Source organism: Thermobia domestica, unplaced genomic scaffold, assembly GCF_964235325.1.
Source record: "Thermobia domestica unplaced genomic scaffold, izTheDome1.hap1.1 HAP1_SCAFFOLD_447, whole genome shotgun sequence".
Lineage (NCBI taxonomy): Eukaryota > Metazoa > Arthropoda > Insecta > Zygentoma > Lepismatidae > Thermobia > Thermobia domestica.
Window position 1 is genome coordinate 12888 of NW_027656157.1, and position 72089 is coordinate 84976.

A 72089-nucleotide genomic window follows, 5' to 3' on the forward strand; every position below is an offset into this window, starting at 1 on the left:
CTCATAGCTTTGCTAGATATGCCAGTGTCAGGATGCACTTGCTTCAAAACTTTGTAGATGTAAATGGCATAGCTCTCCTTCCTCCTCCTCTTCTTCTTCTTATCTCCCTTGGAGATATTCTTTTGGGCTTTACCAGCCTTCTTTGCAGCCTTTCCGCTAGTTTTTGGTGGCATGATGACTCACTCGTTCAGCAAAATTAGATGTGTCCGCAGAAACAGAAACAGAAAAATTATAAATAAGGACGCCCCTCAGGAAAGCCCGCGTCCTGACAGAGAGTAAGGCATCAACCATCTGTCTACATGCCTCTCCTCACATGCAGTTAATAAACTAAAGCATCTGTCGGGTGGGAGTGTATGTCGCGGCTTCTATCTTTGACGGAGACATTTTCCGCGGATCTACAGTTGTGTAGTTAGAAAGAAAGAAGGGTAAAGAAGAAGATAGGAAAGCGCGAGAGAAGGTTTATTATGTTTTGTGAGAGGGACAAAAAACCTGGAAACCAGGAAAAAACCCCCTAAATCGGTCATGCTGCATGCATAAGTATTTACATGGCAAAACCACGTATGAAGGGTGGCGAAAATCCATGTAAACATGTCTGTAGTAATAAATTAATAACTTATCTGTTTAATTGCAAAACCTATCTTAAAATCTGTTAAATGTTTATACAAATCTGTGTTGTCTGTAGTGGGGAAGTGTTCTGTTAGTGGGACATCTGTTATTTTTTTTAAGCATGCATGTCTGGCCGTCTTCTTGATCCTTATTTCACGCCAAGGTCGTCATCGGTTGTTGGAGTAGTTGTGTCGATTACCTGAAACGAGACTTAGGACGCTTGTTTGGTAATTAGTACAAGTTCGAGTTTATTCCAGATAATAGTCATGATGTTATATACTGCATTTCTTGAGACTCTTGGGTGAGTGAGTTTATTTTCAGTTGATTTCCGATTTATCGACTTCATTTAAATTACAGTACGTGTTTCAATTCGCGCCAACTGCCTTGCTTTTCATTTGATGCACTCGGGTGCACGCTTGAAGTAGTAACAAAACTGACTTGATTCATGGGAGGCCGCAATTTTTCCTCTCATCTTATTACGAAAGAATATTGAACAATGTCTGGTCGCGGCAAAGGTGGAAAAGTCAAGGGAAAGAGCAAGTCCCGCTCCAGCAGGGCTGGCCTTCAATTCCCAGTAGGCAGAATCCATCGTCTTTTGCGAAAGGGTAACTATGCCGAACGAGTTGGTGCTGGCGCTCCCGTGTATTTGGCTGCAGTCATGGAATACCTGGCAGCTGAAGTTCTTGAGTTGGCAGGCAACGCTGCTCGTGACAACAAGAAGACTAGGATTATTCCACGTCATCTGCAGTTAGCTATCCGTAACGACGAGGAATTAAACAAGTTGTTGTCTGGAGTTACAATCGCTCAGGGTGGTGTTTTGCCCAACATTCAAGCTGTACTTCTGCCCAAGAAAACTGAGAAGAAGGCATAAATGTAAGACCTATATCTCATACAAATCGGCCCTTATGAGGGCCACAAACCCCTTTATAGAGGAGATTTACGATTGAAATGAATTGTTTTCGATATACAGACTCATCAAAAGTGTCTGAGATAGTTGCTTAGTGTCATTCGAAATTCTCGCTGCTATTCGATTAATTAGTATGTGTAGTCGTCGATCGTAATTGAAGCCCATAGGAAGTCACACTATCTTTAGAATACTCCAAACAGCGATGTGCTTAGTTCCCACTACGTTACATTTTCGACTGACTTTATCCAATGAGAAATAGCTTGATTTAACGGTTTTGCTCTTTATATAACTTGACTTCATTCAGCGCGCAATTATTTGAAACAAGTCGTGACAGTTGCAATGGCACGTACCAAGCAGACAGCTAGGAAATCTACTGGAGGCAAAGCTCCTCGAAAGCAGCTTGCCACCAAAGCTGCAAGAAAGAGTGCTCCAGCTACCGGTGGAGTGAAAAAGCCCCATCGTTACAGGCCTGGTACTGTGGCTCTCCGAGAAATTCGTCGTTACCAGAAGAGCACTGAATTGCTCATCCGCAAGCTGCCCTTCCAACGACTCGTCCGAGAAATTGCACAAGATTTCAAGACAGATCTTCGCTTCCAAAGCTCAGCTGTCATGGCTTTACAGGAGGCAAGTGAAGCTTACCTTGTAGGGCTTTTCGAAGACACCAACTTGTGTGCTATTCACGCAAAGAGAGTCACAATCATGCCTAAGGACATTCAGCTTGCTCGCCGCATCCGTGGGGAACGTGCTTAAGTTTGAAGTTCTGGCACTGAGTTCAAAAACGGTCCTTTTTAGGACCAATACACTACTTAGAGATGCTGTTATCCTAACAAGGATCTTGTCCATACTTGTTATCTTTTTTTTTTAAATTCTCACGCCGTATGTTGCATAGTTAATACATCTACCTTCGTTTTCCTCTCGTTTCGTATATCATCCTATCTTTCAAGTATATTCTTTAGTTTTCCCCTATGTTTACCGATTGATTATCTTCGTTTTATGTGGTCAAGGATTCGATTTTGCCATATGTTGCATAAGTTAACTTCGATTCAACCACTGTTTGCCCTTCTCAACGTTATTAATCTCATAGAACTCGCAGGCGAAATATGTACTTCTTCCAAGGTAGCAAAAGTAATATTTTCTCAGAGGTCGCTGCTGTTGAATGCAAACGTTAAACTAAACTTTCTTTAAGTGTCTGTTTGTACTTAACATCAGTTCAATTGTACACCTACATTTCTGCTGGTGTTACTATTTTTCTTTATAGCAATATTACGAATTATAAGACGGTATCCGTGGTTATTAGCGTGTTCCCTTTTCCTAACACTTTCTCATTACACCAGTATTTCCATCATTCATTAGGCGTAATCACCCGTCTCCTTTATCATAAAAATCATAATAGTACGACGTTAAATTGAAACAGTCTACTTCACTTTCACGAGTTGTAATAAGTTCGAACATTTCTTTCACCCCAGCCTTGAAAAGAGTTGATTTTAGTTTAGTGTCCCTTTCAGCAGCAAGGCTGTTTCAAACGTGGACCTACTTATTAACGTGCAATGCGAAACATTTGAGCTCCCACCGAGAATCGAACCCAGTCAGCCTGCAAAAGTTTTTCTAACAAATGCATTAAGTGCGTTTTCTGTACTGTTTCGCTACTTGAAGATAGGAACAAGGAAAAAGTAAGTGATCACAAATTGACATTACGTAATGTGTTCCCCATTTTTTTTCGAGTACACCATTCTTGACACCCGTGAAAGCTTTCTTTCCCCACCCTCAATTCCCCTCTGTTATAAAGCACTTACATCAAGAAGTGCTTCGGTTAAAAAGAAAACTCAAAGTCCCTTGCGTGTATACTATACATTGCTATGAATGAACATGTGATAATGATAGGAAAAGCACAATTTTACTCTTCTCAAAGTATTTGATGGCTCTAAAAAGAGCCGTTTTAAAATGTCAGATGATTTACTGACACATTTACTTCTTCTTTGGTGCAGCCTTCTTAGCACTTTTCGGTTTTGCTGTAGCCTTCTTTGGCTTCGGGGCCTTTGGCTTCTTGGGAGTTTTTGCCTTCTTCACTTTAGATGGTGATTTCTTAGGTTTGGGAGCAGCAGCCTTTTTCTTTTCACCAGTCTTCTTGGGACGTTTAGCTGCTGGCTTTTTCGCAGGCTTCTTCTCCTTTGATGCTGATCGTTTCGCCTTGGTTGAAGATCCACCTTCAGGCTTCTCCTTCAGCGATGAAGCACTAAGCTTAAACGATCCAGATGCACCTTTTCCCTTGGTCTGAACCAAAGACCCAGAAGCAACTGCACTTCTCAAGTATTTCTTGATAAATGGAGCAAGCTTCTCGGCATCCACTTTGTAGTTCTGAGAGATGTATTTCTTAATAGCTTGCAGTGAACTTCCTCCCCTTTCCTTCAAATTCTTGATGGCGTTGTTCACCATTTCTGATGTTCTTGGATGAGAAGGTGTTGTTTTTGGTTTCTTAGGCTTTGCAGACTTCTTAGGAGAAGCCTGTGCCGGGGCTGCAGGTGCTGATGCCGTATCTGCCATTGCTTTCTGCAATAAACTCAACGATACTGAAGAATGAAATTTTCGCTGGCAGGCAGCGTTGAGTTTGGTTACGGAGCGCGGACCGGATAGAAAGCACTTGCTGAGGCGGGCTGAGGTAAACAGAAGTTCGTAGTTGCCACAACGATAAGTGTGTTTCCTTCTATTTTGATAAACGATTTTTTTCAGGTATTCAATGAATGCACCAGATCCTATTCTTCCTTACTGGCTAGAAGAAACTTTATTCCACATAACTCAAAAGGCATTTGTTTTTATTCGCTTTTCTATTTTATGTTTCAGTCATTGCTAAGTCGGTCACACTACTTTTTCACCCTCCTTGTGCTTATAATTTTCATAATTTAACATGGAAATACTTATCAATAAATAATTATATTACCATGGTAATTAACTTCAATCCTTCCTGTGATTATACGCAAAGTACCATCTTCGTACTGCTTACTATAGTTCAATGAAGGGAATCTATAAAGTAACGCGTGTCGCACACATCTGCCTTGCAAACTCCCTGGCCTACTTCCAATGTATAGACTTTTATTTCAAATCCTGATTTAATTTCATAATTTTCTGTAGATTTTAACATTTTATTACCCAGCTTCTTAATACGAATGACAATCAAGCCTAAATATTTATTCCCTTTAACTTTATTTTTCTTTTTTATTTTGTGCCTTGTTTCATATTTGTTCTTACGTTAGCAATTAACGCACTTACCGTAGTTATGTATGAACAGGTTGTTTCTATATTTATTTTATTCCAAATAAATTAAATATATATACGGATTATTTTATGGTAGTTGATATTTTCTGTTGTTTCCTACGTGAATTGAGGAAACGCACGGACTTTCGCCTAATTCTTGTGCTACTTTCATATGTCTGTATCTGTCGAATGCTGTCGATCTGTCGAAATGTGTATTACTATCTGTCGATTCATCGAGTGAACTGAATTCGTTAACCATTTCACCAGGCGCGCATGCATTTTTTTTTTCTTCTAAGGGATCCAAGCTTCGGGGGGCAAGGTTCCAATACTACAAGCCACTATGTCTATATACTATTATTCTGCATTCGAAAACACGATAAATATTCCACTTACTTTTTCACAAAAACATGATACAGACAGAGTACAGATGAAGTGTAAGATCAGATTTATATTGATGATACATCAATATTTTCCCTGTTAATAACTACATTTAATGAGAAAGTCTGCAAATGTATGGGTAGTAGCGCTTTGAACCTTTGCGACGCTTTTTTCGTGACTGTTTGTATGTGGTGGTCGAACGTCAGCTTTCGTTCTAAGTGGACTCCGAGGTATTTTGCTTGTCCTTCTTCAGGTAGTGGTGTTCCCGCTAGTTGGAGTTCTGTAGGCTCTAGTACTCTTCGTCTGGTAAAGTTCACTACTGAAGTTTTGCGGGGGTTGACCTTGATCCTCCACCGCTGAGTCCACTCGTCGAGGAGTTGGAGATGTCTTCGCAAGTAGACCGAAGCGTAGCGTTGGTTGCCATGTGTTGCGAAGATCGCTGTGTCGTCCGCAAAGGTTGCTAGGGTGGTGTTTAGGGTGGTGGGAATGTCGTTGGTGTATAAGGCGTATAGGATAGGTGAAATGCAGGAGCCTTGCGGAACTCCTGCGTGGATAGGTCTTGGGTTGGTGCTGTGCCCTGCGTGGGAGATGTAGAAACTTCTCTCGTACAGGTACGAGGCTATCACTCTCAGTTGGTAGTGCGGGAAGGCCTGGAGGTGGAGCTTGTGTATCAGACCTTCGTGCCACACCTTGTCGAAGGCTTTCTCGATGTCGAGGAATACACCCAAGGTGTGGCCTCCGTCGTTGAATCGGGCGGTGATGAGCTCGACTACTCGAACGAGTTGCATTTCGGCGCTGTGGCCAGCACGGAATCCAAATTGGTGGTTGGGCAACAGATTGTTGTCGTTGACGAACTGAATGAGTCTTCTTTGGAAGATCCTTTCGAACACCTTACTGGTGTGCGAAAGGAGGCTGATTGGTCGATAATTTGATGGGTTCGTTCGAGTAGCGCCCGGTTTGGGTATCATGCAGATCCTCGCTTGTTTCCAGGCCTTCGGATAGTATCCTGTGGTGAGTATGGCATTGAATATCCTGCAGAGCAAGACCAGGGCCTTCCTCGGTATGTTCCGGAGAGCTTCAGGTGTGATTCTGTCCGGTCCAGGGGCACGATGCAATGCTTGGCGGCGGATGACTTGTTGGACTTCCCTCGGAGTGGTGAGTGCATCCGGCGGAGGTGGATCGTCAAAGTTGGTATCCTCTATGGTGCGTCGCACTGCTTCACGGGTGTCGGCTGGTGCGGGTGTGATGTTGGGTTGGAGGGTGGCTTCCAGGGTGTCTGCAAACTGTTGGGCTTGCTCTTCTGGCTCGTAAAGTAGGCCTTGTGGTCCTTGGAGCGGGTAATTCCGTGGACCGGCCGATGGTCTGGCGAATCGGCGGACCAGTCCCCAGAAGTCTCGATTTGGCGTGTCCAGCTCTTGTAGTCTCTGATTCCATTGTGCTAATTTTATCCGCAGGAGCCTCTTCCGCACTCTGGAAGTGAGAGCGTTCCAGAGTGTTTTGTAGGCTGGATGACGTGTCCTCTGCCACTTCTTTCGTGCCCATCTCTTCATTTGCACTAGCACCGTGGTGCGATGTTCTTCTGCACTGGGGGGTTTTTCGGCCCTTGTGGTAGATGTTGTCGCCAGTTTGTGAGCTGATTGGATTTGCGCTGTCAGTGTCTCCACTGTGTTGTCCAAGCTATCTGGTGTGTTGACAGGCAGACGTGGGTTCACCATTTGAGCAAGCAGCTGGCGGAAGTATCCCCAGTCTGTGGTGGTTATCTTCGGGAGGTTGGAGCGCTGTATGTGGTGGCGAATGGCTATTGTTTGGAGCACTGGGATGTGGTCTGAGTTGAGTGTATGAAGGACTGATGGGCCATCCAGAAGGGCGAGGTTGGCGGTCAGCACCATGTCCAGCACGTCTGGTCTTCCTCCATTACGTGGGTAATGAGTTGGTTCGGTGGGGGCGGATGGGATGAAGTCTATTGTTCTAAGGGCTCGATGGAGTATTCTGCCATTGTCATTGGACACCCTGGAATTCCACTCGTGATGTTTAGCGTTTAGGTCGCCTCCAATCAGGACTCGGTGGCCAAGTCGGCGCAGTGTCCGAAGGTCTTCTGGATCTAGGTTCCTGCTATGCGGTCTGTAGGCTGCCAGTATCTGGATTGGTCCATCTGGTGAGTGGAGCGTGATGCCCGTGACCTCTAGGGACTGGAGTTGGATGGGGGGAAGTGGGTCGTGGGGTAGGGAATTTTTGATGATGATAGCAGTGCCACCGAGGGTGGTTGCTCCAGGACGGTCTGTTCTGTGGATGGTGTAGTTCGGGATTTGGAATGGGATGGGTGGTTTCAGCTTTGTTTCTGTGACTAGTGCGATGTCGATTTTCTCTCGGCGGAGGAAGTCCTCCAGAATCACTTTTTGGGTACGGATACCATCCGCGTTCCAGTGGACGACCCTGAGGTCACGGGAGATTGTCGATCTAGTCCGTTCCATCGTCGACCAGGGATGCTACTACTTCGAACATTGTCGTCATTTTTTCGATGGGATCTTCAGCGGCTGCGATTTTACGGAGTCCTGTTTTAATCTTTTCCAGGAAGGTTTTCAGGTTCAGCCCCTGGAAAAGTTCCTTTATGTCCTTCACAAGGGACAAAATGGAAGTGGTTTCGTTCTTGTCTTGGCTGCCTGCTGCGTCGGTGCGTGGACCTGAGTTGTTCTGCTTGGCGTTGTTCCTGCGTGGTCTGGGTGGTGTGGGTGCTGCCTCTTGTTGTTCTTCTTGGTTGGTTGGGTTGTTGCTGCTGTTTGATTGTTGGTTGCTGGCTTGGTTTTCTTTTCTGTTGTGTGTGGGTGGAGGCGTTGCCTTGTCGGAGGTGGCGGAGGCATAGTCCTTGTGTTTCTGTGGTGGTCTTTTGTTTCCTTGGTCGTTGTTGGTTTGTTCGGAGTTCTGCTTGTTTCCTTCCGGGTTTCTTGGTTGGCGCCGTGCTTTGGCCGCTTTCAATGTAGGACAGCCTTGGTAATTAGCTGGGTGAGGGCCCCCGCAGTTTGCGCACTTTGCTGGTGTATCCCGGGTGGTTTTGGGACACAGTGTGCTGAGGTGGGAATCTTCACATTTTACACATCGTGGCGTTGCTCGGCAGGTTCTTTGTGAGTGCCCTACCCTCTGGCATCTATGACATTGCAGTACTGTCGGTCCGCGATACGGCTCGATTGTAACTCTGTAGTTTAGTAGTCGGTTAAGGTTGTAAATGGCTGAGATGCCTGGCACTTTTCGCAATGATACCAGGAACAGCGGAAAGAGTGGACGTGTCCCGTTCGGGTCAGTGCGTCCCCTCAGCTGCCTCACTTCTTGAACTGGGTATTCCAGTTCGTTGAGCTCCTCTTCTATGTCTTCCGGGGGGGTATCAAGGGGCAATTTGCGGATCACCACCTTGAAATATCGAGCTGATTTCGGGATTTCTGAGGCAAATGATCGGTTTGTTTGTACACAGTAGGCTTCTATTTTCTCGTAGTCTGCCCATGAACGGCAAGTGAACTTGATGTATTCCTTGCAATGGTCCACTGCTGGAGGAGTATGGCATGTTGCTGACACAGTGCGAGAGAAGTTGTAAGTTTTCTCGACACCATATACATAAATCGGGGGGGGTTTGCTGGTGGTTTGGCTGTTTGACTCACTGGGGCCTGCTTGCTCTGGTGGGTCTTGATCATTTTCTTCGGTCGCTAGGGGAGCGAATTGGTTTTTGAATTCTATCAAGGACGCAACGTTCACTGTTTCACGGCGACGCACACGCTTCTTGGCACGCTGGAACTCGTGCCCATCTTCTTCCGCCTCTGTTTCTGTGTAGTCACTCATTTCAATAAGGTTCTCTTCTTGGTTCGAGTCCGGATGGGTCACCGACTCGTTCTTTTCGTCGTTGTGCTGTGGTGGGGGGGTCTGGTGCGAGGCGCCACTGGTGTTAGCCACTTCTTGAAGCTCCTGGGTGGTGAGGGGGGGGAATTGCTTGGTCCTATTGGATGCACGGCGTTTTTGCACTGAACCCAATGTGCTAAATTGCATGGATTTCAGTTGGTTCGCTAAGGTAGTCACTGGCGTACTTTGGGGGGGTCTTCTGATGGGGGGCTCCCCGCCCTGGGCGTTGGGGTCCTGTTTGGGTGGTGCCTGTTTCATATTATTATCTTGGTGGTACTGGCTCTTGTAAGGGCCGGATACAGTTCGGTTGGTTAACTGGTAGCACTACGCTGTGGCCCTTGAAAGGACCGCTGCGGCGTGAATTACCGTGATTTTTTGTTAAGAGTCACTGAAGTTTTTGATTTGCTATGTATGTGCACTGTTTCGTTTGCCGGAGGAGTTTTTTGGCTTGCGCCCGGCTGGCCAATTTTTCTTTTTGCCAATTATTGTTGGGTAATATCACTATAGTTATATCGGATATAATTTGTTTGTAAATGTTTATTGGTATTCAGGGTTCTAATTTCACTTTTTGTGCAGGCAGTGCGACGAACCGCACGCTGCCGCTTCCGCAGGCAGACTGAACGAGTAGTTGAGTTGGTCTTGGCGGGTTTTAGTTTTTCTAAGTTCCGAGCTTTTGCTCTTGCCTTCCATGTTGAGTGTTCTTCTGGCTTGTGTTTTTTCTTCTTATTTGTGTTTTTGGGACTGCGACTGTCGCGAGCCCTCCTTGGTGGCGTTGTAGGCTAACACATTCCTACGGAGGTCGTGGCATTCGAAATGTTGCTCTTCGTGGGGCGATTGTTCCTATGGCTGCAATGTCGTCGTTGACGTGATTTTGGACTGTTGCCCAGAATCTGGCGGAGAGCTGTTCCCTGACTTCTTGGAGGAATGGGAGTTCCAGGTCCTCGTGTGTTTGGGCGGTTGTTGTGCCGATTTCGTGTCGAGTGATAGCTCTTGCCGCTTTGTTCTGGACAATCTGCAGTTGTCTGTGATGAGAAGGTGCAGCGTGCTCCCAGGCCGGGTGTGCGTATAGTAGGATTGGTCGAAGGCAGGTGGTGTAGATGTTCTTCCTTGCTTCATGTGAGAAGCTGGCACTAAGCAGGATTGCCATCAGTGCGCCGAGTCTTCTTGTTGCCTTGGTTGCTGTGTCTGACAGGTGGCGTCGGAAGGTCAGCCGGTGGTCCAGGATGACTCCGAGGTATTTGGCTTCGTTGGAGACTTGAAGGATGTTGCCGTGCATCATCAGGTTGTAGGCTCTGGCCCTGTGTGCCCAAGTGAAGTCAACCAGTGTGGTTTTGTTTGTATTGATTTTGATTTTCCACTTCTGTGCCCACTCTTCCAGTTTCGTGATGTGGCGTTGCATTGCCCTTTCGACATATCTGACGTTGCGGTTCTGCGCGAAGACAGCTGTGTCGTCCGCGTAGGTAGCAAGGAAGGTGCCATGATCTGTCGGTATGTCAGCCGTGAAGAGTGAGTACAGGAGCGGAGAAAGGCAAGATCCCTGTGGTACTCCTGCTTGGATCTGTCTGCTATCCGTCAGTTGCCCTTCTCGAAAGACCTTGAAGCAGCGATTGTGGAGGTAGCTCTGGACAAGTTTCACTTGATATTGAGGGAGTCCCGCCTGGAGAAGTTTGTGGACAAGTCCATCGTGCCACACCCTGTCGAAAGCTTTCTCGATGTCCAGAAAGAGACCCAGGGTGTGGCCGCCTTCATTGTACTGTAGTGTGATTTTGTCCACTACTCGGACCAGCTGGTGGGTGGTACTGTGGCCCGGCCTGAATCCGAATTGATGTTTCGGGATGAGGTTGTTCTGCTCGGCGTGGTTCAACATTCTTCTGTGAATGACTCTTTCCACTATCTTCCCCAGGTGGGAGAGGAGACTGATTGGCCTGTAGTTCTTCGGCTCCGTCCGGTGTCCTGTGGCCTTGGGAATCATGATGACTCGAGCTTCCTTCCATGCAGGCGGGAAGTGACCAGTTCTCAAGATCCCGTTGGTGATTCGTGTCAGGAGTACCACAGCCTTTCTTGGTGCACGTTTCAGGGCGAGCGTTGGTATGGCGTCGGGGCCTGCTGCTTTGCTGCTGTGAAGCCGTTTAATGATGTTGGTCAGTTCCCTCGGTGTCGTGAGGGCTGCTGGCGGAAACTCGTACTCCTGTTGGAGGGTTCGGAGGCTTTCCTGTACCGCTGCTTCTGTGGGGTGGTCAGGAGGAATGGTGTTCAGCCGGAACGTTTCTTCCAGGTGTTCTGCGAGGACGGTGGCTTGTTCCGCTGGGCTGTACACTAGTCCATGCTTTCCTCGGAGTGGTTGTGTGCGGGGAGGCCCTGGTGGTCGTGACACTGATCTCAAGAGTTGCCAGAAGTCCCTTGACGGTGCATCAATGGCGCGAAGTGTCTCATCCCAAGCGGCGTGGGTCTGTCGCTGGAGGCGATTTTTTACCCGTTTAGTCATTGCGTTCCACAAGGTTTTGTATTGTGGGTGGCGGGTCTTCTGCCAACGGCGTCGGGACCAGCGCTTGATGGCTATCAACGCTGCTGTGCGGAGATCATCTGGTTTTTGATGAGCTTGGTGCTGCTGCGTGGTTGACGCCAGTCTGTACGCTGACCTGATTGCAGTGGTCAGTGTTTGGACGGCTGTGTCAATGTCCTCCGGGGTGTTCACTGGAAGTCTGGTGTCGATCATAGGCGTCAGCAGACGAGTATAATCGTCCCAGTCTGTGGAGGTTTTCTTCGGCAGGCTGTACACTGGTAGGTGATGGCGTACTGCGACAGAGAAGAGCACAGGTATGTGATCAGACTGGAGATCGTGCAGCACAACAGGCCCGTCCAGGATTGCGGTGTTGGACGAGAGGGTGATGTCCAGCACATCTGGTTGTCCTCCGTTCCGTGGGAAGTGTGTGGGTTCCCTCGGTGCCGATGGGATGAGATCGATCTGCCTGAGTGCACGGTGGAGCGCCCTGCCATTCTCGTTGGACACTCTGGAGTGCCACGCCGGGTGCTTGCAATTGAAGTCTCCCGCAAGCAGTACGCGGTGGCCAAGTCTTCGGAGCAGCAGAAGGTCCGGCGGATGGAGTCTGTTGTCTGGAGCTCTGTACACTGACACAATGTGCAGGGGCCCATCCGGTGAGTGTAGCGTGATTCCAGTCGCTTCAATGGATTGCATGGCCGGAAGCGGAAGGTGATCATGCGGTATCTGTGACTTGATCAGGACTGCCGTGCCTCCTTTTCTGCCCTGACGGTCGTTCCTGTAGGTGGTGTAGTTACGTACCCTGAGGGACAGATGAGGTTTCAGATGAGTCTCTGATAGCAGGGCTATGTCGACGTCTTCTCGGACCAGGAAGTCCTTGAACTCCGCCTTCTGCTTGCTGATACCTTCCGCATTCCAGCAGACCATGCGAGCCGCTCGATGTACAACTGTCCTATTCTGTGCCATCATCAATGAGGGAAGCGGCGACGTCGAGGAGCGTTGTCATCTTCGTGATGGGATCCTTGGCAGCTGCTATCTTCCGGATGCCCTCCTTGAGCTTCTGGAGGAAACTCTTGACGTTGAGGCCGGACAGGAGGCTGAGGATTTCCCGGATGGAGGATGCCAGGCTGGAGTCTGACGCTGGTGAATCTGTGGCTGACGTTGGTGTGTCGGCGGTTGATGGTGAGGCATTAGTGGCTGGTGGTGTGGGGTCTGTGGCTGTCACTGCTGGGTCCGTGTTTGGTGCTTCGGCGTCAGTTGCAGGTTGGGGCGCCTGCGCATTTTGGGTATGTGGCTGCATGGTTTCTGGACTTGTTGTTGGTGCTGTTGCTGGAGTCTGCTCGGTGGCGGGCGGGGTAGTAGGCTCGGGAGGCTGGTCTTCTGGCGTTGGTGGTTTTCTGGGCTCCTTGCTCTTGGATGATCCTGCTTGGTGTGAAGTCTTGCTTTGAGCGTTGCTTGGGGCAGGGTTGGGCGGGTCGGCAGCGGGTGCTGGGAACTGCTGCTTGTTGCTCGTCCGTTTTTTCTTCTCAGCCTGGATGTAGGAGCAACCTTGATAGTTTGCAGGGTGTGCTCCTTGACAGTTTGCACACTTCGCAGGCGAGTCGCGAGTCTTCTTGGGGCACTCTTGAGTCACGTGGAGTTCCCCACACTTCACGCATCGGGCTACAGCATGGCAGGTTAGCTGCGAGTGGCCAACGCGTTGGCAGCGATGGCACTGCAGGATGTCATTACCTTTGTATGGTTCAATGACCACTTTATACCAGAACAGTCTTTCTAGTTCATATATATTTTTCATGCCTGAGGTTCGTTCAAGAGAAACGAGGTAGAGAGGGAAGAGGGGCCGAGTGCCCTGAGCGTCCGGCCTGCCACGCATCTGGTGTACTGCTTGTACAGGAAATCCCAAAGATTGAAGTTCACTCTTGATGTCCTCCGGCTCCGTGTCTATGGGGAGTTTCCGTACTACCACCTTCATGGGGCGGGAGGTCTTCGGTAGCTCTGTCGAGTAGGGGTAGTTCTGTTGTTTGCAGAACGTTTCCACTTTTGCGTGATCTCGCATGTTGAGGCAATGGATTTTGATAAAGTCTGAGTTGAACAACACTTTGGGGGGAGCATCCAGCGTGGCCGCTAGGTTCTTCATCAGTGTGTTTTGCTTTTTCACTCCATATATGAATATGGGGGGAACTTGTTTGGGGCGAAGGTCACGGGGGGCCCTGGGCGCTTCTTCCTCTTCTCCCATTTCCACTTCAGTCGTTGATGGTCCATCTGAGGGGGGGGTTGTCTGGTGCTGGTCCCCTTGGGTCAGGGCGGTGAATCTGTTTCGGCACTCAGTGCGGAATTCCACCAGGGAGCTGACTGGCCCGGACGGAGCCCGTTTCAGTGACTTCCTGGGGGGTTGAAGAAATCCTTCATCTGAGTTAGTTTCATCTTCCGGGGGGGGCGAGGGTGCTGTTGCTCCTGCAATTTCTGTCTGGGTTGGTGGCTTTTCTTCATTCTGCTCCAGTGGGGGGAAATGCTCCGGTGACTCTGAGGCTGGTGCTGGGTCTTCCTGCATTTTCACCGGGGGGGGTTCTTGGGGGTGTCTTGCTGGCTTCTTGCTTTTGGTTGTAACCCTGCGTTTCCTGACTGGGCCTAAAGCAGTGAACTTTAGGCCCTGGAGTTGCTTCGTAACTGAGTTGAGATTGCTGGGGGGGGCTTTCCGGGCGCGGGGGCCCTTGGCGGATGATGTCTTGCTTTTGCGAGGGGCGGGGGCTGGAGTGTTCCCCTGGTTCATGGTCCGACTTGACGGGTTGTTATTGAAGTGGCTCTTGAAAGGGCCGCTTGCCCTGAAATCACTGATATTCACTTCCCGGGGGGGGGATTGCCGGGAGCTTTTTGGGCGTGCTCCCGACCGGCCGATTTTTCTTTTTGCCTATCAATGTATTACTGTTTGTTACACTTGAGATAGTTCTTAGTAGGATGAGAGTTTATTCATATGGGAGTATACACTAGTAAAGTTTTTCTGTTGCACTATATATTCTGGTATAGTCGGTCTCTAGGTGTTGTTCCCTCCGCTCACCGTGGCGGAATGAACGTGGAGCGCCTGGGATCTGCCTTTTAAAGGGCTTGGAGTAGTCTAGTTTAAAACAGCCAATCAGGAGCGAGCCCTGGATGTGGAACTGGCCAATCCCGCAAGGGTGCTTTCCTTCGGGTCCGCGCTCCTGAACGACTACTTTTCAGTCTTCTCTTTTGCGGGAAGTGTGGGTGCAATGCTTTGTGGGACCAAAACATGCACGTGCACACACTACTCTACAAAATAGCTAACTAAATTAAAGCACTTTCCACTGTAACTATCACTTTCACAACACAACAGAGAGTTCACAGTGTGACTTTAAGTGTTCATGGAAGTGTTTCTAATAAGTTCTGGGAAAGATTGTCTTTATTTTCACTAAGTATCACACGTATCGCGAGAGCAAAAAAGCGCACGTCTTCTTGCTTCACTATCGTATCTCAGTATGAACGAGTAGAACGTCTGTCCTGTATTTTATAGTCGGTCTGAGGTAGGGGATCACTTCAGCCAATGAGCTTCGAGCTTTCCAGTACAAACTGGCCAATCACAGGTGGGTGCTTACTACCCCGTCCGCGCTCTCAGATGACTAGGTGCAGATACTCAGTGCTGTAGCGTGGGCCTGTTGTGTGCTTTTGGCGGCATGCACATGCACACACTAACTACAAAGCCTAGCTACAAAAGCACACTTTTTAGCACTTTCACAACACAGATTGGCACAAAACTGTCACTATAAGGAGAGGAAGTGTTCCGATTCAGTTTGGTAATGTTTGTGGGGAGAAAAAGTTTATTTTTCCACACGAAAAGCACAGATATTAGAGAGTAAAATCGCGCGTGGTTGCACTGTTTACATCTAACTTCTGTATCCATTTTCGCTGGCAGGCAGCGTTGAGTTTGGTTACGGAGCGCGGACCGGATAGAAAGCACTTGCTGAGGCGGGCTGAGGTAAACAGAAGTTCGTAGTTGCCACAACGATAAGTGTGTTTCCTTCTATTTTGATAAACGATTTTTTTCAGGTATTCAATGAATGCACCAGATCCTATTCTTCCTTACTGGCTAGAAGAAACTTTATTCCACATAACTCAAAAGGCATTTGTTTTTATTCGCTTTTCTATTTTATGTTTCAGTCATTGCTAAGTCGGTCACACTACTTTTTCACCCTCCTTGTGCTTATAATTTTCATAATTTAACATGGAAATACTTATCAATAAATAATTATATTACCATGGTAATTAACTTCAATCCTTCCTGTGATTATACGCAAAGTACCATCTTCGTACTGCTTACTATAGTTCAATGAAGGGAATCTATAAAGTAACGCGTGTCGCACACATCTGCCTTGCAAACTCCCTGGCCTACTTCCAATGTATAGACTTTTATTTCAAATCCTGATTTAATTTCATAATTTTCTGTAGATTTTAACATTTTATTACCCAGCTTCTTAATACGAATGACAATCAAGCCTAAATATTTATTCCCTTTAACTTTATTTTTCTTTTTTATTTTGTGCCTTGTTTCATATTTGTTCTTACGTTAGCAATTAACGCACTTACCGTAGTTATGTATGAACAGGTTGTTTCTATATTTATTTTATTCCAAATAAATTAAATATATATACGGATTATTTTATGGTAGTTGATATTTTCTGTTGTTTCCTACGTGAATTGAGGAAACGCACGGACTTTCGCCTAATTCTTGTGCTACTTTCATATGTCTGTATCTGTCGAATGCTGTCGATCTGTCGAAATGTGTATTACTATCTGTCGATTCATCGAGTGAACTGAATTCGTTAACCATTTCACCAGGCGCGCATGCATTTTTTTTTTCTTCTAAGGGATCCAAGCTTCGGGGGGCAAGGTTCCAATACTACAAGCCACTATGTCTATATACTATTATTCTGCATTCGAAAACACGATAAATATTCCACTTACTTTTTCACAAAAACATGATACAGACAGAGTACAGATGAAGTGTAAGATCAGATTTATATTGATGATACATCAATATTTTCCCTGTTAATAACTACATTTAATGAGAAAGTCTGCAAATGTATGTTCACTTAGGAACTTTTGCGAGGAGTCCGCACCCGGTGGACACCCCGTGAGTACGCCTCTGCACTTGACTATACTTCGAATTATACTGCAAACAGTTGTATTTTAGTTTCCCCGTTTAGTTCATCGATATCATTAACACAAAGAAAATAGATGTTATAGATGCGTATTCTCAGTTCTCGCTTTATATCCGGACGTCTGCAAAAATCTACTCCTTTTCTTTCTTTCACGCATCCACCAAACTAACAATGATTTGTATTATAATATTTGCGCATAAAATGTATATCTCATACCTTCCATGTTCTCAAGTATTCATAGACAAAAACGGTTACTTTCTGCGAACAAATTGTCCAAACACAGTGCAAATGTCATCTATAGATTGTCCTGGTTCCGTCTGCGTGTACATAACAATGCGTCATAATCATACATTGCACATTAAGGATATCAATTAATCTTCCCAAATTCCTAGATATGCCTGGCAAAAGTTCCGCGTGTTGTAAGGATATTACATTTGTACTACCGACAAGGTGGTATCTTCCAACATTGAAGTTCAATAAACCCCAAATGTGTCGGATATAGTATTTGATTTCTTGTCTCATTGTTTGCGTCAGAGATGTCTTCTCAAGTTAGGATTTACGATACATACAGGATGAGTTGTATATATTGTTGCTGCCAGCTCTATATTAATCCCATATTTGTAAACGAATAAAAACAGTATTCTAATTATAACAATGTGCTCACAATTAATTTTATTCTTAATTGTTATACGTATTGTTGATTAAAAATGAAAATGTTGCTAAGTGAATTTTATTAATATTTTCTGTTGCGTGATATAGGAAGTGAGTGAAATATTGGAGGAATATAGTGTGCGTAGCAGATGATGTGCAGTGGCTTTGGATCGCCTGTGATAAGGTAAGGCATTTGCTATTTTAATTAACACATTTTATATACTGTAATCCTAATTATTTTTATGTGAATGTGCTTACTACTTGTGTATTCAGTGGGACCGATGTTTTAATATGTATGGTCAAGCAGTGTCGAGCCTGGTCAGTGTGTGGATAGGTGACCATTTTTTGTAAATCGATAACATTTAACTTTGTAAACACGGATGAAGTAGAAGTATATTTATTTTATTTTTTACCTCAAATATGTAGGACACTTCTCCTTTGTACATCAATTATTATTATTAGTTCAACTTGTTTACAAGTTAAATGAAAAGAATAGTCGTTATCGTGTGATGATTGTGCTCATTAGGCTAAAGAAGACTCGTGATAAGAAAGAAAAGAAGAACGGTGCTCAAGTTTCGTCACAGCATATTCTCAAAAATTTACAGGCAAAATTCAGTGTTCTGCATGAAAAGGCATATTTGTACGAAAAAAAAAAAAATTCTGCAGACGACAGAATTAAATAAAGTAATACACATGTATTTTAGAGTTACTGGTGTAAAATCATTACAAGTGCTTTGCCAGGTGGCCAATAAAAAGCACGAATACTATTTAAGGGAGCCAAAACAGGAGAAAGCTGGGGGCCTGAGCGATAGCAAGAATGTGCGTCCAAAGTGAACAGGAGCGAAGGCGACGCGGGTATACGTATAAGCAAGGGTAGTGGAAACCAGTTAGTTTTCGAGTTTCAATAGCACTTGTCATGCATCCATACTAGTAGCGCCCCGCTTGTAAACATTAAGTACACTATGCAAGAATACACCGCCGGTGGAAAATAGTACCTAATACAGTTATCTTTCATATATACTGACTTATTTTACAGTAGTAACCCAACACTAGTAAACGTAAAATAAAAGTGTATAACTTTATATTTAATTCTATCGCCTGGCTTAGTTTTTCACCTGTAAGATGTACTTATTTAGAGCAAGTTTCTTAACTAGCAAATTAAACCGAGAACCACAGCAACCATATATATATTCTTATGATGTACTTTTCTTTGAGTGGTGTTCTCTGTCTATTCAATAACATTTTCTCAGTTTAATGCTAGCAAAAAACAAAACAAAATCAAAGTGTTTCTATATAAATTTAGTTCACCGTGTTGTAATATCACATGGAATTGAAAAACGAATAGTCGAACCTCTGCTATCTCGATCAAACTTCTCAGGATGATATACTGACTTACCGCAGAAGTTCGACTGAATACGTTTCTCAGTTCCATGGGAGAACCTGGAGAAGCAAAAGCCTGCGCAACGGAAAATACTAAATAAACTTGTAGAGCAGGTCAAGATGTATCATCATGCCAAGTTTCATTCAGATCAGAGAAGTTTGGCTGCAGCCATTTTCATTACAAAGCACAAAATGGATGGTCCCTAACCTCGAGAATCTTCACAATTGTCGACGAGTTGAACTGCACTCATCTGATCAAAATCAAACTTAAAATGGCAGTTCACTTTCAACTGTTAAATAATATGATATGCAGGCTTCTGCTTTCCTAGTTACAGTCTATCCACTGTGGTATGCATATTAGTAGAAATGTGAGAGTGCATATTTATTAAAGATTTGCTTCAAAAAGCGATGAAAGACATAGGCATTCCCGCGGGCGGTGATAACAAGATGCCGGAAAACGAACAAGCAGAAAGAATATGGGCTGAAGAAGTGTAAACGACGACGCGGCGGCCCGTAAAGGTGTTGCCGTCCTATTAAATGAATAATATCAAAAGAAAGAAAAAAAAAGTAAAAAATTTCGCGCTCGTAATCAAGACAGAAAGCAACTAAAGGAAATCTTTGTTTTACGTCCCACGTTATGCCGCTTAGGCTAAAAGAGGCGCTGATTATGAGAAATGATTGAAATGGTGGTGGAATGAAGAAAGTGGGAGGAAACGGGAGAACCCCGCGGTAACCCACCGCACATAGTTTTTGTCCACCATAAAGTTAACTTGGCGGGGGCTCAAGACAGAAAGACGGTTGGAAAAACAAATAAACGATGTTCCATCCCGTAAAAATGTTGGCGACCTATGAAATCAATATTTTTTCTTAAAGAAAAAAAAAAGAATTAAAAAGAGAAAAAAAGGTCAAAATTTCGCGCTCGCTTCGCTCGCGATCAGCAGAGAAAAGAGGACGTGACGCACCCCTAAAAGTGTTGGCGACCGATTGAATAAATATTGTGGGTAAAAAAAAAAAAAAAAGTCAAAAATTTCGCGCTCGCTTCGCTCGCGATCAGCACAGAAAGAAGGACGTGACGCGCCCCTAAAGGTGTTGGCAACCGATTCAATACATATTGTCGGTAAAAAAAAAAAAAAAAAAACGCTCGCTTCGCTCGCGATCGACATGAAAAAGGCAACGACGTGACGCCCCGTAAAATTGTCGGCGACCTATTCAATCAATATATTCGGTTGAAAAACAAAGTCAAAAGTTTCCCAATCGCTTCCCTGCCGATCGACATAAAAAAAAAGGCAACCCCTTCACCTCTCCTTATGCATTCATCAGTAAACATACAACCATAGATCACAATACCACTCACATCACCTATCAGTTCTCCACGTCCATCAAGATCCAATCATCGCCCTGGCCCTTTATGATGATACACAACATTACATGTTATTGTGTGCATTGCCCCGCGTTACAATACATGACCAAAAAAAAAAGAGAAAAAGAGCTGCACTGCCTTCAGTGTAGACATGTTCGTATTCGTAGAAAATGATTTTAGGTACACGATAGTACAGTAATCTATCTTCACATGCTTCAGATGTGAACGATACCTACACATGAAGAGGGCTCCCGAGGTTTCCTTTTCCAATAGGATGGAGCTCCACCACACTTGCAGAATGACGAGAAGTTATGTTAATAAATATATCCCAGAGTGTTTCGTAACTCGCCCTTGGTCCTAATGATGAAGCGTTCTTCAGATGGCCCCGATGTCTCCACACATGATACTATGCGACTTCTTTTCACGAGGCTCTCAAAGATCACGTTTGTGTCCTAACATTCTCTGCAGATATGACACAGCTGCGATAGCGGATCACAGAAGCCTTTCCTCTCCTTACAAGAGACGTGTTCATTCGAGCATGGGAGTAATTCGACTATCGATCAAATATCTCCCGTGTCACGATAGTAGTCACTTTCAATTCTTCTAACGAAGGTAAGAAAAAATGCTATACAAACTTCCTTTCGGTATATAAAGGATTAGGGGCCCAGAGAATATTTTCTTTCAAGAGGATACATTCTTTTTCGAACACCCTGTATATAGATCCTCTAATTATAACTGCAAACAAAATGTTGATTTTGCAATTGCTTCCATGAGAGAAAATTCTGTGCACTTTCTTTCTGAAGGGCCGGGCCTAAACGTTTTCCTTAATCATTAAATTTAGTAGTTATCTACAATTACATAGTTTTCCATTGTTCTCAAAATAAAGATTTTTCTCTATGAATTGTTGAATGTTGCTAGGGATATTGAAGTAATTCTTTTTAGTGTTTTTTTCTTTACAATAATGTACTGAACGCCTGCATTAAGGAAGTTCGTGTGTCCATCTTGCAAAATGTTTCGTCTTTTTTCATGCCCACTAAGATAAATATTCATTTTGCTCTTTTCTCCGTATGCAAACCACATTTCTTAAAGGCAACATTTTCATACAAATGTAGTACTAAAAACTTCTAATTGGCAACATCTGGGCTGCGAAGAGGAAAAAGAAAGAAATCTCGTACGTATTCGCGCGCAATTCGGAATTAGCCAATGAAAAGCACAAAAGCGGCCACCATCTCTCTCTCTTTCTTATTAACGGTTTTGTACTTTCTGCAGTTCTATCAGTGCTGCTAACCTCTTACTATATCATTGAATATGTATGTTTATATATATATATATATATATATATATATATATATATATATATATATATATATATTTTACAAAAAATCATACTACTACGGAATAATATTAAATGCCTGTAAACCCTCATTTCTGTTTGCACTTTCTGTTACACTACCTTCCCCGAACTTCTTTCAAGTTATTAAGTGCAGAACGGGGAGTTATACATATTTACTTGCGCTTTCACAATATCTGCACATTGTGTAATAATAGGAGACGTATAAAATAAAACTATATACTAATACGTATATATATATATATATATATATATATATATATATATATATATATATATATATATATATATACAGTACACATTCCACTATCCGAGGCTTTCCTTTTCTTTTCTTGCTGACGATAAATTACGCTCTTAGAAATGTTGTCTGAAAACAATAAGAATATGTGCAAAAAATACAATCAGAGGTAGAGGTCTTTAACAGGAACTAAGCAAGGGAGTTGAAAAATTTTTTATGCATGTAAAAAATATAGACATGAACCAACTTGTGAAATAAAAAGACCAGAAAACTACTCTTTCTAAATTATGTGTAAACTTTTTACCGAAAACGAAAGTTGCACGAAAGACTTTTTGTCCCTTTTTTGGCCTCCGGTGCTTGGGGTCCCTGGTTCAATCCCAGCTCGTGCCGTGTGAACTTTGTCGTGCATAAAGACCGTGCTCATGGGTTTTCTCGGGTTTCTCCCGTTTCCTCCCACTTTCTTCATTCAGTACTCATCATCACCGTCTCCTTTAGCGTAACCGGTATAAGTATGCGACGTAAATCTAAAGATTTCATTTCATTTCCCTTTTCTGCTCATACTGCTGATTATGCGCGATTATGCCAACATCCAACTCCGCGGATAATCGTGCGATTACTGTATATACAACTAATACAGATACGTAATTACATTATCAGTTACAGTATCGGTTTTTATTTACTAATTTGCCTCACTTTATTTGCATCCCTGCAGTAAATAATTCTTATCGATAATAGTTAAAATGTATATTACATTTTAGTGCTTCACGACTGAATGATCATCTGCCTTACGTTATCTCGCAGCTGAAGAGGATGCTACACTGAAAACTACCTTGCGTTATAAAGGGTAAGTGAAACATATCTTAAAAATATCTTTCATACATTTCATTGTGTACATTAAAGAATGTAAGTTTGCCTTTTTCCTGTAATCAATACTTAATAAAGGATTTATTTTTATTTATTTATATACAATTTCATACGTGGTTCGTGATAGTAAACTCGATAGGACATAGTGGCACTATGAACATCCGAATCACTCATCATTCGAACATTCAAATATTTATTCGAATATTAGTATATTCCAAGTAATGTTAACGACGTTAATATGCTTGCCTTTATAGTTAATAATGTCAATTCTTACTTAAAACATACTTCCTTAACAGGACATTGAAGAAAAGGTAGTTGCCAACGGCCATACCATGCTGAATATACCGGTTCTCGTCCGATCACCGAAGTCAAGCAGCATCGGGCCTGGTCAGTACTTGGATGGGTGACCGCCTGGGAACACCAGGTGCTGTTGGCATCTCTTTTTCAAATTTCATTATCCTTCAAGTACGAAAATACTAGAAACATTAATTTTATAGTACTTTCAAGAGATAATTTATCAACATTATTTCATAGCGATTAATCGATATTCTAAGCGTTATACCCACTATTTCTTACACTAACAGCCTGTTTATTTGCACGGCACATTAAAATAACCTGATTTCCGATCCGTGTGCACCTACTACTATACTTAACACGGAATGTATTACCACTTTTTAAAAGTAAATTATTATGACTAAGTGTAGATCTCCGGCGAGTAAATGCCTTTCGTATACAAGCACGACACATCTCCGCTATGTGCTTTACTTTTTTACTAACAGCATATAGAAATTGGATTTCAAGGTGTTTCTACATAACAGAATGAAGCAAATTTCGTGATTTAACTCTTTCGAATAATGTGTTGGTCCTGACAAGGACCGTTTGAAATGAAAAATCTTGAAGAAGATTTTTACTTAGAGCTTGTGTACTTGGTAACAGCCTTCGTACCCTCACTTACAGCGTGCTTGGCAAGTTCACCAGGCAAAAGAAGGCGCACAGCTGTTTGGATTTCCCGGCTGGTGATAGTTGACCGCTTATTGTAATGGGCCAAACGAGAAGCTTCAGCAGCAATACGCTCGAAGATGTCATTAACAAAGCTGTTCATGATACTCATAGCTTTGCTAGATATGCCAGTGTCAGGATGCACTTGCTTCAAAACTTTGTAGATGTAAATGGCATAGCTCTCCTTCCTCCTCCTCTTCTTCTTCTTATCTCCCTTGGAGATATTCTTTTGGGCTTTACCAGCCTTCTTTGCAGCCTTTCCGCTAGTTTTTGGTGGCATGATGACTCACTCGTTCAGCAAAATTAGATGTGTCCGCCGATTTATCGACTTCATTTAAATTACAGTACGTGTTTCAATTCGCGCCAACTGCCTTGCTTTTCATTTGATGCACTCGGGTGCACGCTTGAAGTAGTAACAAAACTGAAGAAGATGATGCCGCTAACTGCCGTAGAAGACACCGTGACACACCGGGAAACCTTGCGGTGTTAACGAAGGTGTGTTCATCAGTGAAGAAGAGTTTACTCTTTGTACAAAGAGTAAAAACATTTTAGAGAAGAGTCGTGTGTTTAATAAAGAAAACTGAAACAACACACACATACACACACCGCTTCCTAGAGAAATAAGCATTGCTTTCCGTCGGCTGGACCCCCTATTGTGCGTCAAGCTTCGCGCTGGCCATATAGGTTGTACAGCCTTTGGCGACAGTCGGCTGACGGGAACACAGTATTATCTCTTTAGGAAAGCATAGAGAGGCATAAACACAACTTAGAGAAACCCTCTCCTTGAATTAACTCAGTTAGAAGTTCGGCCCTTTTTAGAGCCATGCCACGTCCACCGAAGAGAGCACCCACTAGAAGAGAGCCTGGCGAATCTGGACCCCATTGGATCTCCAGCAGAGAGGCCCACGGAACCAGAGGGACCCACGTATCCAGAAGTCGCACCCATAATAAAGAAGACATCGACGACCGTCTGAGGGAGATGTACGACCTAGCCGAGAAGGCCGCAAAGGAGTTTGATATGCTCATGAAGACTCCTCCAGTGTCCATTAGGCACCTACCCAACCAATACACAGAAGATGACGTGAGAGAAATCATCGGGGGAAAGATTGACGTCAATCAAATCGAAGTGAAGAAGGATGGTACCAAAGCTAGTGTGTATTTCAAGTCAGAGGCTGCAAGAGACACCTTTCTCAAGACTTTTCGGTCAAGAGATTTCGGCTCAAATGCAGTTCTACAGGAGACACGTAGGCCACTTAAGAGCTGTGATGAAGTAAGTTCGTCACACACAACACAGCCAGAAGACACCACAGAAGATGAACATCGGAAAACCGACTCTTATGAGGACCACCAATTGCAAGCTCCAGAAGAAGAGACAAACTCACAAGAAAACGACAATGCCATCGACAATCCACTCCCCTCCTCTCACAAAGAAGACAATGAAGGTGAAGGAGATTTCCAGGTAGTCCAGCGAAGAGGCAGGAAAAAGAAACCCACAGCAGTAGAGCAACCAAATCATCACATGCCACCAGATCCTACACAGGAAGAAACTAAACTCACACAGGGAGAGACCACCAACACACAGGTGGAAACCTCACACACACAGGTGGAAACCAACACACAGGTGAAAACCAAACTCTCACAAGAGAAACCTAGAAACTCCGGCCCTTCTCAGGACCACAGGGAACAACCAGCCACCAATCAGGAAGGAGAAACTAAGAACCAATCAGAAGACAGGAACGATACGTCAAACGACCAATCAGAGGCCAGGAAGCACACACCAGAGAAGCAACAAGGAAAGAAGAATAATGACAAACATACAGCTACCAATACAAAAACTATGACTAACCAAATGGAATCTAGCAATACTACAAAGAAGAATCAATCCACCAGCTCCAGTAAACGACAGCAGAAGAGGAAGCCTCCCATGTTTACTTGCGTGATAAAAGGCTATCCCATAAACCAGAACGTAAAGGATCTTGAAGACGAACTGCAAAACCAGAACATTAAATTCAACAGCCTCACTAGAATAATGTCAGAGAAAGGACCCACACAGCTTGTGAGACTATTCTCAACCAGCCCAGGAGATGTCAATAAGCTAATCACTCACGGCTTAAAAACAGGATCTAAATCATATAAAGTAGAGCAGTCAAGAAGCCAGCCGCGTCCCATGCCCTGCTGGAATTGTTATGAATATGGCCACCTGAAATATCAGTGCACCAATAACAGGAGATGCCACCGATGTGGGAACACACACGAAGAGAGCTGCAACTTCCCAATAAATAACAACTTCTGTGCCACCTGCAAACTAGATGGTCATAGAACCGGCAGTAGCAACTGTCCGCTAAGACCAAAAACTCCTCAAATAACAAGACCAAGACTAATCCTTGAAAGAACACGCAAACCATCTGGCTCTTTTCAGGGACAGAAAGCAAATAAAGAAGAATCAGGCAGCACAACACACGAAGCAACAACCGAAACAACGCAAACCACTGAAACAATAGAGGAAGCAATTGATCGAGCCACGCACAAAATACTTACCTGGGTCACATCCATACTGACAATAGTAACACCGCCAGAAGAAAGACCTAAACTCATGGAAGTAATAGCCACAACCAGCAAGAAGATCTTCAGTATATCAATAAATGCATTATCAACAACCACAGGTCAGCTGTATGTCACATATCCACAAAAAGTTGCTAACAAGAAACATAGCAGGGGGACCGGCGGAAGACCAAAAAACAAAGAAGATAGCAGCCTGCCGTGACCTGCAAACCGATGACGACTCACAGCACCGACAATGGACAATGATATAGACAAATTGCATGTTAAAAAATAACACAAACCCCACTAACAATACACTCCCCATTACAGACAACACAGATTTGTATCACTAATAATTCAGATAGGTTTTAATTTAACAGATAAGATATATCAATACAGACATGTTTACATGGATTTTCACCACCCTTCCAATGTGGTTTTGCCATGTAAATTCTTATGCATGCAGCATGACCGATTCAGGGGGTTTTTTCCTGGTTTCCAGGTTTTTTGTCCCTCTCACAAAACATAATAAATCTTCTCTCGCGCTTTCCTATCTTCTTCTTTACCCTTCTTTCCTTCTATCTACACAACTATAGATCCGCGGAAAATGTCTCCGTATAAGATAGAAGCCGCGACATACATCCCCAACCGACAGATGCTATAGATTACTAACTGCATGTGAGGAGAGGCATGTAGACAGATGGTTGATGCCTTACTCTCTGTCAGGGCGCGGGCTATCCTGAGGGGCGTCCTTATTTTTAATTTTTCTGTTTCTGTTTTTCTGGAGGCCGCAATTTTTCCTCTCATCTTATTACGAAAGAATATTGAACAATGTCTGGTCGCGGCAAAGGTGGAAAAGTCAAGGGAAAGAGCAAGTCCCGCTCCAGCAGGGCTGGCCTTCAATTCCCAGTAGGCAGAATCCATCGTCTTTTGCGAAAGGGTAACTATGCCGAACGAGTTGGTGCTGGCGCTCCCGTGTATTTGGCTGCAGTCATGGAATACCTGGCAGCTGAAGTTCTTGAGTTGGCAGGCAACGCTGCTCGTGACAACAAGAAGACTAGGATTATTCCACGTCATCTGCAGTTAGCTATCCGTAACGACGAGGAATTAAACAAGTTGTTGTCTGGAGTTACAATCGCTCAGGGTGGTGTTTTGCCCAACATTCAAGCTGTACTTCTGCCCAAGAAAACTGAGAAGAAGGCATAAATGTAAGACCTATATCTCATACAAATCGGCCCTTATGAGGGCCACAAACCCCTTTATAGAGGAGATTTACGATTGAAATGAATTGTTTTCGATATACAGACTCATCAAAAGTGTCTGAGATAGTTGCTTAGTGTCATTCGAAATTCTCGCTGCTATTCGATTAATTAGTATGTGTAGTCGTCGATCGTAATTGAAGCCCATAGGAAGTCACACTATCTTTAGAATACTCCAAACAGCGATGTGCTTAGTTCCCACTACATTATTAATTATAAGATCATTACCTTTTGTATTGTCGCTAGCTACATTTTTTTGATATTTGCGTACATCGGGCTCATATTACCCAGAGGACAGGACAGTCGAGCCCAGATTCTCAGCAATGGAAGAAAACCTCATACCACATATTCTCATGTACTTCATGCTAGACAAAGGAATTTCCAACATTCTTAAAGCACTCATGTTTCTCTCTTGCGTTGGCTTGGCTGAAATTACTCTGTTCAATATGTTCTCGACATTTATTATTGTTCATTACTATGCCCCAATGACATCATGAACAGAGCGGATCAAAAAACTTTCCTAAATTTCTTTTGCAACATAGTAATGACATTAAATGCACACTTAAGTACGATTTATTCTTTGCAAGGTCGATATTCATATTTGTGTGATATGTGTTATATGTATATGGTTTGTAATACGCAACTACTCTTATTCTCTGATCTCAGAACTCATTTGCTACTGTGCCCAACGAGCGAGCCTAGGTTTCTTGTAACTACTGCCTTTCTTTAGTAAATAATGTGAAGTATACAATGCATTAACCTACATCTCATATTTGTATTACTCTTTATTTTACTAACCCGCTACGAAGTGTCATTAATTTACATGTAAATCACAATAGACACTACCGCAAAAGAAAAAAATCGAACCCAAGACCACGTAAACAAGATAAAGGACAAGATTCAGGTTTCTAACGCATTATTCGCCCCTCACAGCACAGTATAGAAGTTGTATAAGCCTCTATACGTACATCCTACTGTCAGAACAGAAATTCCGACTTGCGTTTCGCATCTCTCATGCTCGCTACTTCCAACAAATCGCCAATTTCCAACCAGAACCCCTTCTCCAGCATTAATACTGCTACATATGAATACGTATACATGAACGTACATAATGTAAAAAAAAAACGTATGATTTTCTCAAATTAATCTCTCTACGTCTGTAATTTTGTGTGCATCAAAAGGCTTTAATGTAGTTACACGAATTCTTATAATCTAACAGAAAATCGCACAAAGTAAATCTTTCCCTTTATATAAATTTGTTGGCTCTGAAAAGAGCCGTTTATGCCAATTTTATATCCAAAATAGGAGGAACCCCAACTTAACCTCCGAAACCGTACAGGGTTCTTCCTTGCCTCTTCAAGGCATACACAACATCCATAGCTGTCACTGTCTTCCTCTTGGCGTGTTCTGTGTATGTAACAGCATCTCTGATTACGTTCTCCAGGAATACTTTCAATACTCCTCGGGTCTCTTCATAAATGAGACCAGAGATACGCTTCACACCACCACGGCGAGCAAGACGCCTAATAGCGGGTTTGGTGATACCCTGGATGTTGTCACGAAGAACTTTACGGTGGCGCTTGGCACCTCCTTTGCCAAGACCCTTGCCTCCTTTTCCACGTCCTGTCATTTCGATATGTTACTGCTTCGCTCACCACACACGAGAAATACAAGCCCAAGCAGCCCAAGACTCGTGGTTTTGTTCCTTCGATCATGCAGGGAAAGCACGGAGGAAAAACACAAAACGTGTCTAAGCCAATGAGAACTGTCCTTTTCGACTGACTTTATCCAATGAGAAATAGCTTGATTTAACGGTTTTGCTCTTTATATAACTTGACTTCATTCAGCGCGCAATTATTTGAAACAAGTCGTGACAGTTGCAATGGCACGTACCAAGCAGACAGCTAGGAAATCTACTGGAGGCAAAGCTCCTCGAAAGCAGCTTGCCACCAAAGCTGCAAGAAAGAGTGCTCCAGCTACCGGTGGAGTGAAAAAGCCCCATCGTTACAGGCCTGGTACTGTGGCTCTCCGAGAAATTCGTCGTTACCAGAAGAGCACTGAATTGCTCATCCGCAAGCTGCCCTTCCAACGACTCGTCCGAGAAATTGCACAAGATTTCAAGACAGATCTTCGCTTCCAAAGCTCAGCTGTCATGGCTTTACAGGAGGCAAGTGAAGCTTACCTTGTAGGGCTTTTCGAAGACACCAACTTGTGTGCTATTCACGCAAAGAGAGTCACAATCATGCCTAAGGACATTCAGCTTGCTCGCCGCATCCGTGGGGAACGTGCTTAAGTTTGAAGTTCTGGCACTGAGTTCAAAAACGGTCCTTTTTAGGACCAATACACTACTTAGAGATGCTGTTATCCTAACAAGGATCTTGTCCATACTTGTTATCTTTTTTTTTTAAATTCTCACGCCGTATGTTGCATAGTTAATACATCTACCTTCGTTTTCCTCTCGTTTCGTATATCATCCTATCTTTCAAGTATATTCTTTAGTTTTCCCCTATGTTTACCGATTGATTATCTTCGTTTTATGTGGTCAAGGATTCGATTTTGCCATATGTTGCATAAGTTAACTTCGATTCAACCACTGTTTGCCCTTCTCAACGTTATTAATCTCATAGAACTCGCAGGCGAAATATGTACTTCTTCCAAGGTAGCAAAAGTAATATTTTCTCAGAGGTCGCTGCTGTTGAATGCAAACGTTAAACTAAACTTTCTTTAAGTGTCTGTTTGTACTTAACATCAGTTCAATTGTACACCTACATTTCTGCTGGTGTTACTATTTTTCTTTATAGCAATATTACGAATTATAAGACGGTATCCGTGGTTATTAGCGTGTTCCCTTTTCCTAACACTTTCTCATTACACCAGTATTTCCATCATTCATTAGGCGTAATCACCCGTCTCCTTTATCATAAAAATCATAATAGTACGACGTTAAATTGAAACAGTCTACTTCACTTTCACGAGTTGTAATAAGTTCGAACATTTCTTTCACCCCAGCCTTGAAAAGAGTTGATTTTAGTTTAGTGTCCCTTTCAGCAGCAAGGCTGTTTCAAACGTGGACCTACTTATTAACGTGCAATGCGAAACATTTGAGCTCCCACCGAGAATCGAACCCAGACAGCCTGCAAAAGTTTTTCTAACAAATGCATTAAGTGCGTTTTCTGTACTGTTTCGCTACTTGAAGATAGGAACAAGGAAAAAGTAAGTGATCACAAATTGACATTACGTAATGTGTTCCCCATTTTTTTTCGAGTACACCATTCTTGACACCCGTGAAAGCTTTCTTTCCCCACCCTCAATTCCCCTCTGTTATAAAGCACTTACATCAAGAAGTGCTTCGGTTAAAAAGAAAACTCAAAGTCCCTTGCGTGTATACTATACATTGCTATGAATGAACATGTGATAATGATAGGAAAAGCACAATTTTACTCTTCTCAAAGTATTTGATGGCTCTAAAAAGAGCCGTTTTAAAATGTCAGATGATTTACTGACACATTTACTTCTTCTTTGGTGCAGCCTTCTTAGCACTTTTCGGTTTTGCTGTAGCCTTCTTTGGCTTCGGGGCCTTTGGCTTCTTGGGAGTTTTTGCCTTCTTCACTTTAGATGGTGATTTCTTAGGTTTGGGAGCAGCAGCCTTTTTCTTTTCACCAGTCTTCTTGGGACGTTTAGCTGCTGGCTTTTTCGCAGGCTTCTTCTCCTTTGATGCTGATCGTTTCGCCTTGGTTGAAGATCCACCTTCAGGCTTCTCCTTCAGCGATGAAGCACTAAGCTTAAACGATCCAGATGCACCTTTTCCCTTGGTCTGAACCAAAGACCCAGAAGCAACTGCACTTCTCAAGTATTTCTTGATAAATGGAGCAAGCTTCTCGGCATCCACTTTGTAGTTCTGAGAGATGTATTTCTTAATAGCTTGCAGTGAACTTCCTCCCCTTTCCTTCAAATTCTTGATGGCGTTGTTCACCATTTCTGATGTTCTTGGATGAGAAGGTGTTGTTTTTGGTTTCTTAGGCTTTGCAGACTTCTTAGGAGAAGCCTGTGCCGGGGCTGCAGGTGCTGATGCCGTATCTGCCATTGCTTTCTGCAATAAACTCAACGATACTGAAGAATGAAATTTTCGCTGGCAGGCAGCGTTGAGTTTGGTTACGGAGCGCGGACCGGATAGAAAGCACTTGCTGAGGCGGGCTGAGGTAAACAGAAGTTCGTAGTTGCCACAACGATAAGTGTGTTTCCTTCTATTTTGATAAACGATTTTTTTCAGGTATTCAATGAATGCACCAGATCCTATTCTTCCTTACTGGCTAGAAGAAACTTTATTCCACATAACTCAAAAGGCATTTGTTTTTATTCGCTTTTCTATTTTATGTTTCAGTCATTGCTAAGTCGGTCACACTACTTTTTCACCCTCCTTGTGCTTATAATTTTCATAATTTAACATGGAAATACTTATCAATAAATAATTATATTACCATGGTAATTAACTTCAATCCTTCCTGTGATTATACGCAAAGTACCATCTTCGTACTGCTTACTATAGTTCAATGAAGGGAATCTATAAAGTAACGCGTGTCGCACACATCTGCCTTGCAAACTCCCTGGCCTACTTCCAATGTATAGACTTTTATTTCAAATCCTGATTTAATTTCATAATTTTCTGTAGATTTTAACATTTTATTACCCAGCTTCTTAATACGAATGACAATCAAGCCTAAATATTTATTCCCTTTAACTTTATTTTTCTTTTTTATTTTGTGCCTTGTTTCATATTTGTTCTTACGTTAGCAATTAACGCACTTACCGTAGTTATGTATGAACAGGTTGTTTCTATATTTATTTTATTCCAAATAAATTAAATATATATACGGATTATTTTATGGTAGTTGATATTTTCTGTTGTTTCCTACGTGAATTGAGGAAACGCACGGACTTTCGCCTAATTCTTGTGCTACTTTCATATGTCTGTATCTGTCGAATGCTGTCGATCTGTCGAAATGTGTATTACTATCTGTCGATTCATCGAGTGAACTGAATTCGTTAACCATTTCACCAGGCGCGCATGCATTTTTTTTTCTTCTAAGGGATCCAAGCTTCGGGGGGCAAGGTTCCAATACTACAAGCCACTATGTCTATATACTATTATTCTGCATTCGAAAACACGATAAATATTCCACTTACTTTTTCACAAAAACATGATACAGACAGAGTACAGATGAAGTGTAAGATCAGATTTATATTGATGATACATCAATATTTTCCCTGTTAATAACTACATTTAATGAGAAAGTCTGCAAATGTATGTTCACTTAGGAACTTTTGCGAGGAGTCCGCACCCGGTGGACACCCCGTGAGTACGCCTCTGCACTTGACTATACTTCGAATTATACTGCAAACAGTTGTATTTTAGTTTCCCCGTTTAGTTCATCGATATCATTAACACAAAGAAAATAGATGTTATAGATGCGTATTCTCAGTTCTCGCTTTATATCCGGACGTCTGCAAAAATCTACTCCTTTTCTTTCTTTCACGCATCCACCAAACTAACAATGATTTGTATTATAATATTTGCGCATAAAATGTATATCTCATACCTTCCATGTTCTCAAGTATTCATAGACAAAAACGGTTACTTTCTGCGAACAAATTGTCCAAACACAGTGCAAATGTCATCTATAGATTGTCCTGGTTCCGTCTGCGTGTACATAACAATGCGTCATAATCATACATTGCACATTAAGGATATCAATTAATCTTCCCAAATTCCTAGATATGCCTGGCAAAAGTTCCGCGTGTTGTAAGGATATTACATTTGTACTACCGACAAGGTGGTATCTTCCAACATTGAAGTTCAATAAACCCCAAATGTGTCGGATATAGTATTTGATTTCTTGTCTCATTGTTTGCGTCAGAGATGTCTTCTCAAGTTAGGATTTACGATACATACAGGATGAGTTGTATATATTGTTGCTGCCAGCTCTATATTAATCCCATATTTGTAAACGAATAAAAACAGTATTCTAATTATAACAATGTGCTCACAATTAATTTTATTCTTAATTGTTATACGTATTGTTGATTAAAAATGAAAATGTTGCTAAGTGAATTTTATTAATATTTTCTGTTGCGTGATATAGGAAGTGAGTGAAATATTGGAGGAATATAGTGTGCGTAGCAGATGATGTGCAGTGGCTTTGGATCGCCTGTGATAAGGTAAGGCATTTGCTATTTTAATTAACACATTTTATATACTGTAATCCTAATTATTTTTATGTGAATGTGCTTACTACTTGTGTATTCAGTGGGACCGATGTTTTAATATGTATGGTCAAGCAGTGTCGAGCCTGGTCAGTGTGTGGATAGGTGACCATTTTTTGTAAATCGATAACATTTAACTTTGTAAACACGGATGAAGTAGAAGTATATTTATTTTATTTTTTACCTCAAATATGTAGGACACTTCTCCTTTGTACATCAATTATTATTATTAGTTCAACTTGTTTACAAGTTAAATGAAAAGAATAGTCGTTATCGTGTGATGATTGTGCTCATTAGGCTAAAGAAGACTCGTGATAAGAAAGAAAAGAAGAACGGTGCTCAAGTTTCGTCACAGCATATTCTCAAAAATTTACAGGCAAAATTCAGTGTTCTGCATGAAAAGGCATATTTGTACGAAAAAAAAAAAATTCTGCAGACGACAGAATTAAATAAAGTAATACACATGTATTTTAGAGTTACTGGTGTAAAATCATTACAAGTGCTTTGCCAGGTGGCCAATAAAAAGCACGAATACTATTTAAGGGAGCCAAAACAGGAGAAAGCTGGGGGCCTGAGCGATAGCAAGAATGTGCGTCCAAAGTGAACAGGAGCGAAGGCGACGCGGGTATACGTATAAGCAAGGGTAGTGGAAACCAGTTAGTTTTCGAGTTTCAATAGCACTTGTCATGCATCCATACTAGTAGCGCCCCGCTTGTAAACATTAAGTACACTATGCAAGAATACACCGCCGGTGGAAAATAGTACCTAATACAGTTATCTTTCATATATACTGACTTATTTTACAGTAGTAACCCAACACTAGTAAACGTAAAATAAAAGTGTATAACTTTATATTTAATTCTATCGCCTGGCTTAGTTTTTCACCTGTAAGATGTACTTATTTAGAGCAAGTTTCTTAACTAGCAAATTAAACCGAGAACCACAGCAACCATATATATATTCTTATGATGTACTTTTCTTTGAGTGGTGTTCTCTGTCTATTCAATAACATTTTCTCAGTTTAATGCTAGCAAAAAACAAAACAAAATCAAAGTGTTTCTATATAAATTTAGTTCACCGTGTTGTAATATCACATGGAATTGAAAAACGAATAGTCGAACCTCTGCTATCTCGATCAAACTTCTCAGGATGATATACTGACTTACCGCAGAAGTTCGACTGAATACGTTTCTCAGTTCCATGGGAGAACCTGGAGAAGCAAAAGCCTGCGCAACGGAAAATACTAAATAAACTTGTAGAGCAGGTCAAGATGTATCATCATGCCAAGTTTCATTCAGATCAGAGAAGTTTGGCTGCAGCCATTTTCATTACAAAGCACAAAATGGATGGTCCCTAACCTCGAGAATCTTCACAATTGTCGACGAGTTGAACTGCACTCATCTGATCAAAATCAAACTTAAAATGGCAGTTCACTTTCAACTGTTAAATAATATGATATGCAGGCTTCTGCTTTCCTAGTTACAGTCTATCCACTGTGGTATGCATATTAGTAGAAATGTGAGAGTGCATATTTATTAAAGATTTGCTTCAAAAAGCGATGAAAGACATAGGCATTCCCGCGGGCGGTGATAACAAGATGCCGGAAAACGAACAAGCAGAAAGAATATGGGCTGAAGAAGTGTAAACGACGACGCGGCGGCCCGTAAAGGTGTTGCCGTCCTATTAAATGAATAATATCAAAAGAAAGAAAAAAAAAGTAAAAAATTTCGCGCTCGTAATCAAGACAGAAAGCAACTAAAGGAAATCTTTGTTTTACGTCCCACGTTATGCCGCTTAGGCTAAAAGAGGCGCTGATTATGAGAAATGATTGAAATGGTGGTGGAATGAAGAAAGTGGGAGGAAACGGGAGAACCCCGCGGTAACCCACCGCACATAGTTTTTGTCCACCATAAAGTTAACTTGGCGGGGGCTCAAGACAGAAAGACGGTTGGAAAAACAAATAAACGATGTTCCATCCCGTAAAAATGTTGGCGACCTATGAAATCAATATTTTTTCTTAAAGAAAAAAAAAAGAATTAAAAAGAGAAAAAAAGGTCAAAATTTCGCGCTCGCTTCGCTCGCGATCAGCAGAGAAAAGAGGACGTGACGCACCCCTAAAAGTGTTGGCGACCGATTGAATAAATATTGTGGGTAAAAAAAAAAAAAAAAAGTCAAAAATTTCGCGCTCGCTTCGCTCGCGATCAGCACAGAAAGAAGGACGTGACGCGCCCCTAAAGGTGTTGGCAACCGATTCAATACATATTGTCGGTAAAAAAAAAAAAAAAAAAAAACGCTCGCTTCGCTCGCGATCGACATGAAAAAGGCAACGACGTGACGCCCCGTAAAATTGTCGGCGACCTATTCAATCAATATATTCGGTTGAAAAACAAAGTCAAAAGTTTCCCAATCGCTTCCCTGCCGATCGACATAAAAAAAAAGGCAACCCCTTCACCTCTCCTTATGCATTCATCAGTAAACATACAACCATAGATCACAATACCACTCACATCACCTATCAGTTCTCCACGTCCATCAAGATCCAATCATCGCCCTGGCCCTTTATGATGATACACAACATTACATGTTATTGTGTGCATTGCCCCGCGTTACAATACATGACCAAAAAAAAAAGAGAAAAAGAGCTGCACTGCCTTCAGTGTAGACATGTTCGTATTCGTAGAAAATGATTTTAGGTACACGATAGTACAGTAATCTATCTTCACATGCTTCAGATGTGAACGATACCTACACATGAAGAGGGCTCCCGAGGTTTCCTTTTCCAATAGGATGGAGCTCCACCACACTTGCAGAATGACGAGAAGTTATGTTAATAAATATATCCCAGAGTGTTTCGTAACTCGCCCTTGGTCCTAATGATGAAGCGTTCTTCAGATGGCCCCGATGTCTCCACACATGATACTATGCGACTTCTTTTCACGAGGCTCTCAAAGATCACGTTTGTGTCCTAACATTCTCTGCAGATATGACACAGCTGCGATAGCGGATCACAGAAGCCTTTCCTCTCCTTACAAGAGACGTGTTCATTCGAGCATGGGAGTAATTCGACTATCGATCAAATATCTCCCGTGTCACGATAGTAGTCACTTTCAATTCTTCTAACGAAGGTAAGAAAAAATGCTATACAAACTTCCTTTCGGTATATAAAGGATTAGGGGCCCAGAGAATATTTTCTTTCAAGAGGATACATTCTTTTTCGAACACCCTGTATATAGATCCTCTAATTATAACTGCAAACAAAATGTTGATTTTGCAATTGCTTCCATGAGAGAAAATTCTGTGCACTTTCTTTCTGAAGGGCCGGGCCTAAACGTTTTCCTTAATCATTAAATTTAGTAGTTATCTACAATTACATAGTTTTCCATTGTTCTCAAAATAAAGATTTTTCTCTATGAATTGTTGAATGTTGCTAGGGATATTGAAGTAATTCTTTTTAGTGTTTTTTTCTTTACAATAATGTACTGAACGCCTGCATTAAGGAAGTTCGTGTGTCCATCTTGCAAAATGTTTCGTCTTTTTTCATGCCCACTAAGATAAATATTCATTTTGCTCTTTTCTCCGTATGCAAACCACATTTCTTAAAGGCAACATTTTCATACAAATGTAGTACTAAAAACTTCTAATTGGCAACATCTGGGCTGCGAAGAGGAAAAAGAAAGAAATCTCGTACGTATTCGCGCGCAATTCGGAATTAGCCAATGAAAAGCACAAAAGCGGCCACCATCTCTCTCTCTTTCTTATTAACGGTTTTGTACTTTCTGCAGTTCTATCAGTGCTGCTAACCTCTTACTATATCATTGAATATGTATGTTTATATATATATATATATATATATATATATTTTACAAAAAATCATACTACTACGGAATAATATTAAATGCCTGTAAACCCTCATTTCTGTTTGCACTTTCTGTTACACTACCTTCCCCGAACTTCTTTCAAGTTATTAAGTGCAGAACGGGGAGTTATACATATTTACTTGCGCTTTCACAATATCTGCACATTGTGTAATAATAGGAGACGTATAAAATAAAACTATATACTAATACGTATATATATATATATATATATATATATATATATATATATATATATATATATATATATACAGTACACATTCCACTATCCGAGGCTTTCCTTTTCTTTTCTTGCTGACGATAAATTACGCTCTTAGAAATGTTGTCTGAAAACAATAAGAATATGTGCAAAAAATACAATCAGAGGTAGAGGTCTTTAACAGGAACTAAGCAAGGGAGTTGAAAAATTTTTTATGCATGTAAAAAATATAGACATGAACCAACTTGTGAAATAAAAAGACCAGAAAACTACTCTTTCTAAATTATGTGTAAACTTTTTACCGAAAACGAAAGTTGCACGAAAGACTTTTTGTCCCTTTTTTGGCCTCCGGTGCTTGGGGTCCCTGGTTCAATCCCAGCTCGTGCCGTGTGAACTTTGTCGTGCATAAAGACCGTGCTCATGGGTTTTCTCGGGTTTCTCCCGTTTCCTCCCACTTTCTTCATTCAGTACTCATCATCACCGTCTCCTTTAGCGTAACCGGTATAAGTATGCGACGTAAATCTAAAGATTTCATTTCATTTCCCTTTTCTGCTCATACTGCTGATTATGCGCGATTATGCCAACATCCAACTCCGCGGATAATCGTGCGATTACTGTATATACAACTAATACAGATACGTAATTACATTATCAGTTACAGTATCGGTTTTTATTTACTAATTTGCCTCACTTTATTTGCATCCCTGCAGTAAATAATTCTTATCGATAATAGTTAAAATGTATATTACATTTTAGTGCTTCACGACTGAATGATCATCTGCCTTACGTTATCTCGCAGCTGAAGAGGATGCTACACTGAAAACTACCTTGCGTTATAAAGGGTAAGTGAAACATATCTTAAAAATATCTTTCATACATTTCATTGTGTACATTAAAGAATGTAAGTTTGCCTTTTTCCTGTAATCAATACTTAATAAAGGATTTATTTTTATTTATTTATATACAATTTCATACGTGGTTCGTGATAGTAAACTCGATAGGACATAGTGGCACTATGAACATCCGAATCACTCATCATTCGAACATTCAAATATTTATTCGAATATTAGTATATTCCAAGTAATGTTAACGACGTTAATATGCTTGCCTTTATAGTTAATAATGTCAATTCTTACTTAAAACATACTTCCTTAACAGGACATTGAAGAAAAGGTAGTTGCCAACGGCCATACCATGCTGAATATACCGGTTCTCGTCCGATCACCGAAGTCAAGCAGCATCGGGCCTGGTCAGTACTTGGATGGGTGACCGCCTGGGAACACCAGGTGCTGTTGGCATCTCTTTTTCAAATTTCATTATCCTTCAAGTACGAAAATACTAGAAACATTAATTTTATAGTACTTTCAAGAGATAATTTATCAACATTATTTCATAGCGATTAATCGATATTCTAAGCGTTATACCCACTATTTCTTACACTAACAGCCTGTTTATTTGCACGGCACATTAAAATAACCTGATTTCCGATCCGTGTGCACCTACTACTATACTTAACACGGAATGTATTACCACTTTTTAAAAGTAAATTATTATGACTAAGTGTAGATCTCCGGCGAGTAAATGCCTTTCGTATACAAGCACGACACATCTCCGCTATGTGCTTTACTTTTTTACTAACAGCATATAGAAATTGGATTTCAAGGTGTTTCTACATAACAGAATGAAGCAAATTTCGTGATTTAACTCTTTCGAATAATGTGTTGGTCCTGACAAGGACCGTTTGAAATGAAAAATCTTGAAGAAGATTTTTACTTAGAGCTTGTGTACTTGGTAACAGCCTTCGTACCCTCACTTACAGCGTGCTTGGCAAGTTCACCAGGCAAAAGAAGGCGCACAGCTGTTTGGATTTCCCGGCTGGTGATAGTTGACCGCTTATTGTAATGGGCCAAACGAGAAGCTTCAGCAGCAATACGCTCGAAGATGTCATTAACAAAGCTGTTCATGATACTCATAGCTTTGCTAGATATGCCAGTGTCAGGATGCACTTGCTTCAAAACTTTGTAGATGTAAATGGCATAGCTCTCCTTCCTCCTCCTCTTCTTCTTCTTATCTCCCTTGGAGATATTCTTTTGGGCTTTACCAGCCTTCTTTGCAGCCTTTCCGCTAGTTTTTGGTGGCATGATGACTCACTCGTTCAGCAAAATTAGATGTGTCCGCAGAAACAGAAACAGAAACAGAAAAGTTAAAAATAAGGACGCCCCTCGGGAAAGCCCGCGCCCTGGATAGTGGGTAAGGCATCAACCAACATTCTACATGCCTCTCCCCCATGCAATTAGTAGCCTAAAGCTGCTGTCGGTGGGTTTGTCTCGCGGTTTCTATCTTTTCGGAAGACATTTACACGCGTATCTGTGAGTAAAGTGTAAATAGAAAGAAAGAAGAGTAAATTAGGAGACAGGAAAGCGCGTAAGAAGATTTTATTGTCTTGATAGAGGGACAAAAAACCTGGAAACCAGGAAAAAACCCCCTGTATCGGTCATGCTGCATGCAATAGTATTTACATGGCAAAACCACTTGTGAAGGGTGGTGAAAATCCATGTAAAAATGTCTGTATTAATAAATTATATTTTATTTTAAATTACAAAACCTATCTGTAAGTGTTACACTAGCTGTGTTGTCTGTAATTGGGAGGTGTTTTGTTAGTAGGGAAGTCTGTTATTTTTTTAAGCATGCATATCTGTATTCATTGTCCATGGTCTCGCCAGGTCGTCATCGGTTTGCATCAGTCCCAGTTGCGTTGATTACCCCTGCTCTATACTGTTATCTCCGCACTGCTTCTTCTGCTTTAATGGTGGTCTGTCTATGTTTGGATTCCTCTTCACAGTATCTGCGTAGGTGTTGGTGATGTAGATCTGGCCTGTAGTGGTTGTAATTGCATTGACTGTATTTCCGAAGATTTTTCTGGACGCTGCTGTTATGGCTATTGTGAGGTTTCTGCGTTGTTGTTGACTTGTGGTTGTTGTGAGTATGTATGTCGTCCAAGTTACTATTTTGTTTGTGGCTTTTTCTATTGCTGCTTCTATCCATTTCTTCATTTCACTGTTGCTTTCTTCTTCTGTACTTGTTGTGGGCGTTTGTGGTGACTGGTGGTCCTGAAAAGAGCCGGTGGTTGGATCTGATTTGTCTTCTATTGTTATTAGTGGTGGCGGTCGTCTTGGTTGTTGCGCTGGCGGTCTTTTTGGGCAACTGCTGCTACCAGTACGGTGGGAATCGCTGATGCACGTGGCACAGAAGTTATTGTTTCTTTGTTTGTTGCACTCTTCTTTGTGCTGTTTGCCACAGCGGTTGCATACTCTCTCTTCTTTGCACCAGTACTTCAGGTGCCCGTACTGGTAGCAGTTATGACATGGCATCGGCCTTGGGAGCGTCCTCGAAGTTTCTACTTTGTATAGCTTATGTTGTATCTTCACTCCGGTTGCTAGTAGCTGGTTCACTTGCTGCGGATCGTCAGAGAAAATTCTCAGCAAGGGTGTTGGGCCTCTGTCCGTTTTGATTCTTGTGATGTTCCGGATGTTGAGTTTTTGTTTCCTAAGTTCCAACTTTATTTCTTCCACTTCTAGGTTAGTAGGTACACTTTTTACAACGCATGTAAAGGTGGTGCTGTTTCTTCTGCTTTGATTGGTTCTGCTCCTGGATTCTGCTGTAGCTATTGGTCCATCACGATTCTCTCTATTATGTGGCAGGGGTGAAGAGTGGGTTTGGTTGCTGGCTTTTGTGGGTGATCGTTGCTCTGTCTTCTGGTTTTCTCTGGGTGTTTGGTCCTGAAGAGGGCCGGTGTGCTTTTGTTTTTCTTCTTGTTTGGCTTCTTTCTTCTGTCTTCTTTGCTTCACCAGGGTGAAGCCGTTCGATTCTTCTGGAGCTCTTCCTTCATTGGTTTCTTGGTGTGTGTTGGTCTCTTCTAAGGAAGGTTCGTCTTTGTGCGTTTTTGGTTTCTTCTTATCTTGATCTTGTTTGTCGTTTTTCTCTTGTTGGGCTTCTTCTTCTGTGTTGTTGGCTTCTTCATCTTCCACGAAGTACGCTTGTGGGCCGAACTCGGAAGCTCTGAATAGTCGAAGGAACATATTTTTTGTAACAAGATTGGAAAAAAGAAAAGTAATTTCCCTGTGTCCAGTTTTTCTCATCTTCACGTTTGTTAGGTCCATCTTATTTGCTACAAGGTCCATAATGTCCCTTCCTCTTTTGAACCCTCCGCTAAAGTTGACTAGCGTTACTAGCAGGTCAAAATCTATTGAGGCATCTGGGTTGGTGATCTCGAAGGAAGCTTCTTCTCTCTCCGTCTTGTCTTGCACGGTCGGCACTTTCCGGGTAGGAGTCATCTTTCTTGGACGCGGCATGATTTGTAGCACTTTGCACTTTGGTCCTGAAAAGGGCCACACTTTCTGGGTTCACACAATGTCACTATTTCACTATGTGGGTGGTTTGGTCCTTGAAAGGGCCAGTTAGTCTCTAATCTTAAGTGTCTTGTGCCTCTCTAAGCTGTCCCGGGGAGATAGTATTGCGTTCCCGTCAGCCGACTGTCGCCAAAGGCTGTACAACCTATATGGCCAGCGCGAAGCTTGACTCACGATAGGGGGTCCAGCCGACGGAAAACAATGCCTATTTCCACAGGAAGCGGTGTGTGTTAAATGTGTTGTGAATTTTGCCTTTATTAGAAAACAGTTTCTCTTCTCTAAAAAACTCTATGCAGAGTCGTTTTTTATCTCAACACTGAGATCACTTTGTTGGTGAACACACCTCAGTTAACACCGCAAGGTTTACTGGCGTGTCACGGCGTCTTCTCTTCTCTCGGCGTTAGTCTTCATTCTCACTGCATGAATTTCTTCTCTGCCGTCCAGACTCTTCCATTTCAAATTGCCTAGATCAATTCAGATGTGTCCGCCGATTTATCGACTTCATTTAAATTACAGTACGTGTTTCAATTCGCGCCAACTGCCTTGCTTTTCATTTGATGCACTCGGGTGCACGCTTGAAGTAGTAACAAAACTGACTTGATTCATGGGAGGCCGCAATTTTTCCTCTCATCTTATTACGAAAGAATATTGAACAATGTCTGGTCGCGGCAAAGGTGGAAAAGTCAAGGGAAAGAGCAAGTCCCGCTCCAGCAGGGCTGGCCTTCAATTCCCAGTAGGCAGAATCCATCGTCTTTTGCGAAAGGGTAACTATGCCGAACGAGTTGGTGCTGGCGCTCCCGTGTATTTGGCTGCAGTCATGGAATACCTGGCAGCTGAAGTTCTTGAGTTGGCAGGCAACGCTGCTCGTGACAACAAGAAGACTAGGATTATTCCACGTCATCTGCAGTTAGCTATCCGTAACGACGAGGAATTAAACAAGTTGTTGTCTGGAGTTACAATCGCTCAGGGTGGTGTTTTGCCCAACATTCAAGCTGTACTTCTGCCCAAGAAAACTGAGAAGAAGGCATAAATGTAAGACCTATATCTCATACAAATCGGCCCTTATGAGGGCCACAAACCCCTTTATAGAGGAGATTTACGATTGAAATGAATTGTTTTCGATATACAGACTCATCAAAAGTGTCTGAGATAGTTGCTTAGTGTCATTCGAAATTCTCGCTGCTATTCGATTAATTAGTATGTGTAGTCGTCGATCGTAATTGAAGCCCATAGGAAGTCACACTATCTTTAGAATACTCCAAACAGCGATGTGCTTAGTTCCCACTACATTATTAATTATAAGATCATTACCTTTTGTATTGTCGCTAGCTACATTTTTTTGATATTTGCGTACATCGGGCTCATATTACCCAGAGGACAGGACAGTCGAGCCCAGATTCTCAGCAATGGAAGAAAACCTCATACCACATATTCTCATGTACTTCATGCTAGACAAAGGAATTTCCAACATTCTTAAAGCACTCATGTTTCTCTCTTGCGTTGGCTTGGCTGAAATTACTCTGTTCAATATGTTCTCGACATTTATTATTGTTCATTACTATGCCCCAATGACATCATGAACAGAGCGGATCAAAAAACTTTCCTAAATTTCTTTTGCAACATAGTAATGACATTAAATGCACACTTAAGTACGATTTATTCTTTGCAAGGTCGATATTCATATTTGTGTGATATGTGTTATATGTATATGGTTTGTAATACGCAACTACTCTTATTCTCTGATCTCAGAACTCATTTGCTACTGTGCCCAACGAGCGAGCCTAGGTTTCTTGTAACTACTGCCTTTCTTTAGTAAATAATGTGAAGTATACAATGCATTAACCTACATCTCATATTTGTATTACTCTTTATTTTACTAACCCGCTACGAAGTGTCATTAATTTACATGTAAATCACAATAGACACTACCGCAAAAGAAAAAAATCGAACCCAAGACCACGTAAACAAGATAAAGGACAAGATTCAGGTTTCTAACGCATTATTCGCCCCTCACAGCACAGTATAGAAGTTGTATAAGCCTCTATACGTACATCCTACTGTCAGAACAGAAATTCCGACTTGCGTTTCGCATCTCTCATGCTCGCTACTTCCAACAAATCGCCAATTTCCAACCAGAACCCCTTCTCCAGCATTAATACTGCTACATATGAATACGTATACATGAACGTACATAATGTAAAAAAAACGTATGATTTTCTCAAATTAATCTCTCTACGTCTGTAATTTTGTGTGCATCAAAAGGCTTTAATGTAGTTACACGAATTCTTATAATCTAACAGAAAATCGCACAAAGTAAATCTTTCCCTTTATATAAATTTGTTGGCTCTGAAAAGAGCCGTTTATGCCAATTTTATATCCAAAATAGGAGGAACCCCAACTTAACCTCCGAAACCGTACAGGGTTCTTCCTTGCCTCTTCAAGGCATACACAACATCCATAGCTGTCACTGTCTTCCTCTTGGCGTGTTCTGTGTATGTAACAGCATCTCTGATTACGTTCTCCAGGAATACTTTCAATACTCCTCGGGTCTCTTCATAAATGAGACCAGAGATACGCTTCACACCACCACGGCGAGCAAGACGCCTAATAGCGGGTTTGGTGATACCCTGGATGTTGTCACGAAGAACTTTACGGTGGCGCTTGGCACCTCCTTTGCCAAGACCCTTGCCTCCTTTTCCACGTCCTGTCATTTCGATATGTTACTGCTTCGCTCACCACACACGAGAAATACAAGCCCAAGCAGCCCAAGACTCGTGGTTTTGTTCCTTCGATCATGCAGGGAAAGCACGGAGGAAAAACACAAAACGTGTCTAAGCCAATGAGAACTGTCCTTTTCGACTGACTTTATCCAATGAGAAATAGCTTGATTTAACGGTTTTGCTCTTTATATAACTTGACTTCATTCAGCGCGCAATTATTTGAAACAAGTCGTGACAGTTGCAATGGCACGTACCAAGCAGACAGCTAGGAAATCTACTGGAGGCAAAGCTCCTCGAAAGCAGCTTGCCACCAAAGCTGCAAGAAAGAGTGCTCCAGCTACCGGTGGAGTGAAAAAGCCCCATCGTTACAGGCCTGGTACTGTGGCTCTCCGAGAAATTCGTCGTTACCAGAAGAGCACTGAATTGCTCATCCGCAAGCTGCCCTTCCAACGACTCGTCCGAGAAATTGCACAAGATTTCAAGACAGATCTTCGCTTCCAAAGCTCAGCTGTCATGGCTTTACAGGAGGCAAGTGAAGCTTACCTTGTAGGGCTTTTCGAAGACACCAACTTGTGTGCTATTCACGCAAAGAGAGTCACAATCATGCCTAAGGACATTCAGCTTGCTCGCCGCATCCGTGGGGAACGTGCTTAAGTTTGAAGTTCTGGCACTGAGTTCAAAAACGGTCCTTTTTAGGACCAATACACTACTTAGAGATGCTGTTATCCTAACAAGGATCTTGTCCATACTTGTTATCTTTTTTTTTTAAATTCTCACGCCGTATGTTGCATAGTTAATACATCTACCTTCGTTTTCCTCTCGTTTCGTATATCATCCTATCTTTCAAGTATATTCTTTAGTTTTCCCCTATGTTTACCGATTGATTATCTTCGTTTTATGTGGTCAAGGATTCGATTTTGCCATATGTTGCATAAGTTAACTTCGATTCAACCACTGTTTGCCCTTCTCAACGTTATTAATCTCATAGAACTCGCAGGCGAAATATGTACTTCTTCCAAGGTAGCAAAAGTAATATTTTCTCAGAGGTCGCTGCTGTTGAATGCAAACGTTAAACTAAACTTTCTTTAAGTGTCTGTTTGTACTTAACATCAGTTCAATTGTACACCTACATTTCTGCTGGTGTTACTATTTTTCTTTATAGCAATATTACGAATTATAAGACGGTATCCGTGGTTATTAGCGTGTTCCCTTTTCCTAACACTTTCTCATTACACCAGTATTTCCATCATTCATTAGGCGTAATCACCCGTCTCCTTTATCATAAAAATCATAATAGTACGACGTTAAATTGAAACAGTCTACTTCACTTTCACGAGTTGTAATAAGTTCGAACATTTCTTTCACCCCAGCCTTGAAAAGAGTTGATTTTAGTTTAGTGTCCCTTTCAGCAGCAAGGCTGTTTCAAACGTGGACCTACTTATTAACGTGCAATGCGAAACATTTGAGCTCCCACCGAGAATCGAACCCAGTCAGCCTGCAAAAGTTTTTCTAACAAATGCATTAAGTGCGTTTTCTGTACTGTTTCGCTACTTGAAGATAGGAACAAGGAAAAAGTAAGTGATCACAAATTGACATTACGTAATGTGTTCCCCATTTTTTTTCGAGTACACCATTCTTGACACCCGTGAAAGCTTTCTTTCCCCACCCTCAATTCCCCTCTGTTATAAAGCACTTACATCAAGAAGTGCTTCGGTTAAAAAGAAAACTCAAAGTCCCTTGCGTGTATACTATACATTGCTATGAATGAACATGTGATAATGATAGGAAAAGCACAATTTTACTCTTCTCAAAGTATTTGATGGCTCTAAAAAGAGCCGTTTTAAAATGTCAGATGATTTACTGACACATTTACTTCTTCTTTGGTGCAGCCTTCTTAGCACTTTTCGGTTTTGCTGTAGCCTTCTTTGGCTTCGGGGCCTTTGGCTTCTTGGGAGTTTTTGCCTTCTTCACTTTAGATGGTGATTTCTTAGGTTTGGGAGCAGCAGCCTTTTTCTTTTCACCAGTCTTCTTGGGACGTTTAGCTGCTGGCTTTTTCGCAGGCTTCTTCTCCTTTGATGCTGATCGTTTCGCCTTGGTTGAAGATCCACCTTCAGGCTTCTCCTTCAGCGATGAAGCACTAAGCTTAAACGATCCAGATGCACCTTTTCCCTTGGTCTGAACCAAAGACCCAGAAGCAACTGCACTTCTCAAGTATTTCTTGATAAATGGAGCAAGCTTCTCGGCATCCACTTTGTAGTTCTGAGAGATGTATTTCTTAATAGCTTGCAGTGAACTTCCTCCCCTTTCCTTCAAATTCTTGATGGCGTTGTTCACCATTTCTGATGTTCTTGGATGAGAAGGTGTTGTTTTTGGTTTCTTAGGCTTTGCAGACTTCTTAGGAGAAGCCTGTGCCGGGGCTGCAGGTGCTGATGCCGTATCTGCCATTGCTTTCTGCAATAAACTCAACGATACTGAAGAATGAAATTTTCGCTGAGTGTTTTCTTGACCGTTGATTATTTGTAGGAAGTAACGGGCCAAAGCCCTTGTCTTCTTTCTGTGTTGTAACTTGGCGTTGGTTTTGAAGTGGTCATAGTGATTGAAGGAACCGCAACTGTCGCAGGTTCCTTTAGTTGTCCTTCATGTTGTTAAGGCGGTTTTGGCATCTTGTACAGTCGACGGGGTGGGTCTTTGGTTCCGAGGGATGCGATGACTGGGTCTGTTGATCTTGAAGCCTTCATCCAGAATTTGGTTGATTGCTGATGGCGCAGTTCTTGAAGTAGTGGGATATCGAGGTCCTCATGAATTTGAAGTATTCGGGTGTCCATAGAATGGCCCGTGATAGCCCTGGCGGCTCTGTTTTGTACCACCTGGAGGTGGCGCAGGTGACACTGGTATGTGTGTTCCCATGCTGGATGGGCGTACATTAGGATGGGTAGGATGTACATTCGGTAAACATGTCGTTTTGTTTCTTGGGTAAGTTGAGGGCTCAACAGGATGGGTAGAAGGGATCGGAATCTTTGCGTTGCTTTCTTGGCTGTTGCCTCCAGGTGGGTTCCGAATTTCAAGTGATGGTCCAGCACTACTCCAAGGTATTTCGCCTGTTGTTGGATGGGTATGTTTCTTCCATGGAGGGTGAAGTTGTATTCCCGTGGTGTCCGGTTCCTAGTGAAGTCGACCAGTGCTGTCTTCTCCGTGTTGACTTGAATTTTCCAGTCATTGGTCCACTGTTCCAGCTGTTCGATGTGTCTGCGGAGGTACAGGTGAGCAAATCTGAAGTTATGGTGACTTGCGAAGATGGCAGTATCATCCGCAAAGGTCGCCGTCATGGTTGTTCTGGTGGTGGGAAGATCTGCCGTGTACACATTGTACAGGATCGGGGACAGACAGGATCCTTGTGGCACTCCTGCTCTGATCGTTCTTGGTTCTGTGAGGTTGCTCGCATGGGAGACTCTGAAGGTGCGGTTGGTCAGGTAGCTTTTCAGAGTTTTCACTAGGTGTCGTGGTACTCCTACTTGCAGTAGTTTGTGTAGTAGACCTGTATGCCACACTTTGTCAAACGCTTTGCCTATATCTAGGAAAAGACCGAGAGTGTGGCCTCCTTCGTTGAACTGATAAGTTATTTGTTCAGCTACTCTGACCAGTTGGTGGGTGGTGCTGTGACCAGGCCTGAACCCGAATTGGTGAGGAGGAAGGATGTTGTTTTCCTCGATGTGCTTCATCAGTTTCTGTTGTATCACTCGCTCGACCACTTTGCTTGGATGTGACAGCAGACTGATGGGTCTGTAGCTTTTGGGTTCAGTCCTGGCCGCTCCTGGTTTGAGTATTAAAATTACCCTTGCTTCTTTCCATGCGGCGGGGTAGTATCCTGTTGCTAGGATTGCATTTGTTAGTCTACATAGTAGAACTATAGCCTTCCTCGGAGCATGTTTGAGTGCCAGTGGTGGAAGCCTGTCTGGGCCAGCTGCTTTGTTTGGATTGATTGTTCTGATGATTTGCTGAATCTTCCGAGGTGTGGTTAGCTCTTGCTCTGGTAGGTGATGCTGTCCGGTTAGTTGCTGCATGCTTTGCTGTGTTGCTTCCAGGATTTCCGCTGGTACTGGGGTGTTGTTCTCCGTGAATGTTTGTTCCAGATGATCTGCGAGAAGGTTAGCTTGCTGTTTCGGTGAATAAATTAGTCCTTGCGGCCCACGCAGCGGTTGGGTTTTGGGGGGTCCAGGTGTTCTTGACAATGACTTTAGAAGTCTCCAGAAGTCTCTGGATGGGGTTTCAAGCTCCTGAAGCCTGGCGTTCCACTGGTTGAGTCGGAGGCGTTGGAGACGTTTCTTCACCCTGGTAGTCAATGAATTCCATAGGGTTTTGAATGCTGGGTGGCGTGTGGCCTGCCATTTCTTCCTGGCCCAGCGCTTCAGGTGGATAAGTGCTGTAGTCCTCAGATCTTCTGGTTTCTGCTCTTCTGGAGGGATGAGCTGGGTAGTTGTTGCCAGTCTATATGCGGTTTGCATTGATGCCGTGAGTGTTGCAAGTGTGGCATCTATTTCGTCCGGTGTGTTGACTGGCAGCCTGGGGTCGATCATTTCTGCAAGATTCCTGGTGTAATCGTCCCAGTTAGTTTGACGGAGGCGTGGTACTTGATTGGCTGGAACGTGTGTACGCAGCGCTACCGTCATGGTGACTGGGACGTGGTCTGAATGAAGTGCGATGACTGAATTTGGTCCGTCCTTGATTGTAATGTTAGCCGTGAGAGCCATGTCTAACACATCTGGTTCACCTCCATTAGTCGGGAAGTGTGTAGGATCAGGGGGAGCTGTGGCCAGGAAGTCGATGTTTCTCAGTGCTTGAAACAAATCTCGTCCGCCCTGGTTGGATACCCTAGAATTCCAAGCGGGGTGCTTACAATTCAGGTCCCCGCCTACGAGAACTCGATGTCCTAGTCTTCTTAGCGCTTGCAGGTCCTGGGCTTGGATAGGTGCCAATGGCTTCTTGTACGCCGAGATGAGCTGAAGAGGGCCATCTGGTGAGTGGATGGTTACTGCTGTGGCCTCTATGGTTTGTAACGGTGGCAACTGTAGTGTGTCGTGAGCGATGTGTCTCTTCACTAAAACAGCTGTGCCTCCCTTGCGTCCTTGCCGGTCTGTTCTATACATTACGTAGTTGCGAATCTTGAAGGTGTCTGGAGGATGGAGATGTGTTTCGCTAAGTAGGGCTATGTCAATCTTTTCTCGAGTGAGAAAATCTGTCAGCTCTAGTCTTTGGTCTTTAATGCCGTTCGCGTTCCAAAACGCGAGTCTCAGGTCACGGGTTATGGTTGACTTATTCCGTTCCATCATCGAGGATGCTGGCTGCAATTTCAAGGAGGGTTGTGAACTTCGTGACGGGGTCTGTAGCTGTTTTCATTTTCTGTAGTCCTGACTTCAGGGTGTTCACGAATTTTCTGATGTTAAGTCCCTGTAGCAATTCCATCACTTCCTTGATGGTCGCTGCCAGGGATGGTTCTTGACTGGAATCTTGCTGCGCTGGGGTTGGCTTGTCTTGGTTGCTTGGTGTTCCTTGTGGTTGGTCTTCCTGTCTGATTGGCTCTTTCTCTGGGGTGGTTTCACTGGTGGTCGGTATTGGTTTTGGGTTCTGGGAGGTTTTCCTTGAATGAGGTTTGGTGGACTCTTCCTGGCGTGGTCGGCTGTTCTCAGTCTTGTTGGACGTGCTTGATTTTGTTGGCTTCTGTTGGGTGTCTGCTGTCTTGGATGTGTTTTCCTGATCGTCTGCTGGCGGCTGGGGTGGGGGGAATCGTTGGTTGCCTCTCTTCTGTTTTGCCTTCTTGAGGTAGTCACAGCCCTGGTAATTTGCAGGGTGGGCTCCCTGGCAGTTAGCACACTTGGCTGGTGTTTCCCTTGATGTTTTGGGGCACTCTCTGTTGTGATGGGGTCCTGCACATTTGACACAGCGTGGAGTGGCATTGCAGGTCAGCTGGGAATGACCTGTCCTTTGGCACCTGAAACACTGCAACATGTCTGTGCCTTTGTACGGTTCTATCTCTACTCTGAAGTGGAGTAGAAAGCGAACTTTATATATGTCGGAGTTGGTGGCTGTTTTTGGGAGAGAGACCAAGAACAGCGGAAAGAGTGGTCTGACTCCCTTCTCGTCTGGACGGCCTCTGAGTTGGGAGACTGCAGCAGGTGTGTATCCCAGTGTTTCTAAGGCTTTATGTATGTCGTCAGGTGATGTGTCAAGTGGCAGCTTCCTGATTACCACTTTGAGAGGTCTGTTTGATTTTGGTAACTCCGTGGAGTACGAAGCATTCGTCTGGAGGCAGTAGGCGTCGATTTTCTGGAAGTCCTGCATATTGGCGCAGTGTATTTTATAAAATCTTTGTTGTGAAAAGCCTCTGGGGGTTCTGTACATGTGGCAGCCAAGGTCTGGACGTATGTACTTCTGTTCTTGATGCCGTATATGTATATTGGCGGTATCTTCTTCGTTGCGAGATTCGGGAGGGGGATTTCCTTGGGGCTTTCTCCCGTTTCTTGGATGATGTCCATCTTCTCGATTTTTTCTGAGATTGCTGTTTCGTCGTCCTCTTCCTCCTCGGCTGCTGCTTCTCTGTCAAGTTTTTGCTGTCGAAGAACCGAGTACTGGTTTCTGAATTGCACTACAGAAGCGATGGTTGCACACAATGACGTTTTTGGTCTGAACGTCTTCTTGGGGGTGATATATCCTGATGTGTCGTCATTTGACGTTCTTGACGGACCTGCTTTCGCGCTGTCAGTTTCAGCTTCTCTAGTCTTGTTTGCTTGTTCCACTTGGGGTGGAGTTGGGAGGGGGGGGAAGACCTCCTGACTCGTTGTCTTCGGTGCTGGCTGGTTGTCCTTCGTGGGTTTGTGGGTGGGTAGAGGCTCCATTGGCTCTGGGATAATTCGGGGGGAGGGTGGCACTACTCGTTTCTTTGGCACAGGCCCAATGGGCGTGTACTTCAAGGCTTTATACTTTTTCAAAATGTTCTTACTGTCCTGGATGGGTTTTCGCGTACGTTTAGCCTGTAAAGGCATTTCGATTTCTTTTTGTGGCTCTCGAAAGGGCCAGTCGTAGACACTAGCTCCTCAATGTTTCACTAGTATTTGAGCGGGGTGCACTTGTGGTCCTTGTAAGGGCCGAACACTAATATTACACTAATGTTCACAGGGTGGCTCTAGTGCAAGCCGGAGATAATGGCTTGTATTGGTGTGGGGAGTTCACTCTGTGGCTCTTGAAAGGGCCAGAGCACCAATTGCAATGTAAAATGTTCACACTGTAACTCTAGTAAGAGCTGGGATCAATGTATTATATTGGTGTGAGAGTTCACGTATGTGGCTCTTGTAAGGGCCGGAGTTTATAGTATTGTACTAACACTATGGCTCTTTTTCAGTTCTGGCAGTTCACTGTTTAGCTGGTAAGGTTTTGTTTTTATTGTTAACTGGCTGGTAGTTTCCCGTATAAGCTGTTGCCAGGAGCTTTTTAGGCTTGCTCCTGGCTGGCCTATTTTTCTTTTTGCCTTTTCCTTCACTTTTATTATGGTGGGGAACTAATTTTCATTTTTAGGCACTCTGAACGCATCGAGTGCTTCCAGAGCACTGGGACGAGGGCTATGATGGGTCTGATATTTATATGAAATGCTCGGGAAAAGCGGCTCCCTGATTGGCTCCCTTGCTTGCGTCTCCCCGACCAATCAGAAGAGCGCTCTCGAGTTGTGCCGTCTCGGGGCCACGCAAGTTTCTGAACAAAACTGATCGTCAGCTTCAATATGGCGCCTTTGGTGCTAGCTGTGCTTTGTTGCTAACTACTCCTAGCTACTGCTAACTATCACATGCAACATGCACACAGCACTAGCACAGACACTTCCTATTGTTCACTGCACTTAAAATGTTCACAAACACTACAGTTAATGTTTATTTCTATATGCGGATAGTTTCTGAAGGGAAAAAGTCTTTATTTCCTCGCAAAAAACACGTAAATTGTCGGAGCACAAACACACGCGTGTCGCGCACTTCGTCTTCTCATTCACGTATATTTCGAGCCGTTCGTTCGTTCAGTTTGGTTACGGAGCGCGGACCGGATAGAAAGCACTTGCTGAGGCGGGCTGAGGTAAACAGAAGTTCGTAGTTGCCACAACGATAAGTGTGTTTCCTTCTATTTTGATAAACGATTTTTTTCAGGTATTCAATGAATGCACCAGATCCTATTCTTCCTTACTGGCTAGAAGAAACTTTATTCCACATAACTCAAAAGGCATTTGTTTTTATTCGCTTTTCTATTTTATGTTTCAGTCATTGCTAAGTCGGTCACACTACTTTTTCACCCTCCTTGTGCTTATAATTTTCATAATTTAACATGGAAATACTTATCAATAAATAATTATATTACCATGGTAATTAACTTCAATCCTTCCTGTGATTATACGCAAAGTACCATCTTCGTACTGCTTACTATAGTTCAATGAAGGGAATCTATAAAGTAACGCGTGTCGCACACATCTGCCTTGCAAACTCCCTGGCCTACTTCCAATGTATAGACTTTTATTTCAAATCCTGATTTAATTTCATAATTTTCTGTAGATTTTAACATTTTATTACCCAGCTTCTTAATACGAATGACAATCAAGCCTAAATATTTATTCCCTTTAACTTTATTTTTCTTTTTTATTTTGTGCCTTGTTTCATATTTGTTCTTACGTTAGCAATTAACGCACTTACCGTAGTTATGTATGAACAGGTTGTTTCTATATTTATTTTATTCCAAATAAATTAAATATATATACGGATTATTTTATGGTAGTTGATATTTTCTGTTGTTTCCTACGTGAATTGAGGAAACGCACGGACTTTCGCCTAATTCTTGTGCTACTTTCATATGTCTGTATCTGTCGAATGCTGTCGATCTGTCGAAATGTGTATTACTATCTGTCGATTCATCGAGTGAACTGAATTCGTTAACCATTTCACCAGGCGCGCATGCATTTTTTTTTTCTTCTAAGGGATCCAAGCTTCGGGGGGCAAGGTTCCAATACTACAAGCCACTATGTCTATATACTATTATTCTGCATTCGAAAACACGATAAATATTCCACTTACTTTTTCACAAAAACATGATACAGACAGAGTACAGATGAAGTGTAAGATCAGATTTATATTGATGATACATCAATATTTTCCCTGTTAATAACTACATTTAATGAGAAAGTCTGCAAATGTATGTTCACTTAGGAACTTTTGCGAGGAGTCCGCACCCGGTGGACACCCCGTGAGTACGCCTCTGCACTTGACTATACTTCGAATTATACTGCAAACAGTTGTATTTTAGTTTCCCCGTTTAGTTCATCGATATCATTAACACAAAGAAAATAGATGTTATAGATGCGTATTCTCAGTTCTCGCTTTATATCCGGACGTCTGCAAAAATCTACTCCTTTTCTTTCTTTCACGCATCCACCAAACTAACAATGATTTGTATTATAATATTTGCGCATAAAATGTATATCTCATACCTTCCATGTTCTCAAGTATTCATAGACAAAAACGGTTACTTTCTGCGAACAAATTGTCCAAACACAGTGCAAATGTCATCTATAGATTGTCCTGGTTCCGTCTGCGTGTACATAACAATGCGTCATAATCATACATTGCACATTAAGGATATCAATTAATCTTCCCAAATTCCTAGATATGCCTGGCAAAAGTTCCGCGTGTTGTAAGGATATTACATTTGTACTACCGACAAGGTGGTATCTTCCAACATTGAAGTTCAATAAACCCCAAATGTGTCGGATATAGTATTTGATTTCTTGTCTCATTGTTTGCGTCAGAGATGTCTTCTCAAGTTAGGATTTACGATACATACAGGATGAGTTGTATATATTGTTGCTGCCAGCTCTATATTAATCCCATATTTGTAAACGAATAAAAACAGTATTCTAATTATAACAATGTGCTCACAATTAATTTTATTCTTAATTGTTATACGTATTGTTGATTAAAAATGAAAATGTTGCTAAGTGAATTTTATTAATATTTTCTGTTGCGTGATATAGGAAGTGAGTGAAATATTGGAGGAATATAGTGTGCGTAGCAGATGATGTGCAGTGGCTTTGGATCGCCTGTGATAAGGTAAGGCATTTGCTATTTTAATTAACACATTTTATATACTGTAATCCTAATTATTTTTATGTGAATGTGCTTACTACTTGTGTATTCAGTGGGACCGATGTTTTAATATGTATGGTCAAGCAGTGTCGAGCCTGGTCAGTGTGTGGATAGGTGACCATTTTTTGTAAATCGATAACATTTAACTTTGTAAACACGGATGAAGTAGAAGTATATTTATTTTATTTTTTACCTCAAATATGTAGGACACTTCTCCTTTGTACATCAATTATTATTATTAGTTCAACTTGTTTACAAGTTAAATGAAAAGAATAGTCGTTATCGTGTGATGATTGTGCTCATTAGGCTAAAGAAGACTCGTGATAAGAAAGAAAAGAAGAACGGTGCTCAAGTTTCGTCACAGCATATTCTCAAAAATTTACAGGCAAAATTCAGTGTTCTGCATGAAAAGGCATATTTGTACGAAAAAAAAAAAAAATTCTGCAGACGACAGAATTAAATAAAGTAATACACATGTATTTTAGAGTTACTGGTGTAAAATCATTACAAGTGCTTTGCCAGGTGGCCAATAAAAAGCACGAATACTATTTAAGGGAGCCAAAACAGGAGAAAGCTGGGGGCCTGAGCGATAGCAAGAATGTGCGTCCAAAGTGAACAGGAGCGAAGGCGACGCGGGTATACGTATAAGCAAGGGTAGTGGAAACCAGTTAGTTTTCGAGTTTCAATAGCACTTGTCATGCATCCATACTAGTAGCGCCCCGCTTGTAAACATTAAGTACACTATGCAAGAATACACCGCCGGTGGAAAATAGTACCTAATACAGTTATCTTTCATATATACTGACTTATTTTACAGTAGTAACCCAACACTAGTAAACGTAAAATAAAAGTGTATAACTTTATATTTAATTCTATCGCCTGGCTTAGTTTTTCACCTGTAAGATGTACTTATTTAGAGCAAGTTTCTTAACTAGCAAATTAAACCGAGAACCACAGCAACCATATATATATTCTTATGATGTACTTTTCTTTGAGTGGTGTTCTCTGTCTATTCAATAACATTTTCTCAGTTTAATGCTAGCAAAAAACAAAACAAAATCAAAGTGTTTCTATATAAATTTAGTTCACCGTGTTGTAATATCACATGGAATTGAAAAACGAATAGTCGAACCTCTGCTATCTCGATCAAACTTCTCAGGATGATATACTGACTTACCGCAGAAGTTCGACTGAATACGTTTCTCAGTTCCATGGGAGAACCTGGAGAAGCAAAAGCCTGCGCAACGGAAAATACTAAATAAACTTGTAGAGCAGGTCAAGATGTATCATCATGCCAAGTTTCATTCAGATCAGAGAAGTTTGGCTGCAGCCATTTTCATTACAAAGCACAAAATGGATGGTCCCTAACCTCGAGAATCTTCACAATTGTCGACGAGTTGAACTGCACTCATCTGATCAAAATCAAACTTAAAATGGCAGTTCACTTTCAACTGTTAAATAATATGATATGCAGGCTTCTGCTTTCCTAGTTACAGTCTATCCACTGTGGTATGCATATTAGTAGAAATGTGAGAGTGCATATTTATTAAAGATTTGCTTCAAAAAGCGATGAAAGACATAGGCATTCCCGCGGGCGGTGATAACAAGATGCCGGAAAACGAACAAGCAGAAAGAATATGGGCTGAAGAAGTGTAAACGACGACGCGGCGGCCCGTAAAGGTGTTGCCGTCCTATTAAATGAATAATATCAAAAGAAAGAAAAAAAAAGTAAAAAATTTCGCGCTCGTAATCAAGACAGAAAGCAACTAAAGGAAATCTTTGTTTTACGTCCCACGTTATGCCGCTTAGGCTAAAAGAGGCGCTGATTATGAGAAATGATTGAAATGGTGGTGGAATGAAGAAAGTGGGAGGAAACGGGAGAACCCCGCGGTAACCCACCGCACATAGTTTTTGTCCACCATAAAGTTAACTTGGCGGGGGCTCAAGACAGAAAGACGGTTGGAAAAACAAATAAACGATGTTCCATCCCGTAAAAATGTTGGCGACCTATGAAATCAATATTTTTTCTTAAAGAAAAAAAAAAGAATTAAAAAGAGAAAAAAAGGTCAAAATTTCGCGCTCGCTTCGCTCGCGATCAGCAGAGAAAAGAGGACGTGACGCACCCCTAAAAGTGTTGGCGACCGATTGAATAAATATTGTGGGTAAAAAAAAAAAAAAAAAGTCAAAAATTTCGCGCTCGCTTCGCTCGCGATCAGCACAGAAAGAAGGACGTGACGCGCCCCTAAAGGTGTTGGCAACCGATTCAATACATATTGTCGGTAAAAAAAAAAAAAAAAAAACGCTCGCTTCGCTCGCGATCGACATGAAAAAGGCAACGACGTGACGCCCCGTAAAATTGTCGGCGACCTATTCAATCAATATATTCGGTTGAAAAACAAAGTCAAAAGTTTCCCAATCGCTTCCCTGCCGATCGACATAAAAAAAAAGGCAACCCCTTCACCTCTCCTTATGCATTCATCAGTAAACATACAACCATAGATCACAATACCACTCACATCACCTATCAGTTCTCCACGTCCATCAAGATCCAATCATCGCCCTGGCCCTTTATGATGATACACAACATTACATGTTATTGTGTGCATTGCCCCGCGTTACAATACATGACCAAAAAAAAAAGAGAAAAAGAGCTGCACTGCCTTCAGTGTAGACATGTTCGTATTCGTAGAAAATGATTTTAGGTACACGATAGTACAGTAATCTATCTTCACATGCTTCAGATGTGAACGATACCTACACATGAAGAGGGCTCCCGAGGTTTCCTTTTCCAATAGGATGGAGCTCCACCACACTTGCAGAATGACGAGAAGTTATGTTAATAAATATATCCCAGAGTGTTTCGTAACTCGCCCTTGGTCCTAATGATGAAGCGTTCTTCAGATGGCCCCGATGTCTCCACACATGATACTATGCGACTTCTTTTCACGAGGCTCTCAAAGATCACGTTTGTGTCCTAACATTCTCTGCAGATATGACACAGCTGCGATAGCGGATCACAGAAGCCTTTCCTCTCCTTACAAGAGACGTGTTCATTCGAGCATGGGAGTAATTCGACTATCGATCAAATATCTCCCGTGTCACGATAGTAGTCACTTTCAATTCTTCTAACGAAGGTAAGAAAAAATGCTATACAAACTTCCTTTCGGTATATAAAGGATTAGGGGCCCAGAGAATATTTTCTTTCAAGAGGATACATTCTTTTTCGAACACCCTGTATATAGATCCTCTAATTATAACTGCAAACAAAATGTTGATTTTGCAATTGCTTCCATGAGAGAAAATTCTGTGCACTTTCTTTCTGAAGGGCCGGGCCTAAACGTTTTCCTTAATCATTAAATTTAGTAGTTATCTACAATTACATAGTTTTCCATTGTTCTCAAAATAAAGATTTTTCTCTATGAATTGTTGAATGTTGCTAGGGATATTGAAGTAATTCTTTTTAGTGTTTTTTTCTTTACAATAATGTACTGAACGCCTGCATTAAGGAAGTTCGTGTGTCCATCTTGCAAAATGTTTCGTCTTTTTTCATGCCCACTAAGATAAATATTCATTTTGCTCTTTTCTCCGTATGCAAACCACATTTCTTAAAGGCAACATTTTCATACAAATGTAGTACTAAAAACTTCTAATTGGCAACATCTGGGCTGCGAAGAGGAAAAAGAAAGAAATCTCGTACGTATTCGCGCGCAATTCGGAATTAGCCAATGAAAAGCACAAAAGCGGCCACCATCTCTCTCTCTTTCTTATTAACGGTTTTGTACTTTCTGCAGTTCTATCAGTGCTGCTAACCTCTTACTATATCATTGAATATGTATGTTTATATATATATATATATATATATATATATATATATATATATATATATATATATATATATATTTTACAAAAAATCATACTACTACGGAATAATATTAAATGCCTGTAAACCCTCATTTCTGTTTGCACTTTCTGTTACACTACCTTCCCCGAACTTCTTTCAAGTTATTAAGTGCAGAACGGGGAGTTATACATATTTACTTGCGCTTTCACAATATCTGCACATTGTGTAATAATAGGAGACGTATAAAATAAAACTATATACTAATACGTATATATATATATATATATATATATATATATATATATATATATATATATATATATATATATATATACAGTACACATTCCACTATCCGAGGCTTTCCTTTTCTTTTCTTGCTGACGATAAATTACGCTCTTAGAAATGTTGTCTGAAAACAATAAGAATATGTGCAAAAAATACAATCAGAGGTAGAGGTCTTTAACAGGAACTAAGCAAGGGAGTTGAAAAATTTTTTATGCATGTAAAAAATATAGACATGAACCAACTTGTGAAATAAAAAGACCAGAAAACTACTCTTTCTAAATTATGTGTAAACTTTTTACCGAAAACGAAAGTTGCACGAAAGACTTTTTGTCCCTTTTTTGGCCTCCGGTGCTTGGGGTCCCTGGTTCAATCCCAGCTCGTGCCGTGTGAACTTTGTCGTGCATAAAGACCGTGCTCATGGGTTTTCTCGGGTTTCTCCCGTTTCCTCCCACTTTCTTCATTCAGTACTCATCATCACCGTCTCCTTTAGCGTAACCGGTATAAGTATGCGACGTAAATCTAAAGATTTCATTTCATTTCCCTTTTCTGCTCATACTGCTGATTATGCGCGATTATGCCAACATCCAACTCCGCGGATAATCGTGCGATTACTGTATATACAACTAATACAGATACGTAATTACATTATCAGTTACAGTATCGGTTTTTATTTACTAATTTGCCTCACTTTATTTGCATCCCTGCAGTAAATAATTCTTATCGATAATAGTTAAAATGTATATTACATTTTAGTGCTTCACGACTGAATGATCATCTGCCTTACGTTATCTCGCAGCTGAAGAGGATGCTACACTGAAAACTACCTTGCGTTATAAAGGGTAAGTGAAACATATCTTAAAAATATCTTTCATACATTTCATTGTGTACATTAAAGAATGTAAGTTTGCCTTTTTCCTGTAATCAATACTTAATAAAGGATTTATTTTTATTTATTTATATACAATTTCATACGTGGTTCGTGATAGTAAACTCGATAGGACATAGTGGCACTATGAACATCCGAATCACTCATCATTCGAACATTCAAATATTTATTCGAATATTAGTATATTCCAAGTAATGTTAACGACGTTAATATGCTTGCCTTTATAGTTAATAATGTCAATTCTTACTTAAAACATACTTCCTTAACAGGACATTGAAGAAAAGGTAGTTGCCAACGGCCATACCATGCTGAATATACCGGTTCTCGTCCGATCACCGAAGTCAAGCAGCATCGGGCCTGGTCAGTACTTGGATGGGTGACCGCCTGGGAACACCAGGTGCTGTTGGCATCTCTTTTTCAAATTTCATTATCCTTCAAGTACGAAAATACTAGAAACATTAATTTTATAGTACTTTCAAGAGATAATTTATCAACATTATTTCATAGCGATTAATCGATATTCTAAGCGTTATACCCACTATTTCTTACACTAACAGCCTGTTTATTTGCACGGCACATTAAAATAACCTGATTTCCGATCCGTGTGCACCTACTACTATACTTAACACGGAATGTATTACCACTTTTTAAAAGTAAATTATTATGACTAAGTGTAGATCTCCGGCGAGTAAATGCCTTTCGTATACAAGCACGACACATCTCCGCTATGTGCTTTACTTTTTTACTAACAGCATATAGAAATTGGATTTCAAGGTGTTTCTACATAACAGAATGAAGCAAATTTCGTGATTTAACTCTTTCGAATAATGTGTTGGTCCTGACAAGGACCGTTTGAAATGAAAAATCTTGAAGAAGATTTTTACTTAGAGCTTGTGTACTTGGTAACAGCCTTCGTACCCTCACTTACAGCGTGCTTGGCAAGTTCACCAGGCAAAAGAAGGCGCACAGCTGTTTGGATTTCCCGGCTGGTGATAGTTGACCGCTTATTGTAATGGGCCAAACGAGAAGCTTCAGCAGCAATACGCTCGAAGATGTCATTAACAAAGCTGTTCATGATACTCATAGCTTTGCTAGATATGCCAGTGTCAGGATGCACTTGCTTCAAAACTTTGTAGATGTAAATGGCATAGCTCTCCTTCCTCCTCCTCTTCTTCTTCTTATCTCCCTTGGAGATATTCTTTTGGGCTTTACCAGCCTTCTTTGCAGCCTTTCCGCTAGTTTTTGGTGGCATGATGACTCACTCGTTCAGCAAAATTAGATGTGTCCGCCGATTTATCGACTTCATTTAAATTACAGTACGTGTTTCAATTCGCGCCAACTGCCTTGCTTTTCATTTGATGCACTCGGGTGCACGCTTGAAGTAGTAACAAAACTGACTTGATTCATGGGAGGCGGCCCTTGCTGGAGCTGAGAACACTCCCGAACCGATGGATGCCACTGGCGAATCTTCCAAGACCTGGCTATACATCTACAACTGTCCGTACTCTCGGGGCTACGACCTCATAGCTAAGATGCAAAAACAATGTAAAGAAACGCCCACCTTTCGTTTCATGAAAGGTTTTCTCAAGATCAAATGCACTCTTCAAGAAGACTTCCAAGCTATCCAAGATTTCTGCTCTGCTGAAAACCTTGAGTACGCCACAGAAATACAAAAGAAGAAAGATGTCATTAAAGCAGTGATTCGCCACTTACCTCTAGACACGGCTGTGGATGCCATAATTTCCGAGCTGAAGGAAAAAGGCTATCCAGTCCTTTCCATCATTCAACTGTCCAAGCGGAACGCTCACGAACCGTCGGGGAAAACTTTGTTCCCCCTTTTTCTAGTGATAATGAGGAAAACACTCAGGGCCAACTCCTTTTTTAAAGAAGATCTCCTCCTCCATATGAAGATTAAAGTAGAGCCATATCACTCCAAAGCCTATCTACAGTGCTACAAATGCCAGCGTTTTGGCCATGGCCAAAGCACATGCCAAGCGCAACCAAGATGTGTCAAGTGCGCCGGTAACCACTGGACTTTTGCTTGTGAAAAAAGGGACACATTAACGTCTGCTAAATGCGTCAATTGCACGGGAGATCACCCCGCCAACTACTCAGGATGCCCTAAAATTCAACGCCTTCTCCAGGGGAAAAACAGTAAGACCCCTGCATCTGAAACGACGGACACTTCCACGACCCCATCAACCATGAAGCCAACCAAGACTTTTTCCAGTACAGACGACCGGACCTCCTGGCCTCCTCTTCCGAAGAAAGATACACCTCCTTCAGCACCAGAAGACACTGCCGCAACCTCCTTCAAAGATTTTCTTCAAATATTGAAGGACTTTGAACTATTCAGACTACTCCCTCTCCTCAAGAAGTATACGCCGAAATTGAAAGAAGAAAAAGACATGTTCAACAAGCTGTCAATCTTCATTGACATGCTTAGTGAATTCTTTAATTAACCACGACCTTTCCATACATACAGGACCACACCCTTATGAGGGCCACTCCAGGCTGCCTCATTGGTCATCGCCGCTGCCAATCAGGACTCTTCAAAGCTTCCAGTGCTAATACTCTCTCATCAGCAACGACCAGACTCACAGCTCCCCAGGCACTATACAGGACTTCTACCAGACTCCACATTCCCTGGCGATCAGCGACAGTGGCTGATTTGGTCATCACTTCACATGCCGTTACTTCAAATGGATTATCATCTCATATAAGAGGCAGGGGCTTCTAGCCCGGTACTCACACTCGACCAACTTGTCATGTTAACCTGTGGACCTGTGGACCTGTGGAGGCCGCAATTTTTCCTCTCATCTTATTACGAAAGAATATTGAACAATGTCTGGTCGCGGCAAAGGTGGAAAAGTCAAGGGAAAGAGCAAGTCCCGCTCCAGCAGGGCTGGCCTTCAATTCCCAGTAGGCAGAATCCATCGTCTTTTGCGAAAGGGTAACTATGCCGAACGAGTTGGTGCTGGCGCTCCCGTGTATTTGGCTGCAGTCATGGAATACCTGGCAGCTGAAGTTCTTGAGTTGGCAGGCAACGCTGCTCGTGACAACAAGAAGACTAGGATTATTCCACGTCATCTGCAGTTAGCTATCCGTAACGACGAGGAATTAAACAAGTTGTTGTCTGGAGTTACAATCGCTCAGGGTGGTGTTTTGCCCAACATTCAAGCTGTACTTCTGCCCAAGAAAACTGAGAAGAAGGCATAAATGTAAGACCTATATCTCATACAAATCGGCCCTTATGAGGGCCACAAACCCCTTTATAGAGGAGATTTACGATTGAAATGAATTGTTTTCGATATACAGACTCATCAAAAGTGTCTGAGATAGTTGCTTAGTGTCATTCGAAATTCTCGCTGCTATTCGATTAATTAGTATGTGTAGTCGTCGATCGTAATTGAAGCCCATAGGAAGTCACACTATCTTTAGAATACTCCAAACAGCGATGTGCTTAGTTCCCACTACATTATTAATTATAAGATCATTACCTTTTGTATTGTCGCTAGCTACATTTTTTTGATATTTGCGTACATCGGGCTCATATTACCCAGAGGACAGGACAGTCGAGCCCAGATTCTCAGCAATGGAAGAAAACCTCATACCACATATTCTCATGTACTTCATGCTAGACAAAGGAATTTCCAACATTCTTAAAGCACTCATGTTTCTCTCTTGCGTTGGCTTGGCTGAAATTACTCTGTTCAATATGTTCTCGACATTTATTATTGTTCATTACTATGCCCCAATGACATCATGAACAGAGCGGATCAAAAAACTTTCCTAAATTTCTTTTGCAACATAGTAATGACATTAAATGCACACTTAAGTACGATTTATTCTTTGCAAGGTCGATATTCATATTTGTGTGATATGTGTTATATGTATATGGTTTGTAATACGCAACTACTCTTATTCTCTGATCTCAGAACTCATTTGCTACTGTGCCCAACGAGCGAGCCTAGGTTTCTTGTAACTACTGCCTTTCTTTAGTAAATAATGTGAAGTATACAATGCATTAACCTACATCTCATATTTGTATTACTCTTTATTTTACTAACCCGCTACGAAGTGTCATTAATTTACATGTAAATCACAATAGACACTACCGCAAAAGAAAAAAATCGAACCCAAGACCACGTAAACAAGATAAAGGACAAGATTCAGGTTTCTAACGCATTATTCGCCCCTCACAGCACAGTATAGAAGTTGTATAAGCCTCTATACGTACATCCTACTGTCAGAACAGAAATTCCGACTTGCGTTTCGCATCTCTCATGCTCGCTACTTCCAACAAATCGCCAATTTCCAACCAGAACCCCTTCTCCAGCATTAATACTGCTACATATGAATACGTATACATGAACGTACATAATGTAAAAAAAAACGTATGATTTTCTCAAATTAATCTCTCTACGTCTGTAATTTTGTGTGCATCAAAAGGCTTTAATGTAGTTACACGAATTCTTATAATCTAACAGAAAATCGCACAAAGTAAATCTTTCCCTTTATATAAATTTGTTGGCTCTGAAAAGAGCCGTTTATGCCAATTTTATATCCAAAATAGGAGGAACCCCAACTTAACCTCCGAAACCGTACAGGGTTCTTCCTTGCCTCTTCAAGGCATACACAACATCCATAGCTGTCACTGTCTTCCTCTTGGCGTGTTCTGTGTATGTAACAGCATCTCTGATTACGTTCTCCAGGAATACTTTCAATACTCCTCGGGTCTCTTCATAAATGAGACCAGAGATACGCTTCACACCACCACGGCGAGCAAGACGCCTAATAGCGGGTTTGGTGATACCCTGGATGTTGTCACGAAGAACTTTACGGTGGCGCTTGGCACCTCCTTTGCCAAGACCCTTGCCTCCTTTTCCACGTCCTGTCATTTCGATATGTTACTGCTTCGCTCACCACACACGAGAAATACAAGCCCAAGCAGCCCAAGACTCGTGGTTTTGTTCCTTCGATCATGCAGGGAAAGCACGGAGGAAAAACACAAAACGTGTCTAAGCCAATGAGAACTGTCCTTTTCGACTGACTTTATCCAATGAGAAATAGCTTGATTTAACGGTTTTGCTCTTTATATAACTTGACTTCATTCAGCGCGCAATTATTTGAAACAAGTCGTGACAGTTGCAATGGCACGTACCAAGCAGACAGCTAGGAAATCTACTGGAGGCAAAGCTCCTCGAAAGCAGCTTGCCACCAAAGCTGCAAGAAAGAGTGCTCCAGCTACCGGTGGAGTGAAAAAGCCCCATCGTTACAGGCCTGGTACTGTGGCTCTCCGAGAAATTCGTCGTTACCAGAAGAGCACTGAATTGCTCATCCGCAAGCTGCCCTTCCAACGACTCGTCCGAGAAATTGCACAAGATTTCAAGACAGATCTTCGCTTCCAAAGCTCAGCTGTCATGGCTTTACAGGAGGCAAGTGAAGCTTACCTTGTAGGGCTTTTCGAAGACACCAACTTGTGTGCTATTCACGCAAAGAGAGTCACAATCATGCCTAAGGACATTCAGCTTGCTCGCCGCATCCGTGGGGAACGTGCTTAAGTTTGAAGTTCTGGCACTGAGTTCAAAAACGGTCCTTTTTAGGACCAATACACTACTTAGAGATGCTGTTATCCTAACAAGGATCTTGTCCATACTTGTTATCTTTTTTTTTTAAATTCTCACGCCGTATGTTGCATAGTTAATACATCTACCTTCGTTTTCCTCTCGTTTCGTATATCATCCTATCTTTCAAGTATATTCTTTAGTTTTCCCCTATGTTTACCGATTGATTATCTTCGTTTTATGTGGTCAAGGATTCGATTTTGCCATATGTTGCATAAGTTAACTTCGATTCAACCACTGTTTGCCCTTCTCAACGTTATTAATCTCATAGAACTCGCAGGCGAAATATGTACTTCTTCCAAGGTAGCAAAAGTAATATTTTCTCAGAGGTCGCTGCTGTTGAATGCAAACGTTAAACTAAACTTTCTTTAAGTGTCTGTTTGTACTTAACATCAGTTCAATTGTACACCTACATTTCTGCTGGTGTTACTATTTTTCTTTATAGCAATATTACGAATTATAAGACGGTATCCGTGGTTATTAGCGTGTTCCCTTTTCCTAACACTTTCTCATTACACCAGTATTTCCATCATTCATTAGGCGTAATCACCCGTCTCCTTTATCATAAAAATCATAATAGTACGACGTTAAATTGAAACAGTCTACTTCACTTTCACGAGTTGTAATAAGTTCGAACATTTCTTTCACCCCAGCCTTGAAAAGAGTTGATTTTAGTTTAGTGTCCCTTTCAGCAGCAAGGCTGTTTCAAACGTGGACCTACTTATTAACGTGCAATGCGAAACATTTGAGCTCCCACCGAGAATCGAACCCAGTCAGCCTGCAAAAGTTTTTCTAACAAATGCATTAAGTGCGTTTTCTGTACTGTTTCGCTACTTGAAGATAGGAACAAGGAAAAAGTAAGTGATCACAAATTGACATTACGTAATGTGTTCCCCATTTTTTTTCGAGTACACCATTCTTGACACCCGTGAAAGCTTTCTTTCCCCACCCTCAATTCCCCTCTGTTATAAAGCACTTACATCAAGAAGTGCTTCGGTTAAAAAGAAAACTCAAAGTCCCTTGCGTGTATACTATACATTGCTATGAATGAACATGTGATAATGATAGGAAAAGCACAATTTTACTCTTCTCAAAGTATTTGATGGCTCTAAAAAGAGCCGTTTTAAAATGTCAGATGATTTACTGACACATTTACTTCTTCTTTGGTGCAGCCTTCTTAGCACTTTTCGGTTTTGCTGTAGCCTTCTTTGGCTTCGGGGCCTTTGGCTTCTTGGGAGTTTTTGCCTTCTTCACTTTAGATGGTGATTTCTTAGGTTTGGGAGCAGCAGCCTTTTTCTTTTCACCAGTCTTCTTGGGACGTTTAGCTGCTGGCTTTTTCGCAGGCTTCTTCTCCTTTGATGCTGATCGTTTCGCCTTGGTTGAAGATCCACCTTCAGGCTTCTCCTTCAGCGATGAAGCACTAAGCTTAAACGATCCAGATGCACCTTTTCCCTTGGTCTGAACCAAAGACCCAGAAGCAACTGCACTTCTCAAGTATTTCTTGATAAATGGAGCAAGCTTCTCGGCATCCACTTTGTAGTTCTGAGAGATGTATTTCTTAATAGCTTGCAGTGAACTTCCTCCCCTTTCCTTCAAATTCTTGATGGCGTTGTTCACCATTTCTGATGTTCTTGGATGAGAAGGTGTTGTTTTTGGTTTCTTAGGCTTTGCAGACTTCTTAGGAGAAGCCTGTGCCGGGGCTGCAGGTGCTGATGCCGTATCTGCCATTGCTTTCTGCAATAAACTCAACGATACTGAAGAATGAAATTTTCGCTTCAGTTTCAGTTTCAGTGTTTCTGGCGGGTTTTCGTTTTTCCGAAGTGTCGGGCTCTTGCCCATGCCTTCTATTTGTGTTGTTCTCTGGCGATGTTTTTGTGAATTTATTGGTGTTGTTGGGCTGCTACTGTCGCTAGCCCTTTGCTTGCTCTACATGACGTTGTTTATATCTCAGTGTGGCCTTGGCATGCGGTATGCTCTCCGGGTTGGTTCAGCCGTGGCGATGGTGTTGATTGCTGCGTTGTCGTGGTTACGGATGGTGTCCCAGAATCGTGCTGTAAGTTTTTGTCGGACTTCGTCCAGTGTTGGAAGGTCTAGGTCCTCGTGCAACTGGTCAATTCTCGTGCCCATTGCGTGGCCAGTGATCGCTCGGGCAGCTCGGTTTTGGACTCGTTGTAAAGTGCGGAGATGGGTCAGTGCTGCATGCTGCCACGCCGGATGGGCATACAGTAGTATAGGTCTGATGCACTGAGTGTAGACTTGGCGTCTTGCTTCGTGTGTAAAGCTGTTGCTAAGTAGTATTGGCAGCAGGGCTCCGAATGTTCTTGTTGCTTTCGTTGCTGTTTTCTTGACGTGTTGGGCAAAGGTTAGTCTTTTATCTAGTGTCACCCCTAGATATTTGGCTTGGTCCGTGGTCTGCAACTGTGTCCCTTGAAATCTGACGTCGTACTCCTTCCGTTTGTACCTTTGTGTGAAGTCCACCAGGGCTGTTTTCGTGGCGTTGACTTTAATTTTCCATTTCCTTGTCCAACTCTCCAGAAGATGGATGTGTCTGTTTATTGCTGCTTCCGCGTAGCGATGGTTGGAATAGCTAGCAAAGACTGCCGTGTCGTCTGCGAATGTCGCAAGCAACGTGCGAGGGGTGGTTGGCATGTCTGCTGTGAAGATGGTGTACAGCAGCGGTGATAGACACGAGCCCTGGGGTACTCCTGCTGCTATTTGTCTGGCGTTTGTTAGTTCTCCTGCGTGTGATACCCTGAACGAGCGGTTTGTCAGGAAGTTGTGTATGATCTTCACCAGGTATGTTGGAAAGCCCGCTTGGATGAGTTTGTGCACCAGTCCTCTGTGCCACACCCTGTCGAATGCTTTCTCTATGTCCAGGAACAGTCCCAGGGTGTGGCCTCCTGCATTGTATTGGTGTGTTATTCGGTCTACGACCCGGACTAACTGATGCGTGGTGCTGTGTTCGGGCCGGAAACCGAATTGATGGTCGGGCAGGATGTTCACTTCCTGGGCGTGGTTGAGTAGCCTTCGTTGGATGATCCGTTCTACCACCTTGCTCAGGTGGGAGAGGACGCTGATCGGGCGGTATGAGGTGGCTTCTGTGCGTTTGCCGGTTTGCTTTGGGATCATGCTGATGCGGGCTTCTTTCCATACGGCTGGGAAGTGTCCGGTTCGGAGTATTCCGTTCGTTATCTTAGTCAGGAGAACTAACACTTTTCTCGGAGCCTTCTTCAGCGCCAGTGGTGTGATCTTGTCGAGCCCTGCTGCCCTGCGGCTGTTTAGGCGGCGAATGATGTCACTTATTTCTCTGGGGGTGGTTGGGTGTCCAGGTTGGAAGTGGAGTTCCTGGTTTAGTTGGTTGATGCTGACTTGCACTGCTTCTTCTGTTGCCGGGGTTGGGGGTACAATGTTTTCGGTGAACGTTGCCTGAAGGTGCTCCGCAAACACTGTTGCCTGTTCTGCTGGGGTGAAGACTAGTCCTTGGTGGGATCGTAGAGGTTGGATTCTTGGAGGTCCCCTTGGTTTCCCAAGTGTTCTGATGAGGCGCCAAAATTCCGGTGTTGCTGCTTCCATATTTTGGAGTTTTTCATTCCACTTTTGCAGTTTGATGCGTAGTAGTCTCTTCTTCACTCTTTTAGCGAGGGCGTTCCAGAGCGCTTTGAATCTTGGATTTCGGGTGTTTTGCCATTTCCGTCGCGCCCAGCGCTTGAGATGTATTAGCACTGTGGTGCGAAGGTCCTCCGGTGGTGGGGTTGGGGCCTGGTCCTGCCTTCGTGTTGCTGCTCTGTACGCCGTCTGGATCGATGCTGTGAGTGCCGCTACTGCTGCATCGATTTCTTCTGGCGTGTTGGTTGCCATCCTCGTGTCGATCATTTCAGCAAGGTGTTGCCGGTATTGGTCCCAGTCTGTGGTGCTTGTCTGGGGTAGTTTTTTCCGTGGGATGTGATGAGTTGTCGCCACTGTGAACAGCACAGGTAGGTGGTCGGATTGCAGGTCGTGCAGCACTATTGGGCCTTCCAGTACTGCTGTGTTTGCCGTGAGGAGCATGTCCAGGATATCCGGGGCGTTGCCGTTCTTGGGGTAATGGGTTGGCTCTGTTGGGGCGTCCGCTATGAAGTCTATTTGCTGGAGGGCGTCGTAGAGTATGTTTCCATTCCTATTTCTGGCTCTGGAGTGCCATGCCGGATGTTTTGAGTTCAAGTCTCCTGCGACGATGATGCGGTGGCCAAGTCTGCGGAGGTTTTGGATGTCTGGTGGGTGGAGATTTTTGTCGTGCGGCCGGTATGCTGATATGAGGTGGAGAGGACCGTCCGGTGAGTGCACTGTTATTCCTGTTGTTTCCAGTGATTGAAGAACTGGTATTTGCAGTTGGTCGTGCGCTATTGAGTTTTTGATTAAGACGGCTGTTCCACCCATCGGTCTGTTGATGCGGTCATTTCTGTATGTTACGTAGTTTCGGATGTTGTAGGAGAACTGGGGTTTGAGGTGCGTTTCTTGCAGGAGGGCGACGTCAATTCGTTCTCTTGTAAGAAAGTCTGTCAGTTCCTCTCTTTGGTCCTTGACTCCATCTGCATTCCAGCAGGCGATCCTGACTTCTCTGCTTACTTGCATTTTATTCTGAGCCATCATCTAGAAGTGCTGCAGATAACTCGATGATGATGGCCAGCTTGCTTGCCTGATCTGTTGCCGTTTTCAGTTGTTGGAGACCTTTCTTCAATTTTTCTAGGAAGCTTTTTATGTTGAGTCCTGACAGGAGGTTTAGCACCTCTTTGATGGAGGTGATGAGACTTCCGTCTATGGTGGTTGATTCGGTTGTGGTTGTCGTGGCTGCTGTGCTCGGTTCACCTGCTGGAGTGGGGTGCGTGTTTTCAGTCTGGCTGGCTGTTACTGCTGCGGGTGTGGTGGTTTCTTCCTCTGCGTGGGGTGCTGGGTTTGGTGGAGTTCCGCCGGAAGTTGTCGCTTCACTCTCACTGGACTTCTTCGTTGGCCGGGTGGGTTGGGTTTGCTGGGAGTTTTCCACTGGCTCTTTGTCGGTGTTCTTCTCTGGATGTTGTGTTGGAGGGAAGGTTAGTTTCTTGGCTATTCTCTTCTTTTTCTCCGCCTGAATGTACGGACAACCCTGGTAGTTTGCCGGGTGTGCTCCACTGCAGTTGACGCATTGGGCGGCCGTGTCCCTGGTCTTCTTGGGGCAGTCTTGCGTTGCATGCGCTCCTCCGCACTTGACGCAGCGAGCCGTGGCTCTGCACGTTTGTTGCGAGTGCCCGACCCGTTGGCAATTGTGGCATTGCAAGAGTTCTTTGCTGCCTTTGTAGGCTTCAACCTCTACTTTATAGCACAGTAGGCGGCGTATGTTATATATGTTGACATCTTGATTTTTGGGTAGCGTGATAAGGAAGAGTGGAAATTTGGGGCGGACCCCTTTGTCATCAGGCCTGCCGCTGAGTTGGCTTACGCTGGTGATGTCTAGTCCTTCTTGTTGCAGGGCCTCTTTAATGTCGTCCATGTCTGTGTCTATTGGGAGTTTTCGTAGCACTACTTTGAGGGGGCGTGATCCCCTTGGCAGTTCAGTGGCGTATTCCCTCTTCTCTTGAATGCAGAATGCCTCTATCTTGTTGAGGCATTCTGCATTCAAGAGAAGAGGGAATACGCCACTGAACTGCCAAGGGGATCACGCCCCCTCAAAGTAGTGCTACGAAAACTCCCAATAGACACAGACATGGACGACCTCTTTCTTATTAACGGTTTTGTACTTTCTGCAGTTCTATCAGTGCTGCTAACCTCTTACTATATCATTGAATATGTATGTTTATATATATATATATATATATATATATATATATATATATATATATATATATATATATATATATATATATTTTACAAAAAATCATACTACTACGGAATAATATTAAATGCCTGTAAACCCTCATTTCTGTTTGCACTTTCTGTTACACTACCTTCCCCGAACTTCTTTCAAGTTATTAAGTGCAGAACGGGGAGTTATACATATTTACTTGCGCTTTCACAATATCTGCACATTGTGTAATAATAGGAGACGTATAAAATAAAACTATATACTAATACGTATATATATATATATATATATATATATATATATATATATATATATATATATATATATACAGTACACATTCCACTATCCGAGGCTTTCCTTTTCTTTTCTTGCTGACGATAAATTACGCTCTTAGAAATGTTGTCTGAAAACAATAAGAATATGTGCAAAAAATACAATCAGAGGTAGAGGTCTTTAACAGGAACTAAGCAAGGGAGTTGAAAAATTTTTTATGCATGTAAAAAATATAGACATGAACCAACTTGTGAAATAAAAAGACCAGAAAACTACTCTTTCTAAATTATGTGTAAACTTTTTACCGAAAACGAAAGTTGCACGAAAGACTTTTTGTCCCTTTTTTGGCCTCCGGTGCTTGGGGTCCCTGGTTCAATCCCAGCTCGTGCCGTGTGAACT

The 72089-nt window shown here is 42.5% G+C and overlaps 3 non-coding genes across 3 annotated transcripts; all 3 read left to right on the forward strand.

The window, feature by feature from the left end:
- The first annotated feature begins 22854 nt into the window (after nt 1-22854).
- Nucleotides 22855-22973, forward strand: LOC145676872 (5S ribosomal RNA). Its single transcript, XR_014129500.1, has one exon. It is a non-coding gene; the product is annotated as a 5S ribosomal RNA (ribosomal RNA).
- Nucleotides 22974-38850: 15877 nt separating this feature from the next.
- LOC145676873 (5S ribosomal RNA) lies at nt 38851-38969 on the forward strand. The gene has a single exon (XR_014129501.1). It is a non-coding gene; the product is annotated as a 5S ribosomal RNA (ribosomal RNA).
- Nucleotides 38970-60265: 21296 nt separating this feature from the next.
- Nucleotides 60266-60384, forward strand: LOC145676874 (5S ribosomal RNA). Its single transcript, XR_014129502.1, has one exon. It is a non-coding gene; the product is annotated as a 5S ribosomal RNA (ribosomal RNA).
- Nucleotides 60385-72089: the final 11705 nt, after the last annotated feature.